The sequence below is a fragment of the Hippocampus zosterae genome, unplaced genomic scaffold, assembly GCF_025434085.1.
Source record: "Hippocampus zosterae strain Florida unplaced genomic scaffold, ASM2543408v3 HiC_scaffold_159, whole genome shotgun sequence".
NCBI lineage: Eukaryota > Metazoa > Chordata > Actinopteri > Syngnathiformes > Syngnathidae > Hippocampus > Hippocampus zosterae.
The window spans coordinates 1-61,796 of NW_026262791.1; the positions used below are offsets into that span (position 1 = coordinate 1).

The 61,796-nt window shown below is 59.9% G+C and overlaps 3 protein-coding genes across 3 annotated transcripts; 2 read left to right on the forward strand and 1 right to left on the reverse strand.

The window, feature by feature from the left end:
- Positions 1–561: 561 nt before the first annotated feature.
- LOC127594468 (ATP synthase subunit alpha-like) lies at positions 562–2,626 on the forward strand. Its single transcript, XM_052056329.1, is given in 5 exon segments — positions 562–596; positions 1,080–1,398; positions 1,400–1,816; positions 1,818–2,264; positions 2,267–2,626. Coding segments are annotated over 5 exon segments (1,578 nt in total).
- Positions 2,627–17,340: 14,714 nt separating this feature from the next.
- Positions 17,341–18,702, reverse strand: LOC127594469 (leucine-rich repeat-containing protein 23-like). The gene is made up of 2 exons (XM_052056331.1): positions 17,654–18,702; positions 17,341–17,605 (listed from the first exon to the last, which is right to left on the reverse strand). The coding sequence occupies exons 1-2, from the start codon at positions 18,700–18,702 to the stop codon at positions 17,341–17,343; spliced, it is 1,314 nt and encodes a 437-aa protein (XP_051912291.1).
- Positions 18,703–52,507: 33,805 nt separating this feature from the next.
- Positions 52,508–54,813, forward strand: LOC127594470 (cGMP-dependent protein kinase-like). Its single transcript, XM_052056332.1, is given in 5 exon segments — positions 52,508–52,875; positions 52,877–53,413; positions 53,527–53,869; positions 53,871–54,580; positions 54,582–54,813. Coding segments are annotated over 5 exon segments (2,190 nt in total).
- Positions 54,814–61,796: the final 6,983 nt, after the last annotated feature.

Below are 61,796 nucleotides of genomic sequence, written 5' to 3' on the forward strand. Positions count from 1 at the left end.
CCCAACCCCAACCCCAACCCCAACCCCAACCCCAACCCCAACCCCAACCCCAACCCCAACCCCAACCCCAACCCCAACCCCCAACCCCCAACCCCAACCCCAACCCCACCCAACCCCAACCCAACCCAACCCCAACCCCAACCCCAACCCCCAACCCCAACCCCAACCCCAACCCCAACCCCAACCCCAACCCCAACCCCAACCCCTCAAATAAACCGTTAGGTTTATCGCTCAGCAATAGCCATTCATTATATTATAAAAAATTGGGGCACAAAATTACAAAAATTTCAAGGTAAGGTATAAAAAATATGGCCGAGTTGCTAGTTTCATTGTTCGGGCTCGGCCAGGCGGCGCGAGTCGGCGATCAGCTCACGGAAGGCCTGCTTCTCGACCAGCCACGCCTCCTTTCGAAGCACCTTCATTGACACCTTGCTCTCGGTCTACCCAAACAGCTCCTCGCACACCAGCCCCCTCAATCTGTCGAATGCACGCTCAGCGGCCTCCAGCTCAGCGAATGTCACGAACGCGAACCCCTTGTTATCCCCCTTCGGGTAGCTAGGCATGTGCAGCCGCACCACCTTGCCGAACTTCTGCAGGTAGGCATGGAACACAATCTTGTTGAGGTTACGGCCGAACCCCTAGAGGTATAGGGTCTTGGCGTCTAGCTAAGTGGTGGCCGATTTGAGGTTGAAGGCTGCGAGTCTGCGGACCTTGTTGCCGCTCTTGCTCAGTTTCAGCAGCTGGCTGTCCCGGAGGCTCTGCCGGATCAGCTCCAGCCTGGCCTCGTCGGAAGGCTCTTTCGACAGGAGGTTTTAGACCTTGTGGAAAGACAGGAAGATCTGGAGGGGGAAGTAACGGGGAGCGGGGGTCCATTTGGCTGCGCGGAGGAAGGGGTCGTTGGCGAGGTTGGGGTCGGCCAGGTAGTACTCGAGCTGCCTGCGGAGGCGGGAGAGGCGGTCCTCGGAGCAGTCGGCGAGGCAGGAATCTACTTGGCAATAATCAGGCTTCATTGAAGTTGAAGGATACATCAAAATCAAATGCTGCTGGCGGCCCGGGCCCTTGCGCGGCTTTCCTCCAAGAAGGCCACCATCGCCGACACCGCCAAGGTCATCCAGGGACAAAATCATGGGGCTCAGCCAGGTCAACGACGTCAAGGAGTTCGGCTCGGTCATTTCCATCGGAGACGGAATCGCCCGCGTGGTGGGACTCAACAAGGTGCAGGCCGGCGAAATGGTCGAGTTCCGCTCGGGCGTGCGCGGCATGGCCCTCAACCTTGAGACCGACAACGTGGGGGTCGTCATCTTCGGAAACGATCGCAACATCCAGGAGGGGGACACGGTCACCAGGACGGGGGCGATCGTCGACGTGCCCATCGGCGAGGAGATGCTCGGCAGGGTGTTTTGACGCCCTGGGCAACCCCATCGACGGGGAAGGCCCAGTCAACACGAGCAAGAGGAAGCGGGTCGAAATCAAGGCGCCGGGCATCATCCCGCGGAAGTCAGTGAACGAGCCGATGCAAAGTGGGCTCAAGGCGGTGGACTGCCTGGTGCCGATCGGCCGGGGGCAGCGTGAGCTCATCATCGGGGACCGGCAGACCGGCAAGACCGCCATCGCCATCGACACGATCCTCAACCAGAAGAAGAACTTCTAGACCAACGAGGTCAAGCGGCAGCTCTACTGCGTGTACGTGGCCATTGGACAGAAGCGATCCACTGTGGCCAACATCTGCAAAACGCTCAAGGACCACGACGCCATGAAGTACACCATCGTGGTGGCCGCCACCGCCTCCGAAGCCGCGCCCCTGCAGTTCCTGGCCCCCCTACTCGGGCTGCGCCATTGCGGAGTTCTTCCGGGACAACGGCAAGCACGCCCTAATCATCTACGACGACTTGTCGAAGCAGGCGGTGGCCTACCGGCAGATGTCACTGCTGCTGCGCCGTCCGCCCGGGCGCGAGGCCTACCCCGGAGACGTGTTCTACCTGCACTCGCGGCTACTGGAGCGCGCGGCCAAGCTAAACGACAGCTTCGGGGGCGGGTCGATGACCGCCCTGCCTGTGATCGAGACCCAGGCGGGTGACGTCTCAGCCTACATCCCCACCAATGTGATCTCGATCACCGACGGGCAGATCTTCCTGGAGACCGAGCTGTTCTATAAGGGCATCCGGCCCGCCATCAACGTCGGCCTCTCAGTCAGCCGCGTCGGGTCGGCCGCACAGATCAAGGCCATGAAGCAGGTCGCAGGCAAGCTCAAGCTCGAACTGGCCCCAGTACCGGTGAGGTCGCCGCCTTTGCGCAGTTCGGGTCGGACCTCGACGCAGCCACGCAGCAGCTGCTGAACCGCGGGGGGCAGCTGACCGAGTTGCTGAAGCAGAAGCAGTTCGTGCCGATGGCGGCGGAGGAGCAGGTGTGCGTGGTGTTCGCAGGAGTGCGGGGCTTCCTCGACAAGATGGTGACGAGCGAGATCTCGAAGTTCGAGGCGAAGTTCCTGGCGCACATGAAGAGCAACCACGCGGGCATCCTGGAGAACATCCGGAAGTCGGGCCAGCTGTCCGCGGCCGACGAGGCCGAGATGACGACCATCCTCGGGGCGTTCATCCCCGAGTGCGGCTGCCAGATGAAAGCCTGATCAATCACCGGTGGTAGTACTGCCGGGCCTCTTCCTCCAGCTTCCGGTTCTCCTCCTCCAGCTCGTGCAGGTACTTCTCCAGCTCCTGCATCTTTATCGGGTCGTGCCGCCCCTCCCGCCGCGGGGTCCGGCTCGCCTCCCTCTCGTACAGCCTCTCGTACCCTGGGTACTCCTGCCTCTTCCCTGGCGTGTGCTGCGGCCCTGGGCTGTACGGCTACCCTCTGGGCGGGGTTCGCCCGTTGTGCGGCTGCCCACCATACCCGTAAGGCTCGGGGTCCAAGCCATGTCCACGAGGGCTTCCCTGGCCGTGGCCTGGCGCTTGATGGCCATATGGACTGCCCTGTCCATAATGCCCATAACGTGCTTGATGGGCCTGTCCGTTAGCGTGATGCCCGTGGGCATGGTACCCGTGATGAGCGTGGTGGGCATGAGAGTGCTGGGAGTTGTGGACGTTTTGTTTGTGCTTGGGGCAGCAGCTTTTCTTGGCCTCGCTTCTCGAGGTTGATGGTCATGTGGACGTGGTTCATGGCAGCCTCCCCCAGCGGCAGCGACAGGCTGTTCCGCGTGCTCCACGATGATTTCAGGCTCAGGGTCTTCGTCGATGGAGTCGTCGAGGATGGACTCGTCCTCGTAGTGGATGACTGTCTCCTCCTGGATTTCGATGCACTCCTCGCAGGGGTGGGGCTCGACGGCCAGGTTGACGCAGCGCTCACGGCAGTGCACGAACTGTTTCTTCTTGCGGTGGGACACTTTGATGACCTCGTTGGACTTGGCGGCCAGCTGCGCCTGAAGGTTGTCCCGGGCGTTCTTGAAGAAGTTGTCGAGCATGGCAGAATAGGCTTTGCGCTTGAGGTCGTCCTGCTCGTATTTCCTGGCCAGGGGGGTCCAGGTTGAGGTCGCCCAAGCTGAGGTTGGACAGCAGCCGGTTGAACAGGTCCGCCAGCCCCGCCTCCCGGACCAGCCGCTGCTTGAGCGCAGTCAGGGCCTTGCGGTGGTAGTTTTCAAGGAGGGGCCAGGTAGGCCCGCACACGAAGACGGGTCCTGCGCAGGTCGAGGAGCAGCTCGAGTTTCTTATCGTCTGCCTTGCCCTTGAAGAGGCGGTACTCGCCGATCATCTCTTCGATCTTGCCCTTGAAGGCCATCTCGGCGCGGGTCTCCCGGGAGCGGAGGGCATCCAGGTAGGCCTTGATCTTCTTTTCATAGGAGTAGGTGTCGGTTTCCAACCCCGCCAGCGAGCGCTGCAGCTGCTCCTCCTCCTGGCGGTTGCGGTCGGCCATGTTCTTGATGTCCAGCAGCAGCATGTCCCGGATCTTCGAGCTCTTGATGGCCGAGCCCTCCCCGGCAGGAGGTTTCTCGTCTCCCGACTCCTGAAAGACCTCAAGCTTGACGCCCCGCGCGTAACCCATGAGGCTGGGCTTCTTCCCCTGCTCGCTCATCTAACGATTTACTTTCTAACCCCCGATAATATGCATACCAGGACCGACATCGATCCAGTCTGCCACTCTCGCGCTGGTCCGCGCCCGCCGCCGCACTGGCGCCGAGCTGCAGGCCGCCCGCCACCTCGCTTTCATTCGCGCCAGTCTCACCGCCGTCAAGGGCAAGGCCATCAAGTTTTACAGCGCTCAGCCTTGGCTGCCCTACTGGCTGCTTAGTTGCCTACCACCTGCTCACCGATGAGCCCTTGTCGAAGGATCTCGCGGCAGGACTGCAGGAAGTACTGGCCAGCTGCCAGCACCCTGAAGGAGGGTTCTGCGGGGGGGCCAAACCAAGAGGCTCAGCTGATCTCGACCTACTCAGCCTTCCTGGCTCTGCTGCTTCTAGACTGTGATGAGGCGGTGCGGCTGATCGACCGGCCTCGTCTAGAAAACTGGCTGCTACGGCTAAAGGACGGTGGATTCTTCAGGGCCCATTAGAATGGCGAAAAAAGACCTTCGCGGAATTTTCATCGCCGTTCTGCTGGTCCGCCACCTCCACCTCTCAGAAAAAGGTGCTTGAAAACTGTGCGGAGGCGGTGCTTGACTGCCAGACATACGAGGGCGGTTTTTCGGACGTGCTGGGAGGGCGAAGCGCATGCGGGTTACACTTACTGCGGGGTGGCCGCACTGGCCATGCTGGGGCAGCTGCACCGGGTGGACCAGCAAAACCTGCTACATTGGCTGCAATGCCGGCAGAGGAAAGAAGAGGGCGGCTTCTGCGGCAGGACCAACAAGCTGGTTGACACCTGCTACAGCTTCTGGGTAACGGCCAGCTTCCACATCCTCGACCAAGAGCTCTGTGGCAGATCAGGGAAGTATTTGTTGTACGACGCGGAGGCGCTGCGGAAGTATATTCTGGAATGCGGCCAGGACGAGAAAGGCGGGCTGCAGGACAAGCCGGAGGTGGCCAGCGACTTCTACCACACTTGCTACGGGCTGCTGGGCCTGGCCCTCTGCGGGGGCCTGCCCGGGAGAGCCATCGACCCCATCACCACCCTCCAGACAGAGCCCTACCGCCGGGCCTGCGAGCGGATGAAGTTATGACTCCGATTATCCGTGCTCGGATCACAATCACTTGATCGCGCGTCGTCGATGACCTGCTCTGCGGCCCTGAGCCGTTCGATGCAGGTGGTGAGGCACTCTCGCTCCGGGGGCTGGAGGGCAGGACCCGGCACGGTCAGGCACTTGCCCAGACACAGGTCGTCATAGCTGCGCAGGCTGCGGAGGCTGTCCATAATTAAGTTGACTCACAGCCACAGCCGCTCGTGGCGCACCTTCGACATGATGTCCCACAGACTGTTGGTCTCGCCCCGCGAAACAGTCATGACCGAACGCCGGCCCTCCGCAGCCAGCTTGGCCGCGCTGTGCAGCCGCAGCAGCTTGCGCTCCGAGCTGCTCAGGCGGTTGGCCCTGCGGACGGCCTCCAGCTTCTTGCGGCAGGAGGTTTGGTGCTGCACGGGGGCGGTGGGGGTAGTTGGCATACTTGTCCGATTTGGACAGTGACTTGTAATAACACCTCCGGGTCATTTCCCTAAAGAGTTCGGGGAAGAGATTGTCGGGGGGATTGTAGGGCCTTGGTAGGCCTTTTGCCGGGCCTGCCCCGCATCTTGAAGCTGTGGCCCCGCTTCCAAAGCTGCCTGGTCAGACCCTCATCCGCAGCCAGGTCCTACGCGATCATTTATTTATTATTTTCGTATTTTTAAATCTTAAAAAATAAAACAAGAATTTCATCTTTCACTCAGTATTCAGGCCTTCTCCTTCCCAAGAAAAAGACTCTGAAGGCTTCAGAAGAAGGAATTACTTCAATCAAGACTTCAGAAGAAGGAATTACTTCAATCAAGATTTAAACACAATTAGAGCAAACGCATATTTCTCTCATCAAGGTTCACTCGAATAGTCAAAACTGCCTCTGCTTTTTGGAGGGGGAGAGGAGCAGGCGGCATGGCGGATGGATTGATAATTGATTGAATGAACGGCAAGATCGTGGAGAACTACTGCCTGCTGGACGTGCTGGGGGCGGGGCAGTACGGCAAGGTCTACAAGGCCCTGCACTTCAAGTCGAACGAGATCTTCGCCTGCAAGGTGGTGAAGATCGAGAAGTTCAAGGAGGTGCCCAAACTGGAGGAGTTCATGACGAACGAGCTGCAGGCGCTGTCCAAGATCAGCAACCCCTTCGTGGTGCGGTTCATCGAGCTGATAAAGACGGCCAACCACTACTACTTCTTCTACGAGTACTGCAACGGGGGGACGCTGGAGGACCACATAAAGCAGCGGGGGCGGCTGGAGGAGGGGGCCGCCCTCCGCTACTTCCGGCAGCTGCTGCTGGCCTTCACCTCCCTCATCAAGGAGCACATCATGCACCGTGACCTCAAGCCCTTCCAACATCCTCTTCCACAACGGCCAGATCAAGATCGGGGACTTCGGCTTCTGCAAGCAGCTCGAGCACGCCGAGGACCTCAACAAGACCATGGTCGGCTCCCCCCATCTACATGGCCCCCGAAATCCTGCTCGGCTACGAGTACACCATCAAGAGCGACATCTGGAGCCTCGGGTGCGTCCTCTACGAAATGCTCTTCGGGGCCTGCCCCTACGAGGAGAAGACCCTCACCAAGCTGGTGGGCCTCATCGAGACCAGCGAGATCAAGTTCCCGCCCGGCCACAAGGTCTCCAAGGAGAGTGAGAAGCTGATCCTGCAGCTGCTCAACAAGAGCCCCGAGGCGCGGGCGGGTTGGGAGGAGCTGTTCGAGGGGCAGCTCAGCGAGACCGAGCGGGCGGAGAAGCGGGACGCCTCGCCGCCGGAGCCACGGTCGGGCGAGCAGGAGGTGCGGCTGCTCTACAAGGAGCGCAGCAAGATCCTGTTTCTGTACAAAGCTGCTGGAAGAGTGTCTGGTGCTGAACTTCAACCAGAACCAGCCGCTGACGGCCTACATGCTCATGAAGTACCTGGCCTACACCGCCGAGTTCGTCAAGCAGAACCTGGTGGACAACTTCAACGTGGCCGCCTTCCCCCAGCTGCGGGCCAAGAGCGAGGACTGGGCCCACGTGCTCAAACTGCACGAGTACAAGGCCTTCTCGGCCACGGTCAACAAGGAAATCGAGCAGGTCCGCAAAAACTACAAGGCGTTCAAGGACGAGGCCAAACGCTTCTTCTACTCGGAGGAGAACACGGACTTCCCCCGTTCGGGCGACATCCAGCGCGAGGTCGAGACGCCCGCCATCAGCCTCGGCTTCCTGCGCAAGTACCTCTTCAAGTACTGCGAGGAGATCAAGGCCGCCCACGCCGCCGAGCTGATGGACTTCGGGTCGGGCGACAAGGGCTGGCTGGCCCACATCTACAAGGTCCTGGACAGCCTCGTCCTCGAGGAGCTCTTCCAGAACTTCCTGGGGGGCGAGGACCGCCTCGAGCAGCAGGACTACTTCCAGATGCTCAAGAAGATCGAGAAAAGCAACCTCTACAAAGCAGTCGGCCACAAGTTCGAGTACATCCGCGCCAAGTATTTCGCTTGACCTTATAATGCACACCACTCTCGCACTCGCCCGCTTCACCCGCTCCAGTCAAGAGGCCTGGTGGTACTCTCGCGACAAGCCCGACGCCCTCGCCCTCCGCACCCACGAGCCCGTCCGCCTGCTCGGCTTCCTCCAGCCCCGTGTCACCAACTGGAAGGGCAACGCCAAGGTCGTCCTCCGGGTCACTATCCGCGAGGGGGGACAAGCCCATCCGCACCCAATCCTTCACCTTCACCGAGGCAGACAACCAGAAGCCGATCCACCTGATGCTGGCAGAACCGGTGATGCTACACCCAGGCCTGGACTACGAGCTGGTGGCCGAACCGGACTGCGAGTTCGAGTCAGTGGAGGAGGCGGGGGGACAGGCGCGGGTGAAGATGCTGGAGTTCCGGGACTCGCCACTGGACAGAAACGGCACCAGCGTGGAGAAGGGTTAATTCCCTGTATTGTTCGTGGAGATGGCATGACAATAAAATTATGCAACAATAAAAATTATGCAACAATATATTTCTCGCCTTCCTGACGAGTCCTCCGAGCTGTACGAGTCTTTCGGCGAGCTCACCGCCGGCCCGGGTGCCTAGTCCCGCCCCCAGTCGCTGTAGAATTAAAACCGTCTGTTGGCTCTCGAAGTGGGAATTCTCAAGAAGAAGATTGCTCAGTTGGAGGCCGTGGCGGCACGCCACCAGCAGGAAAAAGAGCAGTTCGCTCGCACCGAGGAAGCGAGGAGCTAGGCTACTAGGGATTACGAAGAACAGATTCGATCCCTGAAAAAATAAAGCCAGGCCAAGCGCGATCTCCCGCTTTAGACGGGCCTAAAAAGGCCGGCTCTCCAGAACCACGGCCTGTACGCTTCCATGGGGTCGCAGTTTGCAGCCCCGCAGAGACTGGTTTCTCCAACGGCCGAAAACGACTATTTTGGGGTTCCATCTAGACGCAATTACGAGCCTCTGCAGCAACCCCGGAATAACTCTGGCTACTTGAACTTAAGCAAAAACGTGTCACGGTCAAACCTGGGGAGCGTTGCCCGGGCAGAGCCCAGATGCAGCAACGTCCTTTCCAGCCTGTAGCGGCGTCCCAGCGCAAGAGCCCTGGACGCAGCCCCACACCGGCGCACCCCCAGCACGAGGGCACGAGTTTGATCGAGTCTTCAACATCGACAATCCTAAAGAATCGATAAATTATTGATGGGAGCAGCCCCGCCCGAAAAATCTAAGAAGAGCAAGAGCGAGCGCAAGATCAAGATCACGGAGGAAGACAGGCCTAGACCCTCGGAGGCAAGCAGGGATGGGGAGCAGGCCAGCCTGCCCAGGATCACCGGGGCCACGGGGGGGTTCGGGCTGACGCGCTCTACGGTGCGGCTGCAGCAGACCAGGTAGCGGCTGTTCGGCTCGACCGTCTCGATGTAGGCCAGCAAGACCAAATTCGAGCGGTTTAAAGAAGGCATCAAGAATACTGACACGGACAAGGTGAACACCCTCACGGGGACGGTTATGAACCTGGCCCGCAAGGAGCAGCGGACGACCGACACCGAGGTGGACCGCTGGGCGGAGAAGATCGAGACCAAGAAGAAACTGAAGCCGATGACGAGGCGGGCGCAGATCTCGTACCGGCAGCTGCTGCGGGAGGAGGTGGGCAAGGCCCAGCTGCGCTTCATGAACAAGACCCCTCACACAGCCAACCGTAAGTTCAGTCTCAACTGACAATCAAAACTCCAGACTCAGCTGCTGCCGGATGTCAGCTAGCTCTTTCTCCTTCGCACGCAGCCGCCCCTCCGCTGCCTCCCGCCCCTCCCGCTCGCTCTCCACGGCCGCCTTAAGCTGCTCCGCGCACTCGATCACCCGCTCGTACTCCACCTGCTGCGCCTGGCACACCTCCATGCATCGCAGCTGGCCCTCCCGCTCCTGCAGGGCCGCGGCCTGCTGCCCGCCAAGCAGGTGCTACAGTTCTGCCAGGGCACGTTCTTGGCCTTCGATCACCCTCCTCTGTTCAAGACCCTCCTCGCTCAGCTCTTCAAGGCGCAGCAAAGTGCGCTTGAACTATGCCTCCATGTCCGCGAACATGCGCTGTTGCTGCTCGTGGATGGCCTGGACCTACGCCCACCCCTTGGCCGTGTCGTGGGCCTTCGCCAGCTGCTTACGGAGTGAGTCCGTAAGAGTCCGTTCCGAGGCCAGCCTGTGCCTAGTCTCTTCAAGCTGCTGTGCAAGAACGGCTAAATCTCCGCGGTCTCTGCTAGAACGTTGAAGCTGAGAGTTCAGGTCTCGATTGTGCCCCGAGAGGCGGGTCAGTTGGTCCTCGAGCCTGGCCACTTCTTCCCACCTGGACTCTGCCACCTCAGCTAGCTGGCACCTGGATGCGCGCTCTGCCTCGAGGGCAGACATGAGCTCTTTGGCCCGGACGCCCTCCTCGAAAAGCTGATCAGTGAGCTCGTCGAGCTGGCCAGAAAGGACCTTGACCTCTGCCTGGAGGACCATGACCTCTTCGCTGAGGCGGCGGTTGTCCTTCTTGAGGGCCTCCAGGTACTTCTATTGGGAACAGTGCAGCTGCGTCTGCTGCTGGATCATTTGAATTTGTGCGGTCATTGCAGCGCCAGTGCAGGATTCCGCAGATAGGGCAGCAGGTCCACCCGCAGGAACACGCGCAGCAGCATCGTGGCCACCACCCCGTGCTGGATCACCACTCCGATCGCCCGGAAGAAGCTTCTTCCGCCAGCCAGGTGGCCCACGTAATAAAGGGTCGCGAACAGGGCCCTGCCCAGCAGGAACAGCAAGCAGAAGACGTTCTTCTCGCGGGCGGTGGCCTTGCCCTCCACACAGACCAGCAGGAAGCTGGCCACGAAGACCAGGTAGGACTCGACCGAGTTCTGGATGACCTGGTTGGCCTGCAGCAGCCAGCCAGTCTCCTTCTGCGCCTCGTTGAAGTGCTGCCCCTCCAGCCGGCATAAGTAGTTCAGCGCCAGGTTCAGCCCCAAAAACCCTGAGAAGAACGGCCCGAACCGGATCATGAACACCACGAAGGTCTCGAAAGGGTCAGCGCGGTCCTCCACCAACATGGGCAGGACTGTCTTCTCCTCGAACAGGTGCAGCAGCAGCGCCCGTCAGGATCGACACCACCAGGTTTCCGAAGAACAGCAGCATATAATCTTACTGTCAACAATCACCGCAGAGGTCGCCAGATCTGAAGCTCGTCCCGCCCGGCGCTGATGAACAGACCCTCTGCCTCCTCAGTCGCCAACAGATCGGGCAGGCCCCGGTGCAGGAAGCAAGCTGGCTGCGGCACTTCGGGCTCTGTCGCCGGTCGGGCAGATGGTTCGTGCCCCAAAATGTCCCAGAGCACGGCCTGCGAACTGTCAGTGCTCAAAAGCTTGTAATCGCAGCTCGTGAACTGCAGCCCTGTGACAGGCTGCCGATGGAAGGCATACTGCCGCATGAGCAGGGCGGGCCTGCGCAGGTCATGCAGATGGATAAAGCCCTGCTGGCCGGCAGTGGCGACCAGGTTCGGGATGTCAAGTGACACCGCCAGAGCAGAGACCAATGTGAGCTGCGCATCCTGGATGATCTGGGCAATGACTTTGGAGCGGATGTCGAACAGCAGCAGGTTTTTTCCCGAGGCAAGCACCAGGGCTGTGTCGTGCAGGGACAGTGCATTAGGGGGAGCTGGGAGTTTGTGCAGGATGGTGGGTTGCGAGGAGGGACGGTCTAGGTCATGGAGGACCAGGTTGGAGTCCATGGAAAAGTAGACGTAGCTGTCGTGCAAGAGCAGGGCCGGATGCAAGTGTTGGCAGGCCAGCTTGACCTGCGCGACAGGGTTGATCGTCTCTGGCTTGGTCACCTACCGGACACTAAGTGTAGGGCTGTTTTTGAAGATTCTCAGGCTGCTAGAGCCAAGCGCCACAACAATCTCTCTCTGACCTTGCAGACCGAGGGTTCGCTCCTTGACCGCATAGATATGGGTAGTCTGGAACCCTGGGGTCTTCTCGGGTGTCTTTTTCTCTTTGCTGACCTGGACATCGGCGAAATGGATGAAGTCGTGCTCCTCGCCTCGTTGGCAAAGCAGGGCGGGAGTAACTCTCGGGACCGAGCGCAGGCCCCTGCGGACAGTGAAGAGCACGGTCCCGACTCTGCCCAGCCGGTGGGATTCGAAATAGCTGTACAGGAAGGGGACGGCTGCCTGCCAAGAAGTGAGGGTCATTCGAATTATTAGTGATTCACTCAGTCGGCGCAGGCGAACTCTCTTGGGAGTCGTGGCCCAGTTGGCAGGTGGGGAAGGGGCACTGGGGGTCCGTCAGGATATCGTGCTCCGAGTTTTCGTCGATCGGGGGCACGAACTCTTCGATCACCTTGCTGACCAGGGCCTCACCGTTCAGCTGCTCCTCGTTACCCTTGATGTCAGTGAACCGGTAGGTCTTGCATGCCTCGCGGAGCAGGGCCTCGCGAGGCAGTTAGCACAGATGGGCCAGGTAGTAGGCCACGTTCTCCTCCAGGTCGGCAGGGCCGACAGAGGGGTCTTGGATCAGAAGGGAGCGCAGGAGCACCCGCATGAACTCGAGCTCCAGCTGCCTGTTGTTTTTGGCGGAAAGCACCGAAAAAAACTCTTCTGCCAGCAAAGTCCAACCCCCTTAGCCCGGCTGCACCAGCAGAATCTGAAAAAGCAGGTTGAAACTACCCGCCTCCTCGAACTTCACGTATTCACAGAGTTCGTAGGGGTTAACCAGCACGTGGTCCAACCGGAGCGACACCTCCACCCCGCGCTTGCCCAGCTGTACGCCCCGCAAGTGCATGACATTCTTGCCCTGCGAACTAGCCACGACCAGGTCCACGGGGCGGCCCCGGTCGTAGACGAACTGCGAGCGATCGGCCAGCGCGTGGTAGGCGACAGGGTTTAAGGGCTACTTGAAGGTGAGCGCAGCCAGCTGTTGGAGTAGTTGGAAACTGTCACCCCGCAGCAGGTAGTCCTTGTAGAGTTCGATGTTGGTCTCGGTGGAAGATGGATCTTGCAGGGCCAGGCTGGAGGCAGGCCGAGGGGCGGCCCCGCCCAGCCACTGCCGCTGGTAGCTACTAACCGAAGGGTGCAGCAGTTGGTACTCTTTGATGCGCTGCTGTTCTGCGCTGATCAGTTCGCCGTACTCCTCGAGCACCCCTCGAAGCGATTCGCTAGTAGCGCCCAACGATCTGCGCTTCAGGGCCCGGCGGGGCTTGGGAACGCTGCCCAAAGAGTTGCGGTAGAGCCTGCTCTCCACCAGACTCTCGTCAAGGGCGGACTCCTTGCGCAGGCGCAGCTTCTTGGTCGCAGACTTGTTGCGGATGCAGGTAAGGCTGTCGTGGCGGTGGCCGTGCAGCTTGTTGAACTTCCAGGAGATGAACTCGTGCGAAGGCTCGGGGAGGCTGCTGGCCTCTGACTGCGGCCGAGCGATCAGGCTGGGAGGCGGGCGCTCGCGCTTGTTCTCGATGATTTGGATGAGCTTTTCCTGCTTGTTGAAGCCAAGGTTGCGCACCTCCTCTGCGTAATCCTGCCGCAGGTCGTCGATGTAGATGTGGGCCCCGGGGCGCCTGCCGACCGGGTCGAAGCGGTCGCGGCTGCGCTGCTCGCGCATGTGCAGGTCATTGAACCGCTCGTTGAGCAGAGTCATCTTGTTGCGGGCCACCCGCTTCATTATTTTACAGCTCAGCGCCTGTGCTAGAGGCCAGCCTTCAGCCGCCTGATCTCGAGGGCCTCAAGCTCCTTGCACAGCTCCAGGTGCGAGCTGTCCTCCTCCTCCAGCTCCTACGCCAGGCGCTTCACCTCGCACTCCAGGCTCATGTGGTTCGCCTCGATCTGCTTCGACAGCTCCAGCGCCTGTCGCCAGGTCTTTTCCTCGAACTGGCTGGCCTTCCGCTCCATGAGCAACCGGTACTCCTCCTTCATGCACTCAGTGCGCTCGAAGTGCGCCTCCTGCTCGCGCTGCAACTCGGCCTTCGCCTCCTGGATGCGCTTGGCGAGACTCTCCTTCTGCCCCTCCAGGCGCTTCAGCTCGGTCTTGGCCTCGTTGGCCTTTTCAAGGACTGCGTTGTTCTGCTGGCGGATGAGCTGCGCAGTTTCGTTTTCCCGCTCCAAGTGCTTTTTCTGCTGGCGCAGCGAGCCTAGCTCCTGGACCTCCTCGCCGCCGCGCCGCAGCTGCTCCAGCCTCGAGAAGAACTCCTCGCTGCTGAACTGAAAGAGCGGGAAGTCGATGCTCTTGCTGAACCTTTCCAGTTTCTGCATGGCGGCCTTAATTATAGCCGATGCAGACCTCGCCCCCTTCTCGATGAGGAGAACGTGGTGCTCGACAAGACCGAGCTCCTCAGTCCTCTCGCACAGTCCCTCCGCCTCAAGCCTCGCCTCGAAGACAGATCTGAGCCCCCTCCTGTTTAGGCTATCGAGTCCGGTCAGTCCGGCCGGGCAGAGCTCGCGTGCTCCAAATCCCGCAGCATTGAACGAGACGAGGGCCTTTACGAATCTTCAAGCAGCGAGCGCAGCCTTGAGGATATGAAGCCCAACAGAATCCGCTACCTGCAAAGATCGTACAAGAACTCATGGGCGCAGGAAGAGCAGGTCGGCCACTCATTCAGCCTCTCCCGGAGAGAACATGCTGGCTCGCGGCACGAGCGGGCTCAGTCCTTCAGGCCTAGCCCCCATAGCCCAGACCTGTCTGCAATCGAAGGGCCGATAATCAGCGAGGCATTCGGCTAGTCAGTGGCCAACCTTGCTGCTCCTCCCCAAGAAAGGGACCTGATCCGCCTTCAGAAAGTTGAGCCTGGAAGCGACCGGGGATATGCGGCTGTTCGAAAGGGAAGTGAGCAGCTGGCTTTGTCGAACCAAGTTGAACAGTAGGTGTAGGCCAAACAAAAGATCGTCCGCGCTGGAACTGAGAAGAACAAGCCACTTGAGATCCAGGAGCAAGAGGAGCGGAAAGAGCATGCTCAGAAAGAGTCTCTTCATTTGTAGTAGAAAGAGTAGAAAAATGATCATGGCCCGCAGCAATGCCAAAAAGCCTGTCCAGCAAGCTATAAAAAGGCGCCTTTTAAATAATAGTCTGCCGGGGTACCCCAACCAGGCGTAGAGTCATCCGCAACATCTGGCAACGCGAGGCTGCCAGCATTGCCTCTGGCCAGCCTTTCCAGGGACCGCCACAGCAGCCGGCCGGACACCCTCCTGCCCTCTGAAAACTAGTTTCTGGCGAGCCAGGTGATCACCACCAGAATGAACTCGTTCCAGCCGCTGACCTACGGCCCTCCTCGCCATAAGACTGAGACCGGCAACGAGCCGCAGCGATTCGAGAAAAGCCCTCGCGGCCGCATCATTAGCCAGGTTGGTTCTCGTGATGATAGCCCTCGAGAACATCGAAGGGGGCTGCTCCGCAAGCAGGGCTTGAGTTTGAACCGGCCCCGAGAGCAGATCCACAGGCAGAATTCGTCCAAGCGGGAGGCAGCCGGGGAGTAGCTGGCCCGGTGCGAGAAGGCAGCGAACCTGACAATCTTCGCACGGCGAGTGGAAGAAACAAAGAACGAGCTTCGGGCTAAGGAAAGATAATGCGAGGAGCTACGCAAAGAGCTGGCGATGGCCCAGCAGCAATGCAAACGCCTGGAAAAGTTGGACCCTATCCAGCAAGACCACGAGGCCAACTACGTTCGATTGGCTAAGTAACTGCACTACGCAAATTAGTTGCTGCGCGAGTCTCGCAAGAAAAATGTGGCCCTCGAGGAGACCCTTGCCCGGAGAACCGAGGAGTTGAACGTGAGGGCCAAGGAACTCGCTTTAGTCAGGTCGCAATGCGAAAATCTGACTGCCTTAGCGGCTCAGGAAAGGCCCTTTCCTGCCTCACCCAAGGAGCCGGCCCAGCTCGGCCAGTTGCTTGAGGAGAAAGTCGAGGAGCAGGACAACGAGATCGCAGTGCTGACGGCCAAGCTAGAGCGGCTGCGGTCCGAAGACGCCAAGCTGCGGTGCAAGCTGGCTGAGATGGGCACACGGATGGAGCAGCTTCAGAGGGACAACCGCAAGCTCAGGACCGAAATGCGTCTCAAAAAGACAGAACTTGCCGGATACCGCTAAGCTCCTGATTCCAGGCCTCTTTACGCCTCGAAGGCTAGGAAATACTCGGAGAGGAAGGAGGACAGGCCTTTTGCACTCCGACATGATGTCACTTCGGAGGTCAACTCGAAGGTACCCACCTTCGAGGGGATCGGCAAGGAAACGGGCATCAAGTGGAGCGATGAGTCGTTGCTCAAGGACTGCGACCCGGGACAGCTATTCTTGATCGGCTTCAGGGCCTACTTGCGAGGTCGACGGTTGGTGGCCTTACGGGCAATCTACCGCTACCAGGACGAAGAAATAACCGGCACGCTGCCCAGCTGCCTGGAGCACAGCCCTGATCTGCTGGACTTGCTGGACGAGCGCAGGCTCGAGAGCTACGCAGAGGACTATGTGCAGTACCTGGGGGGCTCACTCTCAGAGCGCGCCTTAGAGAGCATCGTGATGGTGACTCACCGGCGGGAGATAATCAAGGTCGGGGTGCAGAGCCAGCAGTTCCGCAAGTTCAACCTGGCCATCACGGAGGGCAGCCGCCCCACGGTCATGACTGGCTGGCTGGGCAAGACCCAGCACAACGAGTACTACCTGTCGAGGGTGGGGTTCAAGCTGGTCAGCAAGGAAAATGACTTTTTTTACTGACTCATTCCACGTCCATCCACTACTCCTCCTCCTCCGGGCACTCTGCCGGGGCCGAGGCCAGGGCCGCCTCCAGCTCGTCCTTTGCCTCCAGCACTCCCTGGTCCAAGCCGTCCACTCCTTCTTGCGCGATATAGCCATCCAGCTCGGCAAGCCATTCCAGCGCCTGCTGGTGGTGCCCGCTCTTGAAGCTGAAGTAGGCCAGCAGGTACAGTCCCTCCTCGTCACGCTCTCCCTCCTCGGTCAGTTCGACCAGCTTGTATGCGGTCTCGAACTCGCCCACTTCGCCGAGGAGCCTGGCCAGCTGCATCTTCAGGTCGTCGGAGCAGTCCTCGTCATGGAAGGCTTGTTCTGCTGCAGCTTTGATCTCGATTGAGGCCTGCTTTTCATCGCCCACAAGCAGGAAGAACCGGCCTTGCTGGCAGCGGATATCGATTCCCTCGTGCAGCTGCCTGCCCCTGGCGAGTGCAGTTTCGCAGGCGGACTTGGCGCTGGGCATGTGCAGCAGGTGTGACATGCACAGCTCCGCCACCGCAGCACAGGCGTTGGATAGGTCTTTGCTGATTTCGGGCTTGGTGAGGTGATGGGAATCGGCGCGCTGCAAGTTGTAGTCGAGGAGCAGGGCCTCAGGCTGCTTAAGCAGCTCGAGCCCGCACTCGATACCCGCCTTGAAGATGTGCAGGGACTCGAGCGGGGCGTGCTGCTCGGCCAGGATGAAGTACTTTTTGTACAGGTGGAAAGGACTGTCGAGGGGCATGGCTCGCTCGATCACCTCGCGGATGTGCTGCGGCTGGTTCTGGTCCTTCAGGAACTCGCAGTACGAAATGTAGCCCTCCTGCAGAGAGGGGTCCTTCTCCAGGGCCTTCAGGAACAGCCGGGCCGCTTCCTGAGGCTGGAGCAGCTCCCAGAACTGCTCGGCCTGCAGCAGCAGCTGGTAGCCCGGCAGCGAGTCCTCCTCAACAAAGGTCACCGGCTCTGCTTGCATTATTATCACTGCCGCCGGGGCAGGCTCGGGAGAGGCGGCAGCTGACTGCCCTGGTACAGAACTCTGCTCTAGAGCGACAGCCGAGGGTATTTCTTGATCGTCTCCGCGTGGGCTACCGGCAGCCCCGTGATGATGCTCGCCCGCCGGCTCTGCCGATCGTAGACCCGCTGCTGCTCGAGCACCTTGCCCGAGTAGGGGTCTCGGGGCCTGACCAGGGCCCGCAGCCAGGCAGGCGTCGCGGGCCTGGGCCGGGGCATGGCCTGCTGGGTGGCTCGGTCGAGGTAGCCTTGGAGCAGGATCGAGACGTTGCGGGAGTGACTGGTGAGGCAGGCACTAGGTGGGGCTGAAGGATGGCATTATCTTTATCAGGGTCAGGACTACTCCTCAGGAGGTGCTCCTGCCGCCTCAGCCTCCTCGCGGGCCTTGCGCTCCTCCTCCTCCTTCTCGAGCCTCTCCCGCTCGCGCTCGGCCTCCTTTTCCTTCCACTCGCGGATCCACTCCTCGCGCTCTTCGCGGGTCACGTCGGCTTTGTTGACCCTTCGGAAGGCCGGGAATCGCAAGATGACCTCCTTGCGGGCGGCTTCCCCCAGCTCTTCGTTGAAGGGGTTGCCCTGCAGGTTCACCGACGCCACCCGCAGCACTGCCAACGAGTCAAGCGCCTCCAACTGGTTTTCGCGGAGATTGAGGTGTTGGAGAGCGGGCAGGTGGGGGAAAGGTGAAAGAAAGCCCTTCAGCTTGTTGGCCCGGACGTGTAGTCTCTCCAGACGGGGAAGATCTTCCAGTCCCCTCAAGTCCGAGATTTCATTCTCTCCGAGGTAGAGTTCCTTAAGGGCAGGCATGGCCCCCAGGCCCTTGCACTTCCGCAGCTGGTTCTTGCGCAGCTCAAGCAGCTCCAGTCCAGGGTGCCCTTTGAAGCCCTCCGCGCTGCGGATCTCGTTCTCAGTGAGGCTGAGTCTCCGCAGGGCTGGCAGGGCCAAGGCCGGCAGCTCCTTGAGCTTGTTGCCCGAAAGATTCAAGTTCTGCACGCTTTCAAAGCCCTGCTCGAACTCGGCCAAGCTGGGCAGCTGGTTTTTGGATAGATTCAGCCAGGCCACGCTGGGCAGCTTGCCCAGACACCCCGCGGAGGTCAGGGCGTTGCCGGAGAGGTCGATGTAACGCACGTGCACCAGGTGATCAAGGGTACCGTGCAGTTGCTCCAGCTCCTTCTCGGCTAGGTTCAGGCGCACGAAGGCGAAGGCGGTGCCATCATTGGTTTTGGACAGGCCTGACAGTGCTCCTTTCAGCGCCTCCTCAACCTTCTTGATTTCCTCCTCCTTTTTGAGCCGCTCCTCCTCCCTCCTCTGCCGCTCCTCCTCGGCCTTGAGAGCCTCCTCGCTGGGGCCCTGGTCAGGGTTTTCCGCAGGGTCTGGGTTCTCGGGTTCGTCCGACATGACCGATAATTGAATGTACTACCTTTGTGTGGGCTACTTCTGTCTGTCGGCCCTGCTGCTGGCCCACACGCTGGGCCAGCACATGCAGGGCAGCTGGTTCACCATGGCCCTCGCGGTGGCGGACAGCGAGACCGCCTCGGCAGTGGTGGCCAACGCCCTGTTCGCGGGCCTGGCCCTGGTGGGCTTGGGGGCGAGCCGGGTGGCCTTCGGGGAGCTGCGGGAAATCGAGAGGATGAGCGCCCTGGAGAAGCTGCAGACCAAGGCGATCTTCCTGATCTGGGTGCACAACCTGCTGTAAGAGAACCACATCACACGGGAAATCATGCTGGCCTTCACGGTCACCCTCCTGCTGGAGGTCTTCAACGAGCTGTCCATCCACCGCACCGACTTCGTAGCGGCCTCGCTCTCCACCCAGCCCGTGCGGGCAGTCTGCTTCCACCTGGGCTGCATGCTCCTCCTCCTCTGGCTGGAGTTCGAGCTGCTCGAGGGACTGCTGCAGCTGGACTCGAACTGCAGCCTCGTCATGCTCATGAGCCTGGGCCCCTCTGCACTCCACCTGCTCGAGAGCTGCCTTCGCTTCGGTCTGAGTTGCTTCGAGGTGTACTCCCTGCAGCCGCTAGCCTGCCGGAACCTGGCCTTCGCGGGACTGGCTGCAGGCATCAGCGTGGCCTCGATACTGGTGGTGGTGGGGTGCTGCCTTCTGCTCGGCATCAACTGGTACTTCCAGCTCATCTTCCTGCTGCTGCTCGAGTCACCCCGGGTCATCACCAAGTTCAAGCATTTCTTGACCCTCCTCCTCAGCAAAAACCAGGTTCAGGATCTGCCGCTCCTCTCGCGCGAGGACATGCAGGCCCGCGGGGTGGACGTGGTCTGCATCGTCTGCTTCGAGGAAATCAGCGCGGGACGGCAGCTTCCCTGCCGGCATGTCTTTCACGAAGACTGCCTGCGCGAGTGGATGGAACGCAACGAAAACCAGTTCTGTCCCAAGTGCAGGGCGCCTCTCTCCTTTACCCAATAGCCCTCTGAGTCTGCCGTCCCTGAGGAGCCGCAGCCCGAAGAGCTAATACCAACTGTCCTCGAGCCACCCCGGAGCCCCTCGCAGTCTGCGCCCGAGGCTGTGCAGGAAACGTAGCCACAGAACATCAGAAAGGTCAACGCCAGCATGCTGATCCTCAACCGGATTCCGCTAAAGGCCATCGCTGCGGTGCACGAGTTGGAGATGGCCATCGAGTATCCGCCCTCCTAGGCAAGGGCAGAGCCTCTGCCTTACCAGGTGCCGCGGGAGGCGGTCTACTTCCGGACGGACGAGGAGCACCAGCAGCGGCAGCGGCTATTGCGAGTGCGCGAAAGCTTCGAGGAGCTGCGGCAGCTGGACGAAGATGCCTTGCAATTCCTGTTCGGATGACTGATCGATAATGAGCTTTGAGCAGGTCCTGCTGGACAGCGAGCGCAGCACCGCCGCCCTGATCAAGGAGGCCCTGCTACGCGAGGACGGCCGCAGCTCAGTGCTGCGCGTCAAGCCTGGCAGCCACCGCTCCTGCGCCTGCTGCCCAAAAAAGCAGTTCTTCGAGATTCAAAAAGTCCGTTCAGACCGGCCCGCCCAGGAGGAGCAGGCCCTGGCCTAGCAAGAACTGGTGCGCCGGGCCCAGGACCTGCTCGGCAAGGACTCGTCGCGGTCCCTGTCCCTAGGCTTCGAAAAGACTTACGAGGAGTCCTTCTGCTTCCGGGAGATGACCCACGAACTGAGACTGATAGAGTAGAACAAGCGCCTGAGCACGGCCCTCCAGCTCTACAGCGAGCAGTTCCGCGCGGAGGTGGACCGCATCCGAAAGCATTTCGAAGTGCTCATGGTGCACCTCGTCAACTCCCACCTGCAGCTCACTGCCCCCGAAGAGTCGGAGGTGCAGGCCCTGCTCGAGACCTATCCAGCCCTCTGCGCGCGCCATCAGAAGGTCGACTAAAGCCTCTAGCGGCTGGGCTACCGGCTGGACAATCTCTTCGCCGAGGTGTTCAGCCCGCAGTTCGACCAGGCCGAGCGGCAGGTCGCCAGGAGCGCGCTGGCCTTGCCTGCTGCGGACGAGTCGGCAGTCCAGGTGCTCTCCCGCCACGGCAAGATCTTCCGAAACTTCATAGGCGACCAAAGCGCAGAGTCTCTGGAATTGGACATCCTCCAGGTGAAGCAGCTCCTGGCCCGGAAGGAGACCGAGGTCCAGGACAAGCAGATCACTATCGACTTGCTGACAAGGCAGCAAGAATCTGCCCGGGTTCCGCCCTAAACTGCAGCCCCGCCCAGGTGCAGAGACTGCGACAAACTGCTGAACGAACTCTCGGAACTACGTGACCGCGGGAATCGTTTCCGGTAGCAGGCCGAGTAGCTGCGTGAGCAAAACGAGCAGCTGGCAAGCAGCCGGCGCCGTAGGGAAGGCGGGACTTCGTAGCCAATCCACTGGCTGCACAACCTGCTCGTGCTGCAGGCAGAGGTGATCGAGAGCAGGGCCGGATGATGTATTATGCAGTGGATGCAGGGCTTCAGTCCTTGCGCAGCTCGTTGACCATCTTGGCCAGGGCATCAGGGTTGACCCCGTACTCAACCAGCCGGACCAGTTCGACCAGAGTGGGCTGGTCCAGTCCCGTGCGCAACAGTAACGATATCTAGTAGAGGGCGCGCATCCCTTCCGTCGCGTCATCTCCCATTGTAATTCAAACTCGTGTGAATTGCATCCCCAGCAGCCGGCTGTCTTTCATTGGTGTGGTCGTTGACGTGTTTGTACCGAAAGCTGAATGGATTGTGTCTGGGCTGGGTGAGCAGGCCTGGTGCTGCAGTGAATGGAAAAGGGACTGGGACTGGAGGGTAGGGGGCAAGTAGGGAGGCGTTTTCGGGTTAAAATTAAAGGTGGGAAATCTACCGAAATAATGTATTATGTCGGGTTTATAATGCATGCTGCAATTATCGCTCGCAGGGATATTTTAAAAAGTAGATCCTTATTTAAATAAATAATGATTAATTTATTTAAGAAGTAGCGCTTGGAGGCCAAACAGGAGGAGAAGGCCGTCCGCCTCAAGCTCGAGGACACTCCCAGCCGCTACGCACACCTGCCCCACATCCCTGTCCTCCAGCTCACCCCCGACCACGTCCGCCAGGACCCCATCCCCTTCATCCAGTCCTTAGAGACCAAATTTCGATAGTTCGGGGCAGTCAAGCTGCTAAAGCCCGCCGACTGGAGCCCCTCGCTGGCCCACCCCGCAGAGGACGAATTCCTCACCATCCGCCAGCAGACCCTCTCCCAGCTCGCCAGGGCAAGCCCTTCACCCAACTCAAGGACAGCTTTTTGTTCTCGGAGTACCGGGCCGCCGCTCAGGCGTTTCAGAAAAACTACCGATATCGGACCACCCCGGCGGACTGACCCCCCACCAGCAGGACGAAGAGGAGTTCTGGAACCTGGTGTGTCGCCCCGAATTTGCGAGCACGAAAGTGGAGGTGGACTACGCTGCGGATCTGTCCACTCGCAAACTTCGCAGCTTTTTTAGGGAGGGTAAAGACGCGAACTACGACTACTCTGCGAGCCAGCTGAACCTAAATAACCTGTACAAGTCGGAAAACGGCCTGGTGCGGCGGAGCGTGGCGGGCGGACTGCAGATCAGTGGGGTGACCGAACCCTGGCTGTACATCGGCATGAAGTTCTCGGCCTTCTGCTGGCACCTCGAAGACCTCTACATGCACTCCATCAATTACAGTCACCAGGGCGACGTCAAAAACTGGTATTCGTGCCCCCCCACCCACCAGAAAGAGTTCGAGCGGTTCGCCAGGCAGATAGCCGCCAAGCTGGGCAACGAGGCCGACCTGCTGCGCAAGATGACCCTCATGATTGACCCTCTTGAGGTGCTCGCCCACGGCATCCCGATTTTCCGCGCCCGCAGGAAGCAGGCTCTTTTATCCTCACCTTCCCCCAGAGCTACCACGCGGGGTTCTCGCACGGGTTCAACATCACGGAGGCAGTCAACTTCATGCCCAAGTACTCGCTAAGCAACCTGTTCGAGGCGGACCGGCTCTACCGGCGCATCAAGCGCATCCCCGTCCTGCCCGTGGAGTGGCTGCTCCTGCACAACGAGGACGTGGGCGAGGACTACATGGCCGAGCTAGTGCGCGGCTGGCAGGAGCGAGTCCGCGAGCTGAAGGTCTCGCAGCGGGTGGTGGTTTTCCGGGAGAAAATGAAGCGATACGACAAGGCGGTCTGCAAGGAGTGCCGGCGGTACTGTGTAGGGGTGTTCGTGCGGTGCCACAAGACCTTCTGCCTGTGGTGCGCGCCGCAGGACTGCTGCAAGGACCGGCACCTGGTCGTGATGGAGTGCCCACGGCTGCAGCAATTCGCCGAGAGTCTCGCCTGAACTACCACCTGCATTTATTATATGGAGACGCTGCAGTGCTCGCGCTGCAAGTCATTGAACACGATCCGCTACGTGAGCAATCGCAGCCAGTGCATCGCGCCCGGCTGTGGGGCGGTCGAGTTCAGCCCGATCACCTACGCCAACGAGACCAACAACTACGAGGGCGAGCACGCGCACGAGTCGCGGGCGGCGGCCTCGATCAACGAGCACACGCGGACGGGCGGGATCGTGCTGGAGTTCGAAGGCCGCAACTCGCAGGAGATCAACCGGCTGATGAACGCCCACACCGAGAAGCAGGACAAGGACTACGCGGAGGTGAGCTCGAAGATCAACTACCTGGTGGGGCAGCTCAAGGCGGTGGACGCCATCCGCAGCTCTGCGCTGATCCAGTACATGCTGCTCAGCCGGAAGGCGCCGCTGGTCCGCGAGCACCTCTCGATCGAGAACATCGCGGCCTTCTGCGTGTACTGGGCGTACTTCAACGACGGGCTGTTCAAGATGGAGGACAAGGTGCGGCGCAGGGCGCACATCTCCTCGGCGCGCTGGATCAAGATCAAGAAGAAAATCCAGTCCTACACTTCCGGCACCGAGATCAAGTTCCCCAAGCTCAAGCTCGAGCAGCAGGCCGAGGAGGCCGCCGACCGGTTCGGCCTGACGCCCGACCAGACCGAGGTCTACGTCCAGATCATGTCCAACATCAAGAACCACCAGCTGTGCAAGGGCGAGACCCTCAACACCCAGCTGGCCGCGGGGCTGCTGCTGCTGGTGCGGGCGCACGAGGACCTGTGCCGCACCCGCACGATCGCAGAGATCGCCGCCCAGGAGCAGATCACTGAGGAGACCATCAAGAAGTTCATCCGCAACAACATCCTGCCCTTCCGCAGCATCGACGTTCTCCCCAAGCACTTCGACAAGCGCAGGCCTGGCTTCACCGTCCAGGACCTCTTCCTCCGCGAGGACCATCTCTGACATCACAGTCACTTGCGCAGCGGCACCCCCGGAAATTCAGCTTCGAAACCGTTCTGCGGCTATTTTCCTTAGAGGTCAGTCGCGGCAGGGGCACTTTGTACTCCTTGACCTCCACGCGCCTGCTGCGGTTCTCAGCCCGGCGCACGCTGAGGTTGAGGTTGCGCACCCGCAACAGACATTCGTCCTCCACCCTCTCCTTCTCGCAGTCCTTCACCCCACTCTTCTCGCAATCCTGTTCCCTGCTCTTCTCCCGCTCCTCATTCTTGCACTTGGGAGTCACTTCCATCGACTTGCTCCTGCGTTTGCTGGTTCTGGCCCGGGCCATGGCCTACCGATAGGCCTGGATGCACGGCCCGATCTCGCGGTTGGCTCCTGCCATCTCGCGCACGAGCCTCTCGAACCGTCCTGCCAACATGTCCACCATGCCCTCCTCGACCCGCGGGCCTGCCTGCGGCTCGCCGAAGCAGCGGTCCGGCAATGCAGCCGGAGTCATCACCCGCCTATCACAATCCAGAATCTAGTAGTGATCGACCTGCTGCCTCTTCCTGCGAGTGTGCAGCATCTGGTAGTGCCGGGCCACGGTCTCAGCGCCTTCCTGGCCTAGTACCGTCAGGTATCTCTCATTGCGCCCGCAGAAGTAGCCAGGCTCCGGCCGCTCCTGGCGCTTGTCCACGAGCCCGCTGTAGTGTGAAAAGAAGGTGGTCATCCTGCCAGCCTCCCTTTTGGACTTCTCCGCCCAGAGGCTTAAAATTCCTGCCAGGACTTCTGCCAAATCTCCTTCGGCCGGTCGATGCACGAGCTCCCGGAATACTCCAAGCTGCTCGTATGTTTCCTCGTTGATAAACTCTGCGAAGCGCGGAAAACTGGCCTGAATTTTGCCAAGGTAAATTTTGCACATCTTCGTGACCTTGTTCGCAAACCCAAAGACAGTAGCTTTGGCCTTCTGGTCGTACGGCTGACCCCGGTGCCGCTCCACGGCCTGCCTCTCAGCAGCCTTGCAAATGCTCTCTACTGATTTCAGCCGGTCCGCAACCGTTCTAAGCTAGCCAGTAATCCGGGGATTCGGCTCGCGCTGCCCCGATGGCGTTCGATGGCGAGCAGCGAGTTTAGGCGGTAGAGGTAACAAAGGTCTTCGCGGGCGGCGATGAGCTCGAGCAGGGCGTCACAGGAGAGAGCTTTCCGCATGAATAAATAAACAGCAAACTTTTAATTTTATTTAGCGAACTTGATTTAATTTGTGATGAGGACAAGAAAGCTGCCCAGTATCCACCGCAGCAGGTCCCTCGACCTGGTGAACCTGAGCATCGACAAGTTCGCGATCAAGCTGGGAGAGCTGCGGCTGTAGCCCGTGGGTCGCTTCAGCAAGCACATCCGATCCAAAATTGAAAGGAGCGTCATGGACGAAGATCACACTTTCCGAGAGTTCAAGACTGAGGTCGAACGTGCATTCTACAGGACGGCGAAGATAGTGAGGCGAGTGGACCCGGCCTCGATCGACAGGGTCATGCCCTGCGAGCTGCTGGAGGGACAGGGCCTTTCTCCCGATTGTAAGAAGAAGGTCTAGGCGCTTGCGCAAACCCGCAAGCACCTGTAGCAGCCAGACTCAGTGCTGTCTTTGTTCAACGAGTATCTGGACACCCTCCTGAATGAGGTCATCTGGTCAGCTCGGAGACTCGAAAAAATGGCGGCAGTAAGCGCCAAACCACTTTTGGGAATGATCCGGACAACCACGCGGCTGTTCGACGCCGCCAACCAGGCCCTCTACAACGCCGGCAAGCAGCTGTTGAATTAGCTCGAGCGGAAGCGGGAAAACTCGACTATAACAAAGAAAGAGAAGGAGTACTATGAGTATGAGCGAATGTACTATAACGACATCAGCAAGGGCGGGGGCCTGCGCAAGCAAACCACCAACATCAAGGACATCGGCATCCACCAGGTCAGTTCCGAGGACGAGGACGACTCGGATGACTCCGACACCTCGAAGGTGCTGTTTGTGATCGACCACCTGGACGAGGCGATCGAAGGCTCCCACATGCTTGAGCACATTTGAGATCAAAATCGAGACATGGCTTCGCTCTCCTCGTCCAATAGCCGAAACTGTCGGTCCCTGGGCTCGTGGTGCCTGCGGATGACCACCCCGTCCGCCTCCACGAACTGCGTTTGCGCATTCAGCTTGCTCACCGTTCCCACCACCTCCCTCTCTAACAAGTGCATCCGGGCCTCCCCGAAGAAGTGCACTCGAAGGGGCAGCAAGTCCAGCTCGGCCTTGGTCTTGCTCTGGTTTTCGAAGCTGATGAACAGCACGTAGTCGTGGGCCTTGAAGACGCACTCGAAACTGTTCCAGGCCTTCTTGAAGGCAGTCTGGCCGACCCTCCTCAGCACTCCCTTGTCGGTCTCTTGGTAGAGCTTAACGTCGATCGCCACTCCCAGCATCTGCTCGGGCGGGAGAGGCCTGTCCCCAGAAAGCACACTGAACGAGACCGTGGTGCTGCCAATCTCTTCCATCCGCATTGTAAGGACTGTCGTTTTCGAGGCCTTCACCGTCTAGTCCAAAGAGCGCATGAAAAAGCCCTGCCTCAGGTGGAGGCCGAGCACCTTGTCGAAGGCACTGCAAAAGACGGTCTCCTTCATGTTGGTGATCGACTCGTTGCTGAGCCTTTCCAGCACGAGCACCCTCTGCTCCCTGCCCTCGAGGGTCAGGTCCGCGACGGCCTCGACTTTGCAGACCTCGTGGGAGTGGTGGTAGGGCTATGCGATGATGGTGATGTTTTTGCTCTTGTTCAGGCCTATATACTCGTACAGCCTTTGGTTCTTTGCCGGGATCTACCGCACCTTGTACTCCATTATCGGGCACCCCGTTATCGAGTGCAGGAGGGAGCGCGTGGTCCGCAGGCGGTAGGCCTCCAGCCCCTGCGACTGCAGCACCAGGGCCTTCTCCAGCAGCAGCCCCCAGCCCTCGCCGCCGCGGCCCCCCAGCCGGTCGTCCACAAGGTAGCAGCGCCACAGTCCTCCCTCGCAGAGCCACACCCCGATCATGCCCTTGTCCAGACTCGCGAGCTAGAACAGCCGGTCGATGTATTGCGCATTGGTCGCAAGAATTATCCTCAGGGCAGTCCGGAGTGCCTCTGATAAGGGTTCAAACTTAGCGAGACTCTTCTTGCCGTCCCGAAGCACCTCGCTTGGAGATGCCACTCGATCGCTCCAGTCGAGCGCATCTCTGAAAAGGCCGTCCGCACTTTCGGCAGCCCTGCCGTAGAAGTCCAGGTCCACATTCTCCCCGTAGATGTACTTGACAATGGGGGCCCGCTGCCTCTTGTCCCTGAGGGGCAGGGTGAAGTGACTGATCGGCTGCTCGACCTTGATGTTCACGCTTTGGAAAGTGCCCAGCCTGTCTGTCAGCTTGTTCGAGCGGGCCGGCAGGTTGGTTGACTAAAAGTTGCGTTCTCTTGCTTTGTCCCTTTTGGTCTACCACTCAGACTCTTCCTGGAATGCCGATCGGGATTACTACCCTCCAAGTCTTTCAAAAGGATGTTTTTTCTGTTCTCTCTAGTCGATGTTCTGCAGCCCTGGAACTTGATCTCGGCCATGTGGCATTTACCTTGCTTTTATTTCAGACTACTATGCCTTATTTTCCTGTCTGCGGCTTGGGTGCTGAAGTTCGGATGCTCCTTCTCTTTTGGGGCTGTTTACTCCAGGAGGCCCTGGTTAGTGATGGCTTTGTAGAGGGTCTTGAGCCAGACCTGCTCGATGTTTCTGTGAGGGCAGGCTACGATCTGGCTATTCTTCGGCTGAACGTTCTTAAGGCTTAAGCAAGTGCGGATCCGTTTAGTTCGGCATTAATTTGGTTCTTCCTTTGGATGGTATTTAGGTCTGTTCCAAAGAAGATTCTTCACTCTCCTGCTCGTCAGATATTTCCTCTCTGACATACTTCTGCCGACCCTCTGGGGCAGGGGAATGGCCTCCTGAGCCCGAGGGCTGCTGCCGTCTTAAAGCATGGTGTTCTTCTCTGTGCTATTCTGTTTATTAGCCTTTCACAGGTAAGTGATGGCCAGCAGTTTCTTCTCGCAGTAATTTCCGGCCTGGACTTGAGGAATCTAGTCCATCCTGCTGATGACCAGCTTGAGATCGGACTTGGGATTAATCCTGCTTATCGGCGCTTGATTTATAACTGCCTTGAGGAGAATTCATGTGCTGCTTATCATGCGCTTTTCGAAGACCCTATTCTCTTGAACCTTTTTGGTCTGGCTCACCTTCAGCCGAGAGTGTGTGGCCGATATCTCCGCTTTCTCTTAAAGTTTGATCTCCTTTTTCGCTTATTGTCTCCCCTCCGATTCCCTGGCCTTCAGGCTATTCGCCTCGATGTTCATACTGCCGAGATTCTTCTCTTTCGATTCGAGCCTCTTCTTAATTCTGAGACTCGCTGTCTTGGTTTTTTTCTTTATCCAAAATCTATTGTTCTTGGGCTGACTTCGCCTATATTTGGTGCCCAGAAGTTGAAGTTGCGCTTTTTCCCTGAGCTCTCGCAATCATGGTAACGTCTGGTCTGGGTTAGTTAGTTTTGCTATTTTTGTGTGATCGCTTGACGGTTTGCTCTGTGGCCAAATTTTCAGACTAGTCACTCCTCGCAGTTCGCTAAGGCATGCCAGGACTAAGAGGCAGATCGGATGCGATTGATACTTCACCGTCCGCATTTCTTTCCTGCGAGCCTAAGCGCGGGCTTGGGACAGCCGATTTCACCTGGTGCGAAGAATTACTGTTTTAACCATCGATATATTATGAACTTTTAGACTGGGGCTGCAGATCATCTTCTTTCTTTTTGGATGGTGCCTTCTAGTCTTATCCTTTATGTTCACGTCCTTTGTGGTCTTGCCTGACCGGCCCAGCCTTGCCATCCTTCTCACCAGCCTGTTGGTCTTGTGGCCTTCCTTTTATCCTCAGCTGGCTTGAGTGCTATTCAAGCCCCTCAGTCTAATGTTCAGCTTACAGCGAAGTGCCTCTGTCTTGCTCTTCTGGCGGTTATTATCTTTTCTAACGGGCCTAGACCTCTTTTGGTTTCGCTTAGTTGAGCCTGCCTTTGGTGGCCCGCTGTGGTCCATTCTAGTTTCCTTTCTTTGCGTTAGTCCGCTTTTGAGGTCCGCTGTCTGTTTCTTTCTTGGTTTCACGTTATCCTCCTTTCTTTGTGCGCTGCTTTGATAGTTCTTTTTCTTCGCGTCTGTCTTTCATGGCGTTTGCCTCCTTCTGGTTTCCTATCGCTTTCACATCTTCTTCGGATTCTGGCTCATCCTGCTTCGCTATCTAGTGATCACCACTAATTTTATTGTCGGTCTTTTTCTATTCTTTATCTTACCTGCCAGCAGCCTTCCTTGGCTACAGCCCTTTCTCATGGCTTTCCTTTGAATCTTATTTTTTCTTTTTCTATGGCTCTTTTTCTTGTGTGCCCTTTTTCTATGGCTCTTTTCTTGTGTGCCCTTTTTCTATGGCTCTTTTTCTTGTGTGCCCTTTTTCTATGGCTCTTTTTCTTGTGTGCCCTTTTTCTATGGCTCTTTTTCCTGTGTGCCCTTTTTCGCCTCCGCTTCCTTCCTTGGCTTCTACCGCCCTTTCTCATGGCTTGCCTTGGATTCTGCTTATTTTTTCGTTTTCTACGGCTCTTTTTCTTGTCTGGCCTTTTTAGCCTCGGCCTCTTTCCTCTGCTGATACTGCTCTTTCTAGTGCACATCTTTTTTCAAATCTGTCCCACGTTTTCCAATCAGTTTTTTCTAATCCATGTTCACACTCTGCTGTTATTGATAATCGCCCGCCTTCTGGTCTAGGTCGGGATCGGCCTTCTGTTTCAGTTGTTTTTTCTAATCCTTCTTCAGGTCGGCCCTCTGCTACTTCTTCTATGCGCCTCTTTCTTTTGCTTCATTGATGCGGGGCTTCGGTGGCCTTCTATTCTAGACTTTCTATGTCGATTTCTAGACAGGCCTGATTCTCTGACCTTCCCCGCCAGCCGTTGGCTTCGATCCTTTCTTTTCGGCTTCAGGCCTGATTTCCAAACTGTCGTCCGACTCAAACCCCGAAGAAATCTGAAGGTCACGTCGAGAAGTAGGCTGGGAATCAAGGCCTTACCTGTGCTTACTTTTCGTTTTCGCTTATTTCATCGTTGGGCTCACCTCCTTCCTGGGATTCCGCTCTTTCATGTTTAATTTAGGAGAGCCTTTTAAAGCAGACCTTTTGGGGATCAAGCCCGGCCGGCCCTTCGGCTGTGTGAGTTTCTACTCCTCCTTCTTCGCACCCTTTCGAATGTACTTTTAGCCTACGGGCTCAGAGTCGGACTCGTCGCACTCATCGCGCTCGTCCATGCGGGGGGAGATGCCCGGCAGATCACTCATCATCTTGAACGAGGTATCCGGTTTGCCCTGTGAAGCCGACTTCTTCATGCTGGGGAGGAAGGCGGGCGGCCTCTTGCGGATGTCGGTATGGTGGGTCTGGCTGAACTTGCTGTCATTCGGGGGCTCCTCATCGAGGATCTGCTGCTCGGACTTGAGTCCCAGAATGTCATTGATCTTGTCGTTGATTTCGGAGTCGGACTCGCTCAGCAGGTCCGACCTGAAGGTCTTATAGCTCTTCTTCCTGAGGTGGGGCTGCTCTTGGGGCTAGATTAGCTTTCTGGAGGGGTGCACCTTCGGTAAGGACGGGGTGGGGGTGGGCATGGGAGGTTTCGGCTGGTCAGGCTTCAGGTAGGAGATGTAGTAGGGCAGACGCTTATGGCTCTATTCCTGCAACTCCTTGATTTTATGTTCCTTTTCGTTCATCTTCATTTTGCTGCGCTCGAGAAAGCCGCTTACCTGCTTCTAATACTACTTGTCATGGTCCCTACGCCAGGACTAATCGTCCTTCTTCCAGCGCCTGAGGTCGTTGCTGAACTGCTGCTGCTTGGTCTTGACCTTCTTGATGCTCCGATCGAACTCATCGATCTTCTCCTCGAGCCGGTCCACGTTCTCGGCCCAGTCGGGGTGGCGTGGGTGGGGCGGCGACTGTTTGGGGTAGCACTCGAACTTGAATCCCTTTTCGGTCTTTTCGGACTAGTCCTCGGGAAGGTTGAATCGCTCGCTCTCAAGGGAGTGGTGGCCAGGCTTCTTGAGCTTGGGCCTGCTGCCCCGGTTCAAATAGGCCTTCTCTAGCAGGCGGATCTTTTGCTCCTCTGCGGTGAAGGTCTTGTTCATCTGGTGCTCTTTGAACAGCTGGTCCAGCCTGCGGCAGCTGGGCACCACATAAAACTAGTCGAGGATGTCGCGGTTGAAGTATGCGGGCGCCTAGTGGACGCCCTCTCGGAGCCTGAGACGTGCGTCGTTGAAGGCGGTAAGGCGGGGGTCGCTAGTCTCTTGCTCGAAAATGTAGTTGAGCAGGAAGATTATTTTGGCAGGGGCAGGAAAGACGCCCAACTCGGCACGGGAGTGCAGGATGATGTTCTTGTAGATCACCTCGAAGGCCCGTAGCTGGGCACGAAGGGGTCCTCCGAGAAGCCGCCGCCCTGGAGGACGATGACCTTGTTCTTAAGGGGGAGGACGGCCCCGGTGTACTCCTTGGCGACTGCTTCGGAAACTGGTGAGGGAGGCACCTCGCAGCCAATGGCGGTGGAAAGAGTCGCGGGGCCCGCCTTCCCAGACCTCGAAATAGAGCAGCTTTTTGGGCTGGGTGTTGGGGCGAGGCATGATGGAAATAGATAATGCAGCCTTCGTTAGGATCGATTCAAACTCTATAATATGGAAGCCGAGCCTCTCAAGGAGAAGAGGACCGACCACCAGCTGCTCGAGCTGGTCAAAAAGATGAATGGTATCACTGACAAGGGGCTGCGCGACCTGGACAAGCACGAGACCGTCGAAATGGTCCTCGAGGAGCTGGGCCACATGGCCTTCATGGCCCGCTTCAAGGGGCTGCGCTCCCTCACCCTGGTCAACTGCTCCATCAGCAACATCGAGGGCCTCGAGGGGCTCACTCGCCTGGAGGAACTGTGGCTGAATGAAAATCTGATCGGCGAGATCCAGGGGCTGCGCACCCTCAAGAGCCTGCGCAGCCTGTTCCTCTGCCACAACCAGATTCGGCAGGTGGCGGGGCTGGAGGGGCTGGCTGCCCTGGAGACTCTCTGGCTGTGCGAGAACCGTATCCAGGCCATCGAGGGACTGGAGGGGCTGACCGCCCTCCGGCAGCTGTGGCTGGCGGGCAACGAGATCGAACACATCCGGACGGGGCTGGACTCGCTGTGTAGCCTGCACGACCTAAACCTAAGCGGGAACCGGATCTGCTCGTTCCGAGAGACGCTGAACCTGAACCGGCTGCCAAGCCTGCGAGTGCTGGCATTCTACGACCCGCACTTCAGCGAGAACCCGATCTGCAGCCTGTGCAACTACCAGACGTACGTGCTGTACAACCTGCGACACATAACGCGGTTGGACACGGTCTTCATCGAGCCCAAGGTCAAGGAGATCACTGAGAATACCTTCCTCCGCAAGAACATGTTCTACAACATGAAGATCAAGACCATCAAGCGTTCCTTCTCCTCCCTTACCCGACTCGCCCAGAAGGCCTACAGCATCAAGCACGACTCCCTTAACGACGACCTGGCTGCCCTCCGTCTCAAGCTCGAGGAGGCCCACGACCCCCTCTTCGCCCAGCTCCTTGCCCGCAAGCTCTCGGAGTCCGCCCACCTTAAGGGGCTCGAGCGGGCCTTCAAGAAGCTGCTCTATTCCGCTGAGAAGCAGGCCATCCGCAAGCAGCTGAACGAGCTCAACACGGGCGGCAACATCCGCCTGGAGGAAGGCCGCCCCGCCGATAAGTGGTACGGCTCCTGCATCGACCTCATCCGTACACGCTTCAACCGCAGCGATTTCGTCGAGCAGGGCATCGTCGACTTCTCAGTGCGCAGGCTGGTCAAGATCAACAACCGGTTCCTGAAGAACAAAGTTCGACGAGCGCACCGAGTCCCTGACCGACGTGTCCAGCAGCTCGATCAAGAAGAACCTCGAGTACCTGTTCTACGGTGTGGACCCTGTCCGCCCCTACGAAATCGAGAACATCATCGAAGAGGGCTTCCGGCCTGCCCGCGAGGCCCAGAGTCTGGGGCTGCCTCCCTTCACTCCATGGTCAGCGGGCTCCTCCCCGCTGACCTGCCGCGCCTGGCGGCCTACCGCCACAAGGCTCAGAACCTGGAGAAGTTTGGGTGGCCCCACGTGGCCCCCACGGTGGGAGAGAAGGTGGTCTATCCGCCAGGACAGATCCTGGTCTGCAAGGTGTACATCCAGAACACTGTGAACGACCCGGTCAACCCCTACTTCCAGCCGGACAAGTCGCCCTCCGAGATCTTCGAGAAGGAGCCGGTGCGGTTCGAGGGGTAGGAGAACGCGGTGTACCGTGTGCACCTCAACCAGCCACGGGACCGGCTCTACTTCATGCGGGACAGCAACCTCATCCTGCCCGAGTACCTGGTCGAGTTCGACTACGTGATGGCGCAGCCCGGTGACGAGATGGTTTTCGACTGCGGAGAGGAGGTAGCGGTCCTCGACGGCGCGGAGGGCGGCAAGGGCTTTATCGTGGGGGCCAACCGCGAGCACTACCTGCCCGACCTGCCTCGCATCTACAACCGGGTGGTCGAGGACGTGAACAGCTATAAGTTCGAGTACCTGGAGGAGGCGGGGCAGCCCAACCTGGGCATCATGGCCGAAGACCTGGACAAGGCGGACATCGGGCTGGTCAAGACGCCGGTGGTCAACTTCCTGAAATACTGTTTGAGCAAGACCGAGCTCTACAAGCTGAACCCCAACCTGCTCGAGGAGCACGACCAGGAGGTGGACCTGCAGCAGCTCAGCCTGCGGGACTGCCGCTTCATCAACCTCTCCAACATGAAGCTGGCGCATCTCGAGGAGCTGGCCTCCTGCCAAGCCCTCAGCGTCCTCGTGCTATCCTACAACCGCATCCGCGCACTCGGAAGCTACTTCCCCGCCACCCTCCTCAAGCTCGACCTTTCGCACAACCACCTGCCGGACCTCACCGGACTGCCCGCTCTGCCCCTGCTCACCCACCTCGACCTCAGCCACAACGAGCTGTCCGCCACTCCTGGCCTGCGCGAGCTAGGATGCATGGGCGTCCTCGCATAACTAAACCTGCTCTTCAACCCCCTGCGGATGGAGCCGCCTGCCTTGCTCGAGCTTCGGGGGCTGGTTCCCTCCCTGCAGGTGCTGAACGACCAGCCCCTCGCGAAGCTGCTGGCGGAGGCAGAGGACGAGGGCGTGGCGGCTATCTCTGAGGAACTGATGCGTGAACCTGGCCGCGCCTCGCAGAGCAAGGCGCCGATGGAGGGAGCCTGGGCGGCATCAGTGGAGTCGCTGAACCTGGCGCACTGCCGGCTGAGCAGCATGCGGGGGCTGGAGGGGCTGACGGGGCTGCGGTCGCTCAACCTGAGCCACAACCTGCTGACGGAGATCACGGGGCTGGGAGGCTGTCGGCTGCTGGACGAGCTGAACCTGGAGAAGAACCGGCTGACGTCGCTGGGCGGCCTAGAGGAGGCACCCTTCCTGAAGAAGCTGGAGGCGGGGGGAACCGCGTGACCAGCCTGGCGGGGCTGAGCACGCTGGTGCACCTGATGCAGCTGTCGGTGGAGGACAACTGCATCACCGGGCTGGGGGAGTTCCCCGAGCTGCGGGGGCTGATGGAGCTGTACATCGCCAACAACCTGCTGCAGGAGGTGGGCGAGGTCAAGCCCCTGCGCGAGCTGCCCAAGCTGATCATCCTGGACATGTCGGGCAACCCCCTCACCCGCGACCCCAGCTACAAGAGCTACACCCTCTTCCACCTCAAGAACCTGAAGGTGCTCGACGGCCAGAGCATCGACAAGAGCGAGACCGAGCAGGCCCGCGACTTCTACTCGGGCCGCCTCACCGACGAGATCCTCAAGGAGCAGCTGGGCGGGCGCCGCTCCGAGGACATCCGCGAGCTGGCCCTCACCGACCTCAAGCTCAAGGACTTCGAGGACGTCTTCTCGGTGGCCAACTTCCCCAGCCTGGAGGTGCTGCGGCTCAACCGCAACCTCTTCACGGGCACCAAGATGCTGGGCCACCTGCCCCGGCTGCGCGAGCTGAGCCTGGCCGAGAACCGGGTCGAGAGCCTGTTCTGCTCCGCGGACAGCGCGGCCCGCAAGGGACTGAACGGGTGTCCCGCGCTGTAGGTGCTGGACCTGAGCAGCAACGCGCTGCGGGAGCTGGGGGGGCTGCAGTACTGCCTGCTCAAGGAGCTGCGGAAGCTGTTCCTGGAGAACAACGAGCTGGCGCGGGTGGACTGCCTGGAGAACCTGCGGCAGCTGCAGGAGCTGCGGCTGACCCGCAACAAGATCAAGCAGCTGGACCCCGGCTCCTTCGCGGGCGGCAACCCCGTCAAGATCCTGTTCCTCAGCGACAACGGCCTCAAGAACTTCAACCACATCCAGCGCCTCTACAAGCTGCACACCCTCTACGCCGCCTCCAACCGCGTGGCCGAAATACCCGACCTCGAGCGTCTGGCCGACCTGCCCTACCTCCGCGACCTCGAGCTGTCGGCAACAGCCTCTCCCGCAAGCCCGGCTACCGCCAGGCCGTGCTCCAGAAGCTGGACAAGCTGCAGGTGCTGGACGGCCGCGAGGTGTCGCAGGAGGAGCGGGAGCGGGTGGAGCAGCTGGGGCTGGAGCGGACCAACCTTCCCAACATGTACATCCCCCAGGTGAGCCAGCGGATGGTCCCGATGCGGCTGGGCTCGGTGAACTTCGAAGGCGCGTTCACCAACGGCACCAAGATAAACATCGACAACCTGCTGGGCCCCTCGATGTTCGCCGGGCCCAAAAAATGAGCTCAATACTTGAAGGTCTCCCGAGTCCGGGCCCGTCCCCACGAGTTCGGCGTGGCCCGCCGCTCCTTGCCACCCAAGAAGTTGCGTCGCAGCTTCACCGGGCTCATCGCGGGCTCGTCGAGCTCGCGGTCGCAGCTCAGGCAGCGCAGCAGTTCGAAGCGTCCAGCTGCGGCCCGCCCCTCGCCCTCCTCGTTGACGCTGACCGTCGAGACGAGTTCCTTGAACTTGAGCTCGATGAAGACCAGGGCCTTCTTGACGTCCTGCTTGTTGGCGCCCCCAGCTCCACCAGCCGCCGGTCCAGCCCCTCCAGCGCCTCATAGTGCTCCTGCGACTCGACTTTGCCCTCCACCAGCCCGTGCAGCGCCTTCAGGTGGGTCAGATTCTCGACCTGCAGCTGCTTGACCCGCTCGTCCACCAGCCGCGTGCACTCCAGCCGCAGCTTCTCCTCGGCAGTCTGGATGAGGAAGCGGCTGGCCTCCTGCCGGCCCTCCACGGCCAGCAGCTTCTCCTCGAGCTTGGCGAAGGCGCCCTTGGTCCAGCGCTCGACCTCCTCGCGGCGGTCATCTCCGCCTTCCCGCGCACGCGTGGTGAAGGCCTTGCCCATGTCACTGCGCTGGTTCTTCTCACGGGTCTTTTCGTGCTCGATCAGCCGCGTGACCTTGATCTGCAGCTCCTCCAGCTCGGCCCGCTCCTTGGTGTTCATGCCCGGCGGCACCGACCGGTCCGACGCCAGGATCGCCGTCCGGCTGTGCTCTTCGCCCTCCTCCTTGCGGCGGTCGGCCTTGCGCTCGATGGTCAGCAGCCGCGGCTTGATGGCGCGCATGACCTCGTTGACCATCTCAGAGTTGGAGGGGGCGCTGGTCTGCCGGCTGCGCAGCTAGTTGGTCTCGAGCAGGACGCGGTCGGTGGCGGCCAGGGCCTTGGCGATGCGGGCCTCCAGCTCCTCAGTGCGCCTACGCTCGCCCTCGAAGCGGGCGAGGAGGTTGACCAGCTCCTTCTTGGTCTTCTCGAGCTCGCTCTTCTCGCTCTTCTTGGGAAGGGTCTCCTCGGCCTTGGCGAGGCCCTTGACCAGCTCCTGGATGTGGACCTTGGTGGTTTCGTTCTTCTCCTTCTCCCAGTCATTGAAACGGGCCTGCATCTTCCGGAAGTTGGCGTTGTCGATCCAGCGGGCCTCCTGGTCAGCCACGTTCACGCAGACCTCCGCCAGCTTGTTCTCCAGCAGGCTGATCAGCTGCTCGGCCTTGAACTGGCTGCCGACCATGTCGTCGAGCCGGACGTTGAAGTCGAGGCTGCTCTTGCGGAACAACTCGGCCTGGGCCTCGCAGAAGGCGACCACGCGGTCCTCGCCGAGGCTGAAGCGGCGCTCGATGGTTTTGAAGTTGTCGACGATGACCATGAAGTTGCGGCGGAGGACCTCCTCGTTGAGGCTGAGGCCGACGACGGGGCCGGCCTGGATTCCCTCGAGGTCGAGCTGCATAATGAAGATAATCGACGGCAAGTACCAGATCATAAAGAAGCTGGGCGAGGGGCACTTCGGGATGGTCTACAAGGCCTGCTACCAGGACGAGTACTTCGCCGTGAAGATCATCCGCAAGGAGGACACCGACGAGTTCCACCACCTCCGCAAGTACAATCGAGGGCGAGGTCCGCATCCAGGAAAAGTTCTCGCACCCCAACATCGTGCGGCTGGAGCGTTACGTCGAGGTCGAGAAGGCGCACATCTTCGTGCTCGAGCTGTGCGAGCACGACAGCCTGCAGATGATCATCAACCGGCAGCGCAAGTACTTCAGCTTCGAGGAGGCCGTCGAGGTGGTCCGGCAGGTGGCCCACGGACTGCAGGCCGTGCACGCCAAGGGCTTCATCCACCGCGACCTCAAGCTCGAGAACATCCTGGCCGCGCGCAAAGACGGGCAGATGGTCTACAAGATCGCGGACTTCGGGCTGTCGAGCATGAAGGAGGAGGCCAGGACGCACTGCGGCACGGGCATCTACATGGCCCCCGAGATCCTCAACCGCAAGGAGATCTACAACGCCAAGGTCGACGTCTGGGCCCTCGGCGTCATGCTCGTCAAACTCATCTACAAGTACGAGCCCTTCAACAGCTTCACCCGGATGCGCGATCTCTGCGAGGGCGGCTTCAACCTCCGCGCCTGGGTCGACTCCCTCGAAAAGCCTATCTGCAAGATCGTCAGCCCCCACCTCCAGGACTTCATCGCCCGCATCTTCGTCATCGACAGCGACCGCCGCATCTCCTCTGCAGAGCTGCTCCAGCACCCCCTGCTGCTCTAGGCCGAGTAGCGCTACCTCGCCTCCCTCCCCAAAGAACCCAAGGAGCTGCCTGTTAGGAAGGTGGCACTGGATACGGATGGTGACCAGCCCTCTGCCTGCTGCAAGGCGAATCTCTGCCGATCAAGGAGCTGGAGTAGGAGAACCAGCGGCTGAAGGAGGAGATCCGGTCGCTGAAGCACCTCTACCCGCGCAAACGCCTGACCAACGAAATCTTCAAGAGGTCGGTCATCTACTACCTGCAGGACCGGATCGCCCCGCACGTGCCTGCTGAGCTTCTGAACAAGCTGCGGTCGGCCTGCCACCGGATGTTCCTGGTGCAGGCCATCGACCTGCACCGGGCACTGGACCTGCCGGCCTACGAACCGGTGGCCGGCGACCCCGCCGTGTGGCAGGCAGCGCTACAGCTGGAGCAGCCTGCAGTGCAGGCCTTCCGGCAGCAGTTTTTCACGGCCGAGGCCAGCCGTGGCAGCTTCCGGTTCGAGGAGGGCATTTCGAGAGAGTTCAAGCGGGACTACCGGGGGCTGATGCACGTGCTGTGCAAGGAACTGACCCAGCCCCGGCTGCAGGCGGCGGGGCAGCTGCTGTTCGTGGCGAACTGGCTGACACGGAAGGACACGAACCACCCGGCGCAGTTCCTGGCGGGGGGACACGGGTGGGACACGTACCAGGGGGAGGAGTTCAAGGCCTGGCTGGAGGGGCTGTCGGAGGAGGGCTGCAACCAGCTGACAGCGGAGATCAAGAGCAGAATCCAGTGATTTGATGTGGTGGCTATTGAACGTGGCGGAGGCGCTGCACTTCGGGGTGGAGGTGACATCCACCCGGGACTTCTGCCTCAGGCAGATGACCGTCAAGGGGCACCGCTTCACCATGCACAGTTCTTCCCAGGCCGGCGCCTACCGCTTCTCGGCCATCCAGGACAACCACCTCCTCCTCGAGGAGCAGAGCGAGTAGGGCCTGCTCGACGTGACCGAGTACTCGCGCAACAGCAGCATCATCACCTTCTGCTGGAGCACCGTCCCGGGCCTCGAGCCCGCGGTGTCGGTGGCCGCCTTCATCGAGCACAGCGAAGAGCTGGCCCGCACCGAGTTCCACCCCTCGACCATCAACGGCATCTACGACGAGATGATACTGGTGCAAACGAAGCTGGTCACCATGGAGGAGTACTTCACGGAGGTGACCGGCAAGCTGCAGGCCCGCAGGTCGCAGTTCGCACTGCTGCGGCTGTACTGGCAGGTGGGCACCATCGGCTTCTTCGTGATCCTCATCGTGGCCAAGTTCCTGGAGGCGAGGCTGACCGAGTCCTTCCTCCGCGAGAAAAAGGTCATCTGAGCTCATGCATCTACACATCTGCACATGCAACTGCACATGCAACTGCACATGCAACATCTGCACGCAGCATTGACACTCACAGTTCCTTGCGCAGGGCCCAGAACGCGCAGGGCGTCAGGGGCACGCTCACCAAAAAGAACGACAGGTAGCACAGCCCCGCGAACTTTAGGTTTAGCCGTCCCCAATGCACGTAGTCTTGGGGGCTCATCGTCCCGCCCGTCGCCCTTGCCAGGGGCTACCAGTTGTCCCCCAGGAACTGGTCCACCAGCTCCGCATCGAAGCAGGTCAGGCTGCCCAGCACCAGGAACGCCAGGTTCGCGACCGTGACCACCACCAGCGCAGCGAGAGTGAGCATGCGCTTTCGGTGGCCGTGGGCGAGCAGCCCGGCCAGCCCCGCCAGGAACAGCAGCAGTCCCGAAGCCATGATCGCGATCGAGATGGGGTTGCCCTGCTCGGGCGAGACCACGACCAAGAGCGTATAGATCCGGAAGCCTGTCAGGAATAGGAAGCCTGAGTACACCATCTCGATGAGGAAGTAGCAGGGCAGCACTGTCTTTAGCACCCGCTGCAGCCCCACCCACGCCAGCGTCACCCCGTTGTAGATCCATGATATCGCGAATGCCAGGCAGGCGTAGCCGATCAGCGACATCCGCATCCGGTCGATCCGCCTCTGCACTCGCTCTTGCTGCTACGGGGAAAGTCCGCTGGTCAGCGAGCTGAGGTAGTGCCCCATCTCGTCGGCCATCAGCATCAGCCCCACCACCAGCAGCGCAAGGAAGCTCGAAAGCAGGAGGTTCGTGTAGAGCAGTCCCACGTAGACCCGTAGGCGGACCTTGACGGCGGCGACCATCTGCAGCAGGGCGGTGCAGAACATGGTGACGGTGAGGACGATGAGGGCGAAATCGGCGATGAGGGAGGTGTCGTTGAGCTGCCAGGCGTAGACCCCGAAGTACCCGATGAGGGGGCTGAACACGGCCTGGATGAAGCCGGTGACCAGCTGCACGTACTGCTCGAATTTCATTATGGATCTCTCTGCGGTCCGCGCCACCTCTGAGCGCAGCCTGTCCGCCCGCCAGCCCGCCCTCGCCACCCGCAGCTTCGCCAGCTACATGCGCCGCCACCGCCAGCAGAAGCAGCAGCTCGCCTCTTCCCGCCAGCTGTCCCAGCGCGACCGTTAGTTCCACACCCACCGCCTCCGCGAACTCAGCTCTAGTCGCCCCCGCGAATAGCCCCGCTCCGTCCTCGAAAAGCAGGTCTACCACACCCTCAAACACTCCGATCGTGCCTTCGCGGACCTGGAGATCCGCGTCAACGAGCTGGACCTGCGCTTGCTTGAGGCCCGCGGAGTTCATGCCGGTCTTGCCCGACGTCTGGCCGTTCTGACCCGACAGAAGCAGGAGCAAGAGCACGCGCAATCCAGGCGCAAGAGGCAGTCCCACAAGGCCTTCGAAGACGAGGAGGGTCTGGCCCTGCTGAGCAGCACACTGGCACAGAAGGAAGCAGCGATCCGGGGCAAACTCGAGCAGATAATCGCTCGCCACAGACACAAGACTGAAGCCCTCTCCGCAGAATACAAGGACAGATCAGCACGCCTCCCGCAGCGCTTTGAGGAGGTCGATCGCAAGGTCGAGGGCATGTCCCTTGCGACTCTGGGTCTATAAGTGGCCGAGCAGCAGTGGCAGGCCGCGCAGGGACAGCTGGCGAAGGCCCATGATTCGCTGCGGGACACTGCTGAGTTCAAGCAGCTTTAGTTCGAGGAGCAGATTCCTGCCAGCATGGCACGAGTCCAGGCTCTGGTCGAGCGCCGATAGTCACTCATGGACCAGATCGCTCACATCCAGAAGGCCAAGCCCAACTTGGTCAGCGAGCTGGGCTATCTGCGCGAGGTGGAGGAGCTGGCGGCAGGCATGTACTACAGCCATCTGCAGCCGCAGGGCCAGGCTGCCGACGCGAAGACGCTGCTGGAGGTGGAGTAGATTGAGCGGCTGCTGGAAGAGCGGGGACAGAGGCTGCAGGCGCTGCAGCGGGAGCAGGAGGGGGCGCTGACCAGCTTCGACGCGGAGACCTCACTGCAGGAGGAGTTGAAGAACATGCTCCGGAGCAGGTCGCGGCGGGAGTGAGTTCATAAATAAAATGAAGGAGGACGAGCCGCTCGAGGACCACACCGGGTCCAACTCCACCGAGCAGGCCCCCTTCCGCCAGGAGGGCTTCCTCCCGCCCGAGGACTGCGCGCGCAAGGTCTAGGAACTGAGCGAGGTGCCCCACTGACCAGCTGGTCAAGCTCACCAAGCTGCACGAGGAGACCAAACTGGCCTTCTTCAACGAGCAGCTGCTCAAGAGCAACCGCGAGATCGAGCGCATCTACGAGCGCATGCTCCAACAGCGCCTGGACTCCCTCCTCGCCGTTAAGGCCTTTCAGCGCGCTCTCCACTGCTTCCGCGGCTGGCGGCGCGCCAGCCTAAGAACAGTCTCCTCCCGCGCCAAGGAGCAGAGGCTGGCTCTCTCCCTCCGGCGCTCTGCTCTTGGACAGTTGATGGCGGGCTCCATGCAGATTTAAACTCTCGGGGTATCAACTGCCAGTGCGGGCCGTATCTTGCAGGAATTGCTTCTGAGGGTCTGGGCGCGTGTCCTCAAGCAAGGCTGGGACGTGCTCCGGCGGGGCAGACTCAAAAGCGAGTTCAAACTGTCAGTGCGGACCCGGGCAAGGCCCCAGTGTCCCCAAGTTGAGAGCAGGATCCGGCCGGAGGTGAGACTGTTCAGTCTGACGGAGCAAGATAGCGAGCCCGCCGCAGGCCGCGACCTGCGACGTTCACACAGCGTTTACATGAGCAGTGTGACGAGTCGACTGCTGGCCGAGAACCAGGCGCTGCAGCAGGAGAACCGGCGCCTGCGCAGCAGAATTTCCTCCTGCCTGCACGTCCTTCGCAATTGACATAAAAGTAACAGTGATCAGCTTTCATCATCACTCTCGAAGATGGGCGACCGATTGACGTAGAACCCGGGCCGGTCATCGTCCTCGGAGGGCCTTCGCTTGAGAGGACTGTCGCAGCCCTCTTCGCACATGATCGCCCGCAGCTCCGCCACGTAGGCACTAACCAACTGCACTGTTTCTGAGCTGCTTGACCTGCTCGAACTATGCAGCTTGCCTTCCAGCAATATTTCCGGGCCGCCCCCGTACAGTTCCTTGAGCAGTAGCCATACATACTTGTTGACCTTCCGAAACTTGTCGGATTTGAGGTTCGCCCGCAGCCTGTTTTTGTGCCCGAGCAGGCACTGGTTTTGGATGGGCCCGGGCATGGGCACGTCCTTCTTGGAGTAGACGAAGTCCACCCAGCCGCTCAGCCAATCTTGGGCCACCATGTACTTCGACTCTGCCATCTCGCTATCGAACTTACGGACAACCTCTTTCTCTCGCTTCCGACGTCTGGCCCGTCTTCTTGACTGTACCAGGCACACCTCGCACGCCTTGGCCTCTTAGTCCCATGGCTCGCCTCCGTACTTCTCGAGCAATACCCGGAAGATCTACTCGTCGACAGTCGGTAAGGGCAGCCCCTCCTCCACATGGTCGGGGCGCAGTCGACCGTGCTAGCAGATGAAGTTGTTCTTTCTGATGGGACCTGGATTTCGTAAGGTCAAGGCCTTTTCCAGCCAGAACAGTTGCAGCCTCCTTTTGCGCCTGTCTGGAATGGTAAGTTCGCCCCGAGCCTCGAGTTTGGCCTGTCTGCGGATGGACTTCGGCAGGGCCTGGTCGATACCAGCCCGGTAAAAGGCCAGCACCGGATGCTCGTACCCCTCAATCACCTCAGCCCCCCGGATTCTCACTTTCCCCCGGTCTACTTCATACCACATCCGGCTGGCAGCATGCCGAAACACAGTCTTGAAACTATCCTCCTCATCACCAAGCACAACCAGGCCCACCAGCTCGTAGTCCACCTCAGAGTCCACGCGCAGCAGTTTGCCGAGGCGGGCCGAGAGTGGCAGTTTCAGCCGGTATCGCTTGGAGAAGTATTCTGACTTGTGGATCCTGGAAAAGTGCAGGACCATCACATTGGAAAGACTCTTGAGCTAGAGCTGTTGCTCTCCCAGTAGCGTCCCGCAGCGCTGGCAGGCGAAGGACTCGGCCGCCGGGGTGGAGGGGAGAGTGCCGTGCAGCAACTCCTCGAGGGTGAGGGGGTAGCCCTTCCCCCGCAGTTTGAAGAGGCTGCCCAGAAACGATTCCTTTTCTTCCGAGACCGCGTAGGGGAAGGGCCAGCCCTGCTTCTTAAAGATCTTGAGGACCTCATCCTGCTAGCGATAGACCTTCGGCGGGGCCCCGAGCTGCAGCACGAACATCTGCGAGGCCTGCTCGCTCACCAGGCTGCAGGAGCTGCAGCAGCCGGTCAGCATGCCTGTCATCCCGAACATGCCCTCCGCAAGCCCATAGACGCTGAAACATTCGTCCAGTTCCTTGAGCAGCCGCTGGAGCACGACCAGAGGGTCCTTCTTTTTATAGGTGCACAAAGAAGGCTCGGCCCGGTACATCATCCGGGCGAAGGCCTTCAGCGGCAGTGCTCGGTGCTCGCCTGTCCAGTAGGCCTGGTTCAGGCTAAAAAACTACTCCACTAGCTTGCTAAAGCTGCCTCGGGCTTCGATCAGTTGAGGCACCAAGTCCCGCAGCTTTTTGAAGGTCGGGATGTGAAGCACCGCGTGCAGCACTGCCGCGATCACGTGGCTATTGGCCTGCTCCAGGAAGATGGCAGTCCCGCGCTTCGACCTGCGATGGGCCTAGGGCAGTGGGTCCTGGAGGTCGGCATCTGAATCGAGCAGGGCAGGCCTGACCAGACAGCGGTAGGCCTCAGGGTCGACCTTGCTCTCCTCTTTGGACAGCATGCACCAGTCGAGCAGCTCAGCCCTGCACAAGAGGCAGATGACCTCGAGATTGAAGGGGTTGATGAATACCGAGTGGGCGGGGCCGGTGGCGGCATGCCTCCGCATGTGCTCGAAGCGCTTGCTCTCGCAGAAGACCGAAAAGCAGTCGGGGGCGAGGCAGGCCCAGACGAGAGGCGTCTTGGCGGGGCAGTAGAAGCACTGCCGGGCGTGGAGGGGAGGCACCCGCTTGGGCGGCAGGGCCAGGTGCTCGCAGATGCGGGGCATAACTCTGGATAATGCGGCTGATTTCGACGCTGGTGCTGAGCAAGCGGGGCGAGCTGCTGCTGGCGGCCCACTCCCACAGCCACCTGCGCTCCGAGTCCTTCTCCAACTTCGGCCAGCAGGTCCACGACTTCCTCCTGGAGCTGTTCAAGCGCCAGCAGCAGATCGACGTGTGCTACCGGGTCTACGGCGACGTCTACTGCCTGCTCAACGTCAACAAGGAGACCATCCTGGTCGTGGTCGCCTACTACCAGGACCGCTTCCTGGCCTACGATCTGCTCCGCCAGCTCTACGACTACATCTAACGGTTCTGCGCCAAGCCGGAGTTCATCCTCAAGCACCGTGTTCTCCTCACCGCAGTGCTCGAGCACGCCCTCCTCTCCCGCGAAATCCTGCTCAAGGAGCCTGACTCGGGTCTCGCGGGAGGGCTAGTGGGGTTGCTGGCTCAGAAGAAGAGCATGCGCGAGGAGAGCCTCTTCAAGCTCGCCCCTGATGATCGGCAGGCCATGACAGCCGCCCTTAGCAAGCACTCCCACAAGCACCAAACACAGGAGATGCGTCACACGATCACCTTGTCCTTCAACGCAAACATGGCCCGCCCTGAGCAGAGCATCCTCGCCTCCGCGGCGCAGGAGCAGCGAAGGAAGGCGATGCTGGCGCTCGCGGTGGCTATCAAAAGCCCCGAGAAAGAAAAGCGGCCTCTGCTCCGCAAGGCGGGCCAGTCCTCAGAAGAGTCCCCTAAAGGGGCAGGCCTGAAACTGCCTAAGAAAAAGCTGAAGCCCAGGATAGAGCTGCCACGGGCCGTGGTCTCTGAGAAACTAGGGGTCAAGTTCCGGGGCAACAAGATCCTCGAGGTGCGAATGGGGGGACAACTGGTCCTCTAGGGTGAGCGCAAACAGCCGCTCTCCGTGCGGCTGGCGGGCGCAGGCTGGCACAACCCCGAGCTGCTCCAGAAGCGCATCTCGCAAGGCCTAAGGAATTTTAAGCTGGCCAGCAAGGAGGTCATCGAGATGGAGGAGAACGAGGAGAAGGGCAGCATCCGGGTGCTCAACTACATCCTGAGCTCTGCCTGCTTCGACCAGGCCAACCTGCACATGCTCTTCCGCTTTGAGTGCAGGCCTGTGTCCGGCTCACCCCAGGACGTCGAGCTCGAGCTGAGATTTAAGGTCAGTAAGCAGGCGGACCTGGCCTTCGTGGAGATTGAGGCCCACCTGCATGAAGGCGTCATGTTCTCGGACCTGAAGACAACGCCCCTCGCGGCATCCTTTCAGAACAAGCGGGCCTTGTGGAAAACTCGACAACTGGCCGCTGGGGCCACGGGTTCACTGCTGCTACAGATCATTGACTGCAGCATCCCAAGCACGGAACTACTGCGCGAGCTGAGGATGCGGATGGCCGTGGAGAAGACGGGACTCGGGCAGGACCTGCAGGTCGAGCTAAGCTCAGGCGGGGAGAAGGCCACCAGCGAGCGGCACCTGCAGGTGGAGTACTTGATCGCAGTGTGATTGATATTTGAAAGTCAGTGGCCGATGAAGCAGCCAAGCTACTGCACGCAGTCCTGGCCTCTGCAGAAGATACCGAAAGGGTATTCGTGTGCCCCGATCGGCAGGGCGAAGGGCTAGCCAAGGGTCTCTACCCCGAACTTGGCCTGAACTCCGTCATCCCCCCACACGGTCAGGAACTCCACCCGCCCCTCACTCATCCTGCCCTCAATGCGCTTCAGGTAGCCGTCACAGTTGAACACAAAGTACCGGCACCCCTCAACCACTCTGTGCTCAGCGCTGGCTTCCGCAAGCCCGACGATGTCAACGATGCGCTCTTAGCGTTTGCCCACCTTAAGCGCCTTCACTTTGGTGGCCAGCTGAGGCTCAGGCGGAGGCAGCTCGTTCGAGTGCCCGATCCTGACCATCCGGAACCTTCGGCACCCCTTCTCTGTGACCTGCACTTCACTGTCCATCACGGTGTTGAGCTACACGGAGGGCTGGTTCTGCTCGACCTAGGTGGGAAAGATGGGAGCAGGGAGAGGAGCTGGTGCAGGCCTTCTCCTGAAGACCGGAACCCTGGACCTGGGCCTAGGCTTGGACTGGTACTTGGCCTGCTGCTCCTGGTGTATCAAAGCCGCCTGCCGAGTGATTTCGAGGGTCTTTTCCTTTGAATCTTTGACGATGTCATCCAGCCTCCTGGCATTCTCCAGCTGCTCTGACAGCTTCCTGATGAGCTCGCGGTCGCTCTGGATGCTGGCCTCCGCCCGGGCGATGTCCGCCTTGAGCCTGTTCTTCTCGCGGGCTTGCTTCTCGAGCAGCTTGGCTGATTGCCAGTAGGCCTGCTGCTGGGAGACCAGTTCCTCGCAGGGAGGAGAAGGCAAGGCCTCTTCCTCGAATTTGGGCTTGAGCAGGAAGGCCGATTTACCAATTCTGGCCTTGGCGTCTTTCCAGACCTTGAGCTTCTGCCTGCGGACTGACCCGAGGTTGATCCTGGCCTCCATCAGCTGCTCCTCCAACTCGCGCTCGACCCTCTTGACTCCTCCGGCCTCGATAGTACGGATGGCCTGCTCGTGCTCTTCAGCCACGCGTTGATGGAAAGCCAGCTCAAATCCCAGCTCCTCGAGGAGGTTGCTTTCCTCCTTGATCTTGAAGCGCAACTCATCCTCCTGTGCAGAACTGCGGGTGAGACTCAGCCGGCCCTCGATCCGCTCGACCAGTCCCCGCATCGACCGGCATTCTTGCTCGACTGTCCTCAGCTCCTGCAGCTGCTCGGGAGTGGCAGCCTCGACAGCCTTGGCCTTGGCCGGCGCGGGGGTAGGGGCGAGTGTGCGTTTGACGATCATGTCGTTGAGCTGCTCGTTGGTCTGCCACAGCTGCCTCTTCAGCTCCTCGTTCCGCTTCTTAAGGGCTGGCAGGCTTAAAGGAGCCGCTTCTTCTTGGAAGTTTTGGATAATCATTAACGAAATGCGGAAGGCGGGTACCCTGGCCCTGGTGGGCTCAGCAGCCTTGGCCTTCTTTCTATACCGCTGGTTGAATGCGCCTTCCGGCTATGAGGCGAGGCTGCAGCAGGCCTATTCCAGCCTGCGAGGGATCGATCAACTGAACGAGCAGACAGTCCGCGACATCGTCTCCGCAGCGCGCTTGGTGGCTGGCGAGAGCCTCGCCTCTGCCAAGCTGCTGCACCTGCAGCGGCGCAGGGACCTGCTCAAGCGTGAGGATTTCAAGGGCTATTTCCTAGAGTGCTTTGCTGGGCAGCTCAAACTCACTTAGATTTTCAACGAGCCTCTGCTGCAGATCCTGGAACGGCTGGGCCTCTCACCACAGGCTTTCAGTATGGTCGCAGTCGAGTGCCGCATCCAGTTCAATCCTCCCGAAAGCGGTCCTTACTTCACAGAGGAGCAGATCACCCGCATGCTGGACATCCAGGCCCGCAGGTTCCAGCAAGACGAGTCCCTGCTCATGCAGGCTTTGCTGGACATCAGAGACGAGATCGAGCAATTGGGACTGGCCTCAGTGCTGCTGGGGTGCTACCTAGTTGACGTGGTGGCCATTGCGACTTTCATCGACGATGTCCCTGAAGACCTGCTGGTCCGCGGCCAGACAGCTGGTATTCAAGCACAGGCCAGGAGCAGCGAACTGGCCCTGCGGCTGACCGAGTTCAGCGAGCGGCTGCTGGAGCGGCTGCAGGAATGCGACTGGGTCAGCGACGACGGACAGTGACTTTGACTGTGAGACATTCAATAGTTGAGCTGCACAGTGCCGTTGCGCTGCAACGGGTAGAATTCTTCTGGGAATTTCGCGTGTGTGAAGCCCTCCCACCTGCGCAGAAGCCGGCGCTCGTGCTCGTCTAGCTCCATGACCCGCGGCTCGTCTGGCTCGGATTCAGGTGGGCCGGGCTCGGAGTTGGCCTCGCTGAAGGCAGGGGCCTCGCTTCTGTCCAGGTTGATGCCTGCCCGGTCCCTGAACTCAACCTTATGGCAGAGCAGGTGAGTCAGTTTGCGGGTCTCCTTGCACTTTTCGACGGCCTTCTGGTTGGACCTGCTGATCTGCTCCCGGATCGAGGCAGTCCTGTGATGAAACAGCTGCTTGGTGACAAAGTTGTTACGCTGCACGAATTCCTGCTCGAAGGAAGAGTCGGCGTCCTCGCGGGCTGTCGAGGCGTGCTTCTGGGTCACCGAGAGAGAACGGTGTCTGTCCTCCGCCCAGCGCTGGCTGTCCTTCCTGAACTGGGCGATCTCGCTCTGCTTCACCCAGGCCATGTATTCCTTCATCTCCTGCTTGCGCTTCGACTGCTCCTTGAGAGACGTCTTCCTCAGGGAAGCCTGCTTAGAGTCCCGCTCACTGTTGAGCTGCTGCTCCTGCTTCAGCTACTGCTTGTACTGTCTGATCTCCCTTGCGCAGTTGGCCTTGCGCTTCCTCTCGCGCTGGATTCGCAGTGTGGCCCGAACCTTGAGAGGAGGGTCAGCTGGCTTTACAGGAGGGCAGTCCGTAGCCGGCTGCAGATAGCCAGGCAGTGTGTAAAATAGCCGGGCTGTGGTTTTGAAAGGCCTGCTGTTCTCTTCGCCCTGGTATGTGGTCACCATTAGCGCTTTCGCATTTGCAAAAGGTGTCAGCCCCACAAGAATCCGGTCGAACTTCAAAGATGACTAGCGCCAGCCTCGTCCCAGCTATCTGCACTCAGCCAGCAGTTCGTCTGGGCGGTAGATCTCGATGGTGTCCAGCTGGCGGATCATGCCATACGCCCACAGCATCACCAGGGCCATCCTCAGTCTTGCCTCCGCGACGCTCGGGTACTAGAATTTGAAGAGCCCCTTTCCACTGGGAGTCCTGCAGACCGACAAGCAAGCGCCTCCAAGCAGCAGCTGATAGATGCTCGCGGGGGCGAAGGGTGGAGTAGGCCTTCCTCCCCGTTCGAGGGTGCGGATCAGGTGCGGGGTGTAGCCATGGAATTTGCAGGAAATGGTCTGCTTGCTGTCCAGAAAGGCACTGAACTCGATTTCAGGAAAGCGGAAGCCTTTCGGACAGGCAGTGTCGATGCGGATGAACTCGTCCTGGGGCACGAAGAAGCACGAGTCGTTGAGGGCGCGGACCTTGGCGCGGACCCTCAGGACGAGACGGTCCCGCTTCCTCAGCTTGTAGCGCTCGATATGCTTCTTGAGCAGGAGGCCGGCCCTCTTTTCGGCCAGAATTTGGTTGACCTTCTCCCAGAACGTCTTGCGGACCGAATGGCTCCTCCAACTGCGCTGGATAATCACGACCGCACACACTCTGCGGATCAGGCAGTCGAACATGAGGTGGATGGGCGTGGCCGCAAGGCGGTTGTGGACAGCACTTTCTTGACCACAAAGCCGTACAGCCGAGGGTCTGAGAACACCACGGCCTGCATTTTCTTGCGGTACTGCTTTTCCTGGTAGTTGGCGATTACTTTGCTGACTTTCTCGAACTTCGCCCTCTCCTCAGGGCTTAGCTTTCCGAGCCGCTTGATCACATGGGGCTGCAGCCTGACCTTGCTGGGGGCCCGCGGTCCCCCGCGCCCAGCCAGCACTGCCAGCAGCCCCAGCGAGGGCCGCATCAGGTCTCCGAGGATGGTTGACTGCTTCACTCTGCCGGGGTAGTACTGTCGAATGATAAGGTAGTCATCCACTGCCCGAAACTCGCACAACCCTGCAGTCGACTCCAGCTGGTGAATGCGGGCGAATTCGACCAGGGTCGGAGCCAGCAGGGCCTGCAGGGCCTTGACCTGCGACCGCGGTAGGCAGATGCGCTGGTAGGAAGGGAGCTCAAGTTGCTCTCCGAGGTGGCTATAGAACCCTTGGTAAAACCGCCAGCACTTTTGGATGACTCTTTGGGCCTTCCTCCTGCGGATCCTTTATCGTAGCCCCCGGACGTAGTCACTGACAATGTGTCCGACTCGCTCGACTATCTTCCGGACCACGTACTTCTGTCTGTCCTCTACCGCCAGCTCGCTCCGGTCCCGCACAGTCATCAACCTCCGCTCCGCCTTTGCCAGGCGCACTGTCTCCCTCAGCCCTTGAAAGTACTTGGCGACTGTTAATTGGCCTCTCAGCCGGGCCGGAGAGACCAGCTCGGCTGCCGGCAGGGAAGGTCTGAGCTGCCGGATGCGCTTGAACCACCGCATGATGCGGTAGGCTGGACTGCACTGCTGCGCCAGTCTCGTGATCACCTCCAGTTCGATCTCCAAACATCGCAGGAACACCTCTTCGGCTTTGATCTTGTCGTAGACCACGAGGGGGTAGCCCACGAAGGTGCGGGCGGACAGGGCGGCGGGCCACCCCGGCCTTTCGTCCCGCTCCTCAGCCACCACGACGTGCTGGTCCAGGATCTTGAGCGAGGCGATGGCGTTGACCAGATAGTGTCTGATCTTACGCTCGGCCTGCTGTACGAAAGGGTTGCCGAAGATGGTCAAATAAACCAACTTCAATGGCAACACGGGAGCCAGGGAGCCGATCTCGGGCAGCTGGTTGCCGTTGACATTCAGGACCAGCAGCGAGGCAGGCAGCCTGGGCAGCCTGGTGAGCATGCACTGCGAGAGGTCGAGCTTGAGCAGCTGCTCGCACTGGTGGAGGTTGTCGAGGCCCATGGAGGCCAGGGAGGAGGCGCCCATGAGGATGAGCAGTCGCAGGTGGCGGTGCTTTTTCTTGTTCAGAATCTGCATTCGTTACAATAATCTTCATTCCGGGCAGACCAGCTCCTCGATCCGCTGCAGCTCTGCCCGCCGCTCCATCGCCAGTTCCGCCCGCATTGCTTCTGCCGCTGCTTCTGCGCGCCGGCTGTCCTCGTGGTCCTCTGCCAGCGCCTCCCGCAGCCTCAGCAGCTGGTTCCGCTCGCGCTACAGGGCCTCTAGCGCGCAGAGCCCCCTCTCATGCTCCATCAGCGCAGCTGCGACCGCGAGATCGGTCCGACGCAGCTCAAAAGCCGCTGCATCATGATCCTGCAGAAGGGCGGTAATTCGGTGGTGCATCCGCAAGTTTTCCTCCTAGCTGGTGCCCACTGTATTTTTCGCTTCCTAAATGGCTCTGTCCAGCTTTTCACTGTTGGCCTGAAGCCCTCGGATCTCGACCTCTCTAGCGGTCTGCTACTGGTCAAGAGCGTTCGCACATTGCTCCGAGATTCTCGCCTGGAAGTGGAGTCCTTCCTCCAGCTCGACCAGGTTGGCAGAACGCTGCTCGACTTCAAGCCGGAGCTGATCCAAAGCCCGCGCCTTGCACTGGATGGCCTCCTCGAGGCAGGAGTTTTCCCGGAGCAGCCGGAAATGCTGGAGCTGGGCCTCTTGCAGCCCTGCGGCGGACAGCTCGTGCTCCTTGGCTTGCATGTTTAGCTTGGTTTTGTAATCGAACATTTCGTCCTGGTGGTCGTTTCGGATCCGTTACAGGTCTTCAGATGCAGTCCGTTGGGCCTCGGCCAGGTTCTCCAGCTGCAGCGCTGCGTCCTCGAGCGAGACTGCCAGGTTGTCGGCCTCGGCATGGAGTCCCGACAGCTGGCCCTTTAAGTCCAGCTTTTTAGCGGTGGCAAGCTTTCCGTTCAGTTCATCCCAAAGGGTTTGAAGTTTGCTCCTTTCGAACTCGAGTTTGCCTAGCGCGGCCTGCAAGTCATTGCGCTTCAGGCGCAGGGCCTGAAGCTTGACTTCCTAGGATTGCAGGTTGCTCAGCTCCTTGAGCGCAGTCTCAAGTCGCTCGGACTTCGCATCGAAGTTGGCGCGGAGCACCTCGAGGCGGTGGCGCTGCGCGCGAAGGCGGTCAAGAGCGTGGTGTTGGGGCGGGGAGGAGAGGGTGCGGGGGGTGGAGAGGCAGATCTTGGCAGGGGTGTGCATTATTGATTAACTGACTCAGAAATAATTGTTGATAATGGAGCGGGGCATGAGAGACCTGAAGCTGGAGCCGGGGCGGGACGAGAAGGTGGGGCGCGGCGGGCGCAAGAACCTGCGGTTCCGGGCGCAGGGCGAGGACAGCACCATCTACGAGAAGTTCCGGAAGGTCGAGCGCAAGAACAACAAGGAGGACGTGGCGTTCATCATCAAGTGCCTGAACAAGCACTTCATCTTCTACTCGCTGATGGAGGACGTGCACGCCATCGAGTACCTGATCGACCACCTGTTCTACTGCGAGATCAAGGCCGGCGACCTCATCATCAAGCAGGGCGACAACGCCTCCTCCTTCTTCATCCTGCACACCGGCAAGATCGAGGTCCTGGTCAACGGCGCCCCAAGAAGGAGCTGCGGCCGGGCGACGGGCTGGCGAGCTGGCCCTGCTGTACAACGCCGAGCGGAGCGCCAGCTGCCGCGCCCTGGAGAACTGCTCGCTGTGGGGCATCGACCGCACCACCTTCCGCAAGATCGTCGAGGAGATCAACACCAAGCTCTACAAGGAGAACCGCAAGTTCATAAACGACGTGAAGTTCTTCGAGAACCTCTCGACCGGCGAGAAGGACGACATCACCAACCTGCTGATCAAGGAGCGGTTCGTGAAGGGGCAGCCGATCGTCCACGAGGGCGACCCCGCCTCTTCCTTCTACATCATCAAGTCGGGCGAGGTCAAGATCGTCAGCAAGGGCAAGGAGGTGGCCCGGCTGAAGGAGGGCGAGTACTTCGGGGAGAACGGGCTCATGCAGGAGAACCAGGTGCGCAGCATGAGCGTGGTGGCCGACCGCGAGACCATCCTGCTCAGCCTCGGCCGGGACAGCGTCACCCGCGTGCTGGGCAGCAACATCCAGGTCATCATCTTCCGCAACAAGATCCGCAACATCCTCGGCAAGTCGGCTTCTTCAGCAAGCTCTCGAAGCTGCACCACGCCAAGATCATCGACTCGCTGGAGGTCAAGCCCGCCGAGGAGGGCGAGGTGATCGTCCGCCCGGGCGTGCTCTGCAGGGACTGCATCTTCTTCGTGCTCGACGGGGAGGTGGCCCGCAACGGCGAGAAGCTGGACCACCGCAACATCTTCTTCGGGGAGGAGTCGCTGGAGGCCTCGAAGGCCGGGCTGAAGTACGACTACAAGGTGGAGTTCCTGAAGCGGGGGCAGGTGGCGAGCATCCCCTTCAAGAGCCTGAACGGGATCGTGGGGGGCAGCTTCGAGGAGGCGGTGAGCAAGACGCAGAAGACGGAGAACCTGCAGGCGCAGCAGCAGAAGGAGGCGCAGCTGAAGCGGGAGGGGATGGCGGACGCGCAGCTGTCGGACTTCGTGTGCCTGAAGAAGCTGGGGTTCGGGCAGTTCGGGGTCGGTGTTCCTGGTGGCCTCGCGGAAGAACAAGGAGGTGTTCGCGCTGAAGTGCATCAGCAAGGCGCAGATCATCGACAGCAAGCTGGAGAAGCACCTGGACCAGGAGCGGCAGGTGCTCGAGCAGGTCAACTTCCCCTTCATCCTGCACTACGTCCGCTCCTTCAAGGACGAGTACAACATCTACTTCCTCCTCGAGTTCATCCGCGGCCTCGAGCTGTTCGACGTCATCCGCGAAATCGGGCTGCTGCACGTGGCCGACTCGCAGTTCTACATCGCCTCCATGCTGCTCTGCATCGAGTACCTGCACGCCCACGGCATCATCTACCGCGACCTCAAGCCCGAAAACATCCTGATCGACGCCAAGGGCTACCTGCGCCTCATCGACATGGGCACCTGCAAGGTCATGGCGCGCAAGGGCACGCCCAAGACCTACACCATCATCGGCACGCCCCACTACATGGCCCCCGAGGTGCTCGCCGGCAAGGGGTACACCTTCTCGGTGGACCTGTGGTCGGTGGGGGTCTGCCTCTACGAGTTCATCAGCGGCTACGTGCCCTACGGCGAGGAGGCCGAGGACCCCTACGAGATCTACGACGACATCATGAAAAAGCCCCTGACCTTCCCCAACTACGTGAACGACAAGAAGGGCAAGACCTTCATCGAGCAGCTGCTGAACAAGTTCCCCGAGGCGCGGTCGGGCGGGTCTTCGCCGCCTCAAGGCCCACGCCTGGTTCGCAGGGTTCGACTGGGACGACCTCATCGCCGAGAAGATCAAGCCGCCCTTCATCATCCCCGAAAGTAAGCTCATCAAGATCGCCTCTGTCGAAGGCATGCTCAAGACCGGCAAGTCCGTCATCGACGAAATCAAGGGCGACAGCGGCCTCAAGAAGCCTGGCCTCCGCAAGGACCTCGACCCCGCCTGGGACAAGGCCTATTGACCTGCATCCTATCTCTCACTTCACTGGGCCCGACCGCGCCCGCTCTCGCCGCAGTCGCAAGGCCACCAGTCCCCGCCCCCGGCCCGCCAGCTGCCGTGCCAGCTAGTTGATGCCGCAGCTCTGCACCTCGAGACGAGGCTCGCTCCGGCTGCGACTGATGAACAAGAAGTTCTGCCCTGCCTTGAACCGCCCCTCCAGGTCTAGCAGCAGACTGCCCAGCCGCTGGTGCTTGCAGCTCAGCCGGCACCTCGTTGACTGTGACCACCCCTGAGGGCGGCAGTCCGTGCTGCCTGCAGAAGCGGAGCTGCTCACGAGGGTCGGCGTCAAGGCGCCTGCACAGGTCAAGGAGGCCGGCCTGCCTGCTCTGGCGGGTGAAGAGGCTGCTCTGCGAAAGCTTGCGGTCTTTTCTTTTCATGATAATTCCATTTGTTCCAAAGCACAACATATAACTTCAGTGTTAATATGCCTTTGCGAGTCAGTGCCGAGGAGGAACTGCCCGCCTACAACCACGTGCAGGAGCGCATCGCCCTGCCCGGCGAAAAGGCCATCCCGTCTGGCGGCCCTGACGAGTTGTCCCCGACGAGGCCCGGCTGTTCTTCTAAAAGCAGGCCTATTTCGTGGCCAACGAATAAGGCGTGCGTTAGCCGGCCAGCCTCTGCGGGGGGCTCGACCACCTGCAGAAAGTGGGGACAGGGGTGGTGTCCTACTTCCTGGTGTACCGGTGTCTGCTGGTCGCTAGCCTGCTGATGGGCGGACTGAGCGCCGCGCAGATCTATTTCAACTTGGTGGGCGAGCGGATGCTGCCGATAATCAAGTCGATCAACGACGTGGTCAGCTACGTCACGGTGCTCACCGAGGGCAACAACCTCAACACCGAGACCAGTTTTATCGTCGGGACGGCCACCTTCGCCGGGGGCGTGCTGGTGCTGCTGCTGGCTGTGCTGGTGGCCCGGCTGCTGGTCAGCCGCAACCGCAAGAACGACTACCTGGACGAGTTGCTGGTCAGCGGAGAACGGTTCGCAGTGATGGTCTACGGGTTCGAGCCCGAGGACCAGGTCTCTGAGCAGCAGGTCCAGACTGTCTTCCAGCGCTTCGGGAAGGTCCACTCTGTGCAGATCATCTACAACATCGGGGACAACAACCGGCTGGTCGAGGAGCTCAACGACCTCAGCAAGCGAATCGCCGAAGAAGAGGTACAGGCACGGCTCGGGCGCACCTCCAGCGCGGACGAGCTGCGAGTGGAGTACAACAGCCTGCGGATGGAGGTCAAGGATGTGGCCAGCCAGGGCGTCGACGCAGTGCTGGTCCAGTTCGAGAAGGAAGACTTCAAGTACCAGTGCATCCAGACTTTTAAGGAGTACGGAAGACTGACCTCGCCGGGGTCGAAGGGCTGCGGCTGCTGTAAGAAAGACATGCCCGAGGAGTATCTGGTAGGGTAGCGCTGTGTCAGTATCTCGACCGACCTGGCTAGCCCTGAGGACATCATCTACGCCAACATCGGCAGCTCGAACCTGCTCCGGGTGATTAAGTTCCTGGTCTACGTAGTGCTCGCCTGCGTGGTGGTCGCACTGGCCGCCTTCTTCATGGAGCTGACTCTGGCGGTCGACCAGGTCCGTTGTGACCGCGCCTACACCTCTGCAGACGCTGCGGGGGCGGCTGCTGGCTCGCGCGAGTTGATCTGCTACTGCAAGAGCTTCCCGACCTTCGGCAACCTAGCGCAAGAGCCGTGCCTGTCTGAGGCAGGCGGGACCATGTACACCTACCTGCGGATGCTGATCATAGCCGGCATCGCGATCGTCAGCCACTACCTGAACCTGTGGCTTGCTAAGGCCGCCGCCTATTTCATGCGCTTCAAGCTCCGCAGCACCGCAGTCATGTTCACGACCATCGCGGCTGCAATCGGCAGCCTCAGCGTCTGCGGGGTTCTGCCGATCCTGGTCAGCGCGGACATCGAGGGGTTCCGGCCCTCGGCGGGACTGGTGTTCCTGGTGAAGTGGTTCAGCGTGGACGTGACAGGGCTGGTGTACTTCACGGACACGGACGGGATCTGGCTGGACTACATCGGCAAGTACTCAGTGTTCTTCATGCTGCTTCTGCTGTTCACGCCCCTGCTCAAACTACTCGGGGTGATGTTCAGCAGGCTGTGCTGTGGCTGCGCGGCCACCACCCAGGACCAGCTCAATCGCGGCGCCTCCTTCTACCAGTTTGACTTCGGCCAGGACCTGGCTGAGGTGCTGGTCCTGTTCACCTTCGCAGTGCTGTTCGGCGCGGGCGTGCCTGTCCTGCTGCCGCTGCTGTTCGCCAACGTCCTGCTCCGTGCGCTGGTCAACACATGCCTGGTCACCCGGTTCTCGGTGCGGGAGAAGGGCTGACACCCGGAGTGAGCGTCTGCCTGCTGCGGGCGCTGGTGCTGGCAGGCGTGCCAGGGCTGATGCTGGGGGTGCTGGGTGTTCACGGCGACCCTGCCCGGCTTCAAGATAAACAAGCTGTTTTACGGTGGACATTGAGCTGATCGACCGGTTTCTGTCCATCACGTACCTGTGGATCATGACGGCAGTCTGTCTCGTCTGGTTCGTGGTGGATCTGCTGCTCTGGCTGTGCGGCTGCCTCTGCTGCTGCGCCGCCGAGCCCGTCACCCGCACCGAGAACCTGCAAGAGCTGGTGAGCCGGTCGAGCGGGTGGGCGTGTACAGCTACCTCAACCACGCAGACATAAAAAAGGAGGTTGATGTCAACAGCACCAACCAGATCAACCCTTCTGAATGACCTTTCCATTATTAAAGCATAAGTGCAACTCGCCACCCGGGCGCCTTCACGCCGGAGGCAAGGTTACCCCTGGCCAAGGGTGGGGGGGCGGGCGGGGGCCAGGCGGCCGGCGGACGAGGGCGGGAGAGAGGCCTGGCGCGTCGGGTTTGGTGGGGTTTAAGTTTAATTTTATCGGGGTGTGTAACTACTGAGTTGTTTGGTTAGGCATTAAATATAAAAATGGACAGGCAGAACTGCTCGAGGACCTTGCTTGCAGTCTCGGCAGCCATTGCTCTCGCCCTGGCCGCGGGCTGGCTCGCCGTTCTCGTAGGATTTCCAAGGCTTAATGATAGCCAGCAGGCAGTCCTCTGGCAGTGGCCCTCTACGCCGGCCGTTCTGACTGACCAGCTGCAGGTCCTGTCCGGGTTCGAACTGGAAAACCGGCTGTACTTCGCCTTCCTGCTCAGCACGGCCTTCCTGACCTGCCAAGTGCTGGCCCTCCCCGGCTGCCTGTTCATGGCGATCGCTGCGGGCCACTTCTACGGACTGTGGCAGGGACTGTCGCTGGTGGTGGGGCTGTCGATGGTGGGGTCGATGCTGTGCTTCGCATTCATGCGGAGTTTCCGACTGTGCCTGCCCGAGCGGCTGAGCCAGTCAACGCTCTGGCTGCGTTAGAGGTATCCCGGTCCTCCACCAGCCCCTACTGGCTGCTGCTCTCAAGCAGACTGTTTCCACTGGTCCCGCCCTCGATCTTCAATACGATCTGTGCCCTGGCGGAGGTGCCCGTGCTGCCTTTCATGTTCGCCACGTGCATCGCCTGCGTGCCCAGAGTGCAGTCTCTGTGCAGACGGGGGTGGCCCTCGCCGACCTGGAGCAGTTTGGCATGAGCTGGAGCACCCTCCTCGCGCTGCTGGGGCTTTTCGCCTTTTCAGTACTTCCGATGCTGTTCAAGAAAAACGACGAGGAGACCGACTCGGACAGCGACAAGACCCTTCCGAGTCGTACGCCAGCCTCTAGGTGTCCGAGGCGGACTCCGGACTGGCGGCAGAACTCTGAAATTTAAAGTCAATTTTATGCGCAGCGGGCAGTGCCGATCTCGCTGATTGTTAGCAGCTCCTCCGTAAACACGAATTGCCGGTCCTTCTGCTTAATCCACGGCACCACCCCCCGGAACTATCCCACGCTCCGCACGAACCTGCCCAGCTCCTCCCGGTCGAACGCTATCTGCACCGGCCTCACCGGCATGGCCGGATAGGACACACTCAGCCCGATGCTCCTGCCGCCCCAGGCCACTCTCGGAAACAGGTCGGACAGGTAAAATTCCAGGTCGTTGGTCCGGAACAGGTCGAAGGGCTCGCCCCCTGCACTGCCGTCCCTCTAGAATAGCTGGACGAGAGCAGGCAGGCGATCATTGATGATCTGGTCGTTGGTCAGGATGGAGGCTAGCATCTTGACTGCCTCAGCCTGCAGGCCCATGAGCAGCAGGCAGACAGCTGCGTTATGCCTCAGCTGCAGCACTGTGAAGGTTTCTTCGTTCTCCTGCGATCTGGCGCTCGTGAAGGTATCCAGCTCCTACATCATCCCGACCAGGGCCTCCGAAGCGGACTCATAGTCTCCGCGGGCGAACAGGCAGAGCGCCCGCAGCTGCCGCAGAGTGAGGTGGTTGAACAGAGCTGGCTCATCGGCCTCTGTGAGCAGGGTCTAAACAAGCTCTAGGATCTTTGGATGGTTCTATGACTAAAGTAATGCTTCTAGGACGCGGATGTCTTTCTAGCAGGAGCCCGATGCTCGGGCGAGCTCGGATGCCTTACTGATGTCACCCAGCTTGATGTAGCACTTAAGCCTCAGGTCGTCGAAATCAGGGCCCTCGAACCCTTCGATCTCCTCGAAGCAGGCCTCATACTCCGCCCCCGCGTACAAGAACCTGCCGGTCTGCTCTGCGGCCTGGCTCTGGTCCGCAGAGAGGGATTTGTACTTTTTGATGCAATATAGTGCGTGCTCCATCTGGCCAGTGGCCTGGTGGCAAGCTGCCTTGCAGCAGTAAGGGAACGGACCAGCCGGGTCAAGCTTGCAGCACACCGAAAAGTCGGCTAGGGCCTTGTCGACCTGTCCCAGTTCCAGGCAGATCATGCCCCTCAACTGGTAGTCCTTGAGAGTCGAGCATTCCACTTGGATGGCTAAGGAGATGTGTTCGTGGGCCTCGGGGTAGAGCCCCATGTACGCCGCGATCAGGGCCCGCAGTCTGAGACACTCGTACTTGACCTCGCTCTTGAGAGCATGAGAGCAATAGCAGTCCGCCTGTTCCAAGGTCTATTCCGGGAAAGATTCATCTTCCTCAAGCATTCTTCTGATCCTGGCCACTGCCAGGTAGAAGTAGGGCTAGCTGGACTGTCTGGTAAGTTCCTCGAGCTGGCCCTCGGCCTCTTCGAGGCGGCCCGTCGAGAGGTCAACCATGGCGAGACTAAAGGCGTGGTTATAACTGCCTGGTGAGAAGTAGTCGACGGCCTCAGCAGGCAGTCCCGAGGCCAGCAGAGCAAAGCCAATGTGCGCTCGTGCTTCCTCACGCAGATATGAACAGAGACGGGTGCTGGCGGCCAGAGGCTGGAGGGTGCGGATGCCTGGCTGATGATCAACATACCCTCTTAATAGTCCTTCTTCTGGACCAGAGTCAGCCCGTCCAGCAGACTATTCCAGACAGGGTCCGAAGGCACTCTGCCGAGAAGGTGCTGGGCCTGGTGGTACTGCTTCATCCTCACAAAGTGTACCAGCAAGGCGTAGGCCGCCTCTTGCCGGAGGGCCTGGTCCTTGCAGTCCCGGATGACCTGCTCAAACAGGATTGCTGCGTTCTCATACTGACTTTGCAAGGCCAGCTCTTTCCTTCCAGCAACAGCTTTTAGAAATGCTTTGGCTATCCTTACGCGATCTCATTGAGGCAGTGCCGACAGTCCTCAGCCCGCAGCAGTTGCAACAGTAATTTGGCCTTTCGGATCTGCTTTTCCGCGGTTGGTTTCAGCTTGATCGCCATATCGATGTGTTCTAAGGCCTGCTCCGATTATCCTCTTTCGGCAGCAGATCGGAAAGCAGCATATGGGCAGTCGCCTGCCGAGGGTCCTGATTTATTATCGTCCGCAATTCCTGTTCAGCTCCACTCGTTAGCCCGGCAACTAATAGGTTCTTGACCAAGACCAGTCTCACCTGCGGCTCATCAAAGTGCACAAGGCAGGCTCGGATGTATTCTATGCTGAGCTGGCGATCATGCGAGCGCTTGGCCATTGCCGACAAATAGAGATAGACATCTTTCTTGTAGGCCGGGCTCTTGCACACATCGACCGAAAGACTTTCGCGGCTTATTGTTCGCTGCAGACATGAGGTGACACAGCGCCTGCATATAGAGCAAGTCCACGTCAGAGGAGTCTAGTTTTTGCAAGAGCTGGAGGCAGAGCTGGTACTGCCGCTGGTTGAAGGCCTGCTGGGCTGCCAGCTTGTTCCTGCTGCGATGGTGCCCCAGCGACAGCCTGCGCTCGGATTATTTTTTGACATGCCTGGAAACACTGCGGTGCCGGGTCTGGAAATCCATGTATTGAGGGGCGAGCTTGTATTCGGACTCGGGCTTGCTGCGGGGGAAGGCATGCGAAAGGCGCTTGCGGGGCCGGGTCTCGGCGGGCTCGCTGATCTGAAGTCGTTTAACCTGTGAAAAACTGAGTCTCGACATCGTTTAATTAATGTCCGACGAGCAGGAGCCCGAACAGGAGCCACAAGAGCCCGTCTACCAGGAGGACCCGGAGTACCAGCTCGACCCTGAGCTGGTTGCCCACCGTGCACGGTAGGCCACCGCCCGCGAGTTCGAGCAGGCGCTGCGGGGCGGGCTGAGCGGGGTAGACGAGTCCTTCGACGGGCGCAGTTTCAACTACGTGAAACTGGACCTCGAGTACAAAGGACTGACAACAATTCTAAGCCAAATCGAGAAGTACCCACACCTGCGGGAGATCCGGCTCGGCTCTAACTTCCTGACCTCGATGGAGGGGCTGTAAACCTTGCCTTACTTGATATCACTGGACCTGTCCAAAAACAGCATCGAGAGCCTTAAGCCTCTGGCCACTGACATTTTCCCGCATCTTGAGACGCTCGACCTATCCGGTGCAGGGCTCACCAGGCAACCGCATCACGAAGCTGCCCCTCATCCGGCTGCCCAGTCCTCCAGACCTCGAGCTCAGCAGGAACGCCTTGGAAACGGTCGAG

Coding starts and splice junctions, on each gene's coding strand:
- LOC127594469 (XM_052056331.1), bottom strand. CDS start 18,702: ATGTCGGACGAACCCGAGAACCCAGACCCTGCGGAAAACCCTGACCAG. Junction 17,606..17,653: donor GCAGGAGCACCTCCTGAGGA/GTAGTCCTGACC, acceptor AGCCCCACCTAG/TGCCTGCCTCACCAGTCACT.